Source organism: Calypte anna, chromosome 1, assembly GCF_003957555.1.
Source record: "Calypte anna isolate BGI_N300 chromosome 1, bCalAnn1_v1.p, whole genome shotgun sequence".
Lineage (NCBI taxonomy): Eukaryota > Metazoa > Chordata > Aves > Apodiformes > Trochilidae > Calypte > Calypte anna.
The window spans coordinates 119,619,873-119,670,420 of record NC_044244.1 but is presented as its reverse complement, the minus strand read 5'-3'; the positions used below and the strand labels follow the sequence as shown (position 1 = coordinate 119,670,420).

The following is a 50,548-nucleotide window of genomic DNA, read 5'->3' as shown; positions in this document are numbered from 1 at the left end:
TGCAGAACTAAACCAGCAGCTGCAGTCTGTCTGTAGAATCACCTGATTTTGTAAACTTTGAGTACTGAGCAGCTCTCCAGATCAGTTGCTGCAGACAGAGCAGAAGCAGCTGCCTGACTTCTGCTTCAGCTCTGCTATACAGTTATACACGTAACACTTAAGTGAATGCCTAGGGCAGAGGCAACCAGAGCTAGAGCAAGCAGGACTCTGCCAAGCCCCAGCCCTGCCATCCCTGGGGAAAGGAGGAGCTCCTGATACTATTCCCAAGGTAATGGAGGCACAGCAGAACCAAAGCCAAACACCAGAGGCTGGTAATGTGCTGCTCCAGCCCGTGTGATCTCAAAGACCAGAGAGCAGCATGTGGAGAGACAGTTTCTCACATGATTAGGCTGTGAATTTTATTCTGGCTTTTGTTTATAGCCTTTATCAATCCTGTAACACCAAAAACATCAACATGGAGAACATTCAAATAACACCAAGCAACTGCAGCGTGACAGAGGCAGGTTCAGCTATGACATGGGTATTCCTCAGCAGCCCAAGGCACAAAGCAAACTCCACGCTCGTCCCTGCCTTAGAAGTAGCTCTTGTGCTGGTCCTTGTGCAGCTTTGGCTGCCTCTCCAACCAGGTCACTCTGAGCCACACCTAATGCTCCCCCAGAAGCAAAATTCTTTGGTGGCACTAAGCCAGTGAATGAGACATTACGGAGACAGAGATGAGTTATCACCCATATGTTGAACATGCTCTCTCCAGCGCACAGCTCCTTATAAAGCCAGGCTGAGTAGCAAGTTACAGCAACAAAAGCAGGGATTGTATTTCTCTTGGTTACTCCGATGCTGGAATGAGGGGGCTGCTACCATAACATTAACTCAGAAGGAAGCCAGGCAGTTGGGATCCCTGGCCAAAGATGCAGGTATTGATCGGGCATTTGGGGAAAAGGCTGGAACTACCAGCCTGTGGAAACGACTCTTGTCAGCAGTAAGGGAGAGATATCCCTATAAAGAGGAAATAGACTGCCCACAGATCAAAGCAGCCAGACTTGGAAAAGCTATCAGGTATCTCGAAGAATTGGCTGTACGAGATCTGATCTATAATAATGATGACATTGAAGATCCCTATCACATACCATGCCCTAAACCTATGATGCAAAGGTTTGTGCATGCTGCACCACCACCTTTTAATCATACACTATCAGTAATGCTATGGGTTCCTGCAGAGGTAGATGCAACTGTGGGTGATGTGATTAAAACTGTACGAGAGTGTGAAGAGGCTGTCATAGCCCCTTGTCGGGCCTGGGTCTCAGCTATCAAGAGAGCATCTGAGGAATGGCATTCACCCCTTTTTCCTCAGACAGACGGAGGACGCCCCATTGCAGCCATTAAGAGGAGACGCCCTCCTATGAGACAGAATCGAGAGAAACAGAAATCAGCAAGAGGGACCCTATGGGCGATCCTGTGTGAGTGTGGAGAGGACATGAAAAAGTGGGACAAGAAACCTACTGCTGCCCTACAGGACCGAGTGATTGAGTTGATAAGTAAGCCGAAGGCAAAAGGAGGTCCTTCTAAAAAGATGGCTGCTCAAGTGTCCAGTGTGGAGTTACCCAACCCAAAAATGCTGGTGACTCCAGATCCCTGCACATCAGGTGTGAGTACTGGGGATGCAAACTCCAGTAATGCACCTACTGCCAATGCTGTATGTGCTCAAGCTTAGAGGTGCCCTGCCTCCAGCCAGGTGGAGGAGAGGGACAACCGAATCTATTGGATTGTGTGGATTCGATGGCCTGGCACATTAGAGCCACAAAAGTATAAAGCCTTGGTGGACACTGGTGCACAGTGCACCCTAATGCCATCGAATCAGAAAGGCACAGACTCCGTCACTATTTCTGGAGTGACAGGGGGATGTAAAGAACTGACTATTGTGAAGGCTGATGTGAGCCTCACTGGAATAAAGTGGCATAAACACCCAATAGTGACTGGTCCAGATGCTCCGTGTCACGGTTTAACACTGGCCCGGCAATTAAACCGAATAACAGACGCTCTCTATTAATCTCTCTCTCCTTGATAAAGAAAGGAGAGAGAATAAGGGAGAGAGACTTATGGGTTGGAAACTAAACTACACAACTTTAATGAACAGTAATGATAAATAGGAAAAATTACTAAATATATACAAATATACAGGAAAATGGAAACCACATTCCTCCCTCCTTTCCCCCAATAACTCTCACGTCACCACCGAGGCTGCAGGGCAGCCCTGGGAAAGTCCAGGCTGGACTCCTGGAGTCGGCAGCAGTCGGGAACCGGAGGCAGGAACACACAGATATGGGCTGGCACGGATCAGGACCACAGGCAGACGAACGGACAGGATCCTTCCAGGATGCTGGGTGAAGGAAGGGAGGAAGGGAAATCAGGAAATCCAGAAGTCTGGAAATCTGGAAATCCGGAAAAGATCTGGCTCGGCCCTCGTGATGCCTCAAATTTATACTGAGTGTGACGTATATGGGATGGAATACTCTGTTTGGTCAATTCTGGCATCTATCTTGTCTGTTCCTCCCCAAAGGAGGGCTCAGGTGGGACCTCTGTATCCTCCTGGACGGTAAAATGTTTTCCTCAGAGCTGAGCAGTGTCCTTGGCTCTGCACACCAGTCTCTAGCAGTAACTATAAACATCGAGTGTTATCAATCCTAGAAGCAGACACTGTCTGAGAAACTTGCTGTTAATTTCAGCAAGTGCAACTACTTACAAGAGACTTAGCTAAAAGCAAAAGTACAAGACAGAAAATCACCTTTATCCTGGCCCAAACCAGGACAGTATTGCTTCAGCACATAGAGTGGCAAGACCATCAAACAAAAGCAAATGGTGAAAACTGTGGAGACCCTGAGCTGAGAAAAGTAGAATCATAGAATAATCTGGTTCGGAAGGAGCCTCTAAAGGTCATCTAGTAAATAGGACTGAAACAAACTGACTGAAGAATACTGAGGGCATCTGCACACTCTGAACATTACAGATCTAAGTGCATAGCAGTGTAGCCATGACAGATTTGAAGGTCCCAGCCCCCTAACATGTGGTAAGGAATGGTCTAAATTAATTTTTCTTTAATTAAAATCTCACAACTCTGCTTCCAAAAGCCTGGGATGTACTCACAGGCCTCTCTTGGAAGTGCATGAAACAGGTGGCACAGAGCTGCTGGTGTAAATTTGTTATTTCAAAAGAAAAAACAGAGCTCTCTCCCACAAAGCAAGTTATTACTTGTGATGAGACCCTGCATTCAACTTCACTGCTGTTTCAGGCAAGCCTCTCCCACACCTCAACTGCTCTCTCAGCTTGTTCAGGAGAAACTTTACACTGTGATGAGGTCAGTAGCTGAAAGCCCCCTCTGCAAGCAGAAAACATTTAGCCAGGGTAGGCACTTTTGTGACAACCCCACTGCTGCTCGCTGTGGGATGGGTACTGCAGCAAGCCTGCCCCACAGAGCAACACCCACAGCTGCCACCCCACTGCCCCCAGATGCTCTGAGAAAGCTCTGCTCCCCCAGCCAGCCAGCCCTGCCTCTTCTGTGGTGCAAAGCCCTGGTGCTAGCCTACTTGCAATGCCTGTAAGAAGAAAACTGCCTCCAGCAGCATTTAATTCTGGAGATGACCCCCTCGTAGGCTCTCCACCAGCCTGGCAGACACAGGGGGCCAGGAAGAGAGGTCTCTGCTGCAGAGCCACACCTGCATTTTCTGCTGAACAGCTAACCAGGCAGAGATGCTACACTGTGAGCAGGACCAGAACCTGCACCATTGTCCTTTCTGGGTGCCCCAAGCACCAGTCCCCAGAGCTGTGCTCACCTCCTCCAGAAATCTTCCATTTCTGCTATGTAACAGAAGATAAAAGAGTAAGGAGCAGCAAATGCCCCCAAGTGCCTCCAGCCTCATGAAGGCCTACAGGATGAGGATCCCCTGATGTCAGGGAACATGCTCCACTCTATTTTCTACATGGGTGTGGTCATCCAACTAAACTTTCACAAAAGGAACCCCCAGTTTCTCTTTTATGAAAGCTGAGTATTTGCCCTTTTATTTTCTTGTTAGCTAATGGCTATGCCATGAAGAAATAATCTCTCCCACAGCTAGTTAAAAATACACTCAAGGGAGGTCCAGCAATCAAACAAGTCTATCACCAAAGGCTGGACTGACCATGCAGCAAAGCCTATTAAGCATGCAGGAAGTTTACAGCAGATTTCTGAACTAAACCTTCACTCAGTGGATCATGCTGTACCAGCTCCATCCAGCCTCTTCCCAGAGTGCTGTAACACCACGGCGCATCTGCAAAGGAATTGTGCCTGCTTGAAGAAGGGCTACCACAAGCTGTTACAGTAAGTCTGAGTAAGTAACTTGAATTTTATTCTTTTTTAACACAGAAAAAGTAAAAAAACACTTAAAGTGCTTCTTCAGGCACTGAGCTCAGCCAGCCTCACAAGTCTTTTTAACACTGAGAAGGTCAGGGGAGGCAATCCAGCTACCACAGACTTCCAACACAGTGGGCACAAAAACATTTACTTTCCACAACAGAGCCACAGCCAATTACACAATTGCAAAAAAATTAATTTCTAGGTTCACTAGAAATAAGAATATTTTGTACCAATACCTTTAGGCTTGTGTGGTAATGGTTTGTCACTTACAGCAGTAACAGGTTGGTTATTAAGATGCAGCATGAACTCAACATTAATTCCTGTGTTAAAGTATTTCAGTTCAGAATGTGAGATCTGGCAACAATTTTATCTTGCACACAAAGGTACACATTCACAAGCAGAAATAATAACTCTTGAACAAAGATACATTTAGCCTATTATCAGAGAGCACTGCAGCCTGGAGTTATCTTCTCCGAGTAAAAATAAGCATGTAATATATGTATTTCTGTTTATTACTATATATATTTTGTATCTTTCACATATGTATATATATATACACACAATCAGTATGACTGTACACATATTTCTATAACTACTGTGATTGTCATTTGTGATTAAGCTATTATGAACCTTGAACACTTTTATGAACACTAATTCTTTTAAGCATCTTCATTTGTGGGATTCATTTTTTTCACTGTGTCCAGAGGTTCTGATGTCACACCTTGCTCCCTACTCTACTACCTCTTTTTCTTCTCGCCAATCCCTTCCTGAAGGCTGAATTTAGAAATTATGCTAAATTTATATTTAAATACAGCTGAAAAGGCAGCTGAGGAAGAAGTTGGTAACTCTTTTACTTAAAAATCTTATACAAAATGAACCAGGTAGGAGCAGGCCCATGATAAAAACCTCCAGATAGTCATGAATAATACATAGGTCTGAAATAGATCCCTCCACTTCCCGCCTTCCAACTTACTTTATAATAGTCAAATGGGATCCATGCAGCAAGAGGGGAAGAAGCTGGGATAGAATTTAGTTCTTTTTTTGTGTGGTCAGTCAAGTGTATATTAAGCTTCCAAAGAGTTTTAAAAAGAAGAAAAACAGAAAAAATAATATATATCCACCCTGTCAGAACCATTAAAGAAAGTGATTGTAATATCATATAGCTGAAGCAGCACTGGAGTTTGACAGAAGAGAGAAACTCCATGTGTGGAGTTGTTCAGGCAACACCCCTGTGCTTCTCTACCTCAGAAATACAGGCAGACAAACCCTGGAAAGGAAAGGCTGGTGTGTGACATGCTGGTTGTTACGATGCTCACTCTCCTCACAGGAACAGCAACCACCTGTTAGAAGCCACGGACTTCACCTGATCCTACCACCAAAGGAAGCTGGTTCTAATTGTGAATTTCTCAAACTTCCTTACTCAGAAATAAAATGGCAGTGTGTTGCTTTGTTTTATCAATCCATTTCATGCATCTTTGCTGGTTCACATCATTTCTACTTGCCTCTTCCTGATTTCAAAAGATTCTAAACCTACCAGGGAAACCTGAGTCTATGTGATTCTCTGTGATTCTCTTGTATTGTAAGACATCATATTACCACTGAGCCAAACTACTCCTCTTTAGGTGTCTTGATCAGACAGGATTACCAGTCTTGATCTGAAGGTATCAGAAGTCAAATGTTGGGCTTGTGACTTAATCAACCTCACTGTTAAAAGCTGATGATTCCCATCTGTTCACCTTCCTACTTTCATGATGTTGGGCTTTATATGCCAGATCCTGGAGATTAGTAAAACTTTCTTACTACATCACAAGCACTTCAGTATGAAGTTCTTTCTTCCTGTTACTTATGTATCACAATTATTCCCACCATGGTGTCCCCTCTGTGGTGGGGAATTACTCTGTCCTTAACAGGTAAACTTGACAACCTTTCAAGCTGTGTAATACTAATATTTTTCTACAGTCTACTAAGGAACCAGAAAAATAATCCAACTGAGGAGGATATCCTCTTGCTTTACCACCCCTCACTGGAATAAAAATCCTCCCACCATTCAGCAGCTGATTTATGAGCTGCTCAATACAGATTCTCTGGACCACCAACTCCAGCATCAAACATAACCATTGCCATCTGAGCAGCCTTTTACTTTTTCCTTACCCTTTTTTTTTCCTTAACAAATTAAAACTTTATTTTCTACAATGCCATTTCCAGTTCCACCCAATCTCACCAATCAGATCTCCACTCTGTCGGCCATAAGAAATAATTTATGAAGGAACTTTCATCGACATCCAAAAAAAAAACAAAAATAGAAGAGGCTGGCAAGGACTGGCTGTATACAAACAGAATGCCAGAAGAGACCATCTGGCTACCTCATTTCATTGCAAAAATCAGTTTCCTCCCAAGAGAACATGCAACCATCCAAAACAGAAGCTTCAAAACCTGGTAAAATCCCAGTTGATGGGAAACACCTGCTTTACTTGCATACACATGTAACTTCTGAGCCTATGCTACAGCCCAGATGCATGTGTCCTTCTTAAAAAAATTAATCTAACTTACACATGAATGTAGGTCAAATGGCTTTGTATGTATCTACTTACAGCATACATTTTTGTGACAGAACTTCTATCCCTGACCAAGGAAGAACAAAGGAAAGATACTAAGGGAAAGAAGGAAGATGGTGACAAGACAGAAGAGGTCATAATGAGATCTCTCAGAGCAGGCAAAAAGCAGCCTTCTAATACTTAAGATTTTTTTTCCACAGTCTTTTTTCCTAGCATTGGCTTGTAAAAGTAGATTTCAGTAAATCCTAGTAGCAGAGGATAAACAATCCAAATATATGCAATCACATAAATAGCAATAAAAAGGTATTTTTTGTTGAGAAGTTTGGGGTTTTGCTTTGTTTTGTTTTCTTTTTCTTGTAGTACAAGTTTGTGTAGTCATCTCTGGTGCCAGCTCTTTCCAAGGCTGCTACACTGCTGATGCAGCCCCCAGTGCCTGTCAGATCTCCTTCATGGTTGCAGCAAAGTGTCGCTTCCCATCTAAATACAGCATGGACTCTGAAATAAGGGGAAGAAAAGAGAGAATCACATTAGTAACTTAGGGTCAATTCTGAGCAGCTACAAAGAATGGTAAGATTAAGAAACAACAATCCACGCTGTCATCAAAGCATAAACTACATGTGGTTTGCCATGAAGTCCTGCTAAATTACTCAAATGGCAATGGTTCACCAACTAAAGTGACCAATGCTCCAACAGAAGGAAAGCTGTCTTGACTCCAGAGTTATGATGACAATCCCTTAATTGTCTACTTGCCTCCGTAAGTTTTGGGGACAACCCGTGGGACCTCATTTTCTGATATAAATGTAAAATGGAAGATATTGGTTGTGTGGTTCTCTCTGGTATCTGCATCATAGACCTCACTGTGTACTCGAATCTGGATGTAGTTTCTTTCTGTGTAACAGACCTGCACAGTTAAGACAAGAGTTATGGTTTGTATTTTATCAGTGGCACTGAAAAACAGTAACAAATTTCATTGTGCTGTTTAACAAGAAAAGTCACACAGTCTCCTGAAGCACTGCATATTATCAGTGATAAACAATGACCTCAGCATAGATGAGTTTTTCTCAATTTCAAAAAGATATCAACTTACCTGTCCAGAAAGGAGTAGCAGGGATCCCACCTCAACTGGCCTCTGAAACATGATATCATCAACAGATACAATAAAAGGCCTGGAACCCCTGAGCAAGAAAGAGAGAAATTTCATCTCAAGAATATCAAGTCTGTTTAGAGAAATTTAATATTAATACTTCATTATCAGCATTTTAATGAATGGTTACTAGAAAATAGATCTCTCTTAAACACAGGCTACATGAAACACTCAAGAGTTATGTCATCAACCAACACAAAAATAAACAGAGGAAAGCTCACATGCATAAAAACATACTCTCTTATGTATTCATTATTGCATCATTATTGTATCTTATAACTTACAATTGCTAGGCAATCTTCATGCCATTGTTGCTTAGGCCTCAGTTTTCCAAGCATGGACATGAGCAAGATGAAAATGGCCTCATAAATACAACATATGCTCAAAGTAAAAGAGTGCTGTGCACTAATAGTGCAATATTCTACTACACCTAGGACTTTTCTACTCAGATCATCATTAGGTTGATCACCTTAGCTTCCCCACCTATGTATGTGTGTACAGTACTCTGGATTATAAGAAATATTGAAGGTTTACAACTCACCCATAGCTGCAAGCAGTTGCCCATCCTAGTTCAAATGCCTTTCTCATGAGAAAACCCCCAAAGATCCTATTGAAGATGTTCCGTTCCTGTAAGGAGAAAGAAAAATCAAACTGATAAATTACACAGATTCTTTTCAAAGCTTTGTGCTGAAGTCTGCACTTCAGTTCGCAGTATTTAACAGAACTCCCAGCATCTGAAAGTATAACAAATACTACTGAAATATATATAATTCATACATATGTAAAAGCCCAAATCGATGAAGCAACTATACTTAATAGGAGCTCATCTGGCTCATTTGACAACATAAAAATTCAAAATTGCATCAGCAACTAGAAACTCAATTTAAACACTTGACACAGGAATTTCTTTACACAAAATTAATAGCCTGGTAAGAAAAGAAGGTAGTTAAAAATCTCTTATTTTGCAGTGGCAATCCATAGAGATAATAGGAAAATGGCAAAGGAAACAAAGATCTAAATACACTGCAATGACTGCAGAACCAAAAGAGAAGTGTCACTAGTGTTTCAAGACAATTCCTAAGTAACCATTTCTCTAATTCATTAATACTTTTCAAAATACCTGAGGATGACAAATCTGTAGGCCTTTTAGCTTTGCATCTTCCATCCATACAGAATTGGGTGGTAACTTACGACTCCGGAAACTTACTGTCCTTTGGAAGAGACAACAAAATTTATAGCCCACATTGGCAGAATTTAGTAAATCAAAAATGCACAAACAGCAAATGCAAACACACACTAAAAAAAAAACAAAAACAAACAAACAAACAAAAAAAAAAAACCCACACCAAAAAACCTCCAGAAATGCTATAACCACAAGCTGTTCCAGCAGACCTTGAAGCACTCTCCAAAGTGATCCTGATCTTTCAAACAGTTCTGCTAATGTTCAAGCTTATGTGAACAAGCAAACCCAAGACATGTGATGAAAGGAAAGATAAATCACAACCAAAAAGCACCCACATTTCCAGAACAGCCTATGCTATTTTTTAAGTCATAAGATGAATTAATAGCACCCAGTGAGCAAACAGAATAATTCAACATCAAACATGCAGACAGTTTGAGGTTTTCAAATCCAGACAGAAGGCGTACAAAGTATATCTGCTAATTTTATGGAAAGATTTGTCTCACTTTGGAAAACAGCTTTGAAAATAACAATTGTATAATGTTTGTGAGTTAAAGAAATTATCAACTACCCACTAACGCAACACTGCACTCACTGTTCCATCACCATTGATACCAGACAATTTCACACAAATCTCAAGTATAAGTATGCCAACACTCAAATAATGTTAAATAAAGTTTCTCTCAAATAATGTTGTCAGATACTATATTTCAAGCACATTGCAGGGTTATGTGGGCAAAATATGGCCAATTCATGTCTTCACAGGTTTTTTCAAGGTACCATGGCATCGAAGTCTTAGATTGTGGAAGTCACATGACTGCAAAACCATTCCATTCCCTTATTTGGTTAAACAGAATTAATCTTTTCCCTCAAGATTACTTATAACAGCTTTCTCAGAAGCTCTCTGTACTAACACTGCCACTTTCACCACAGCTAACACTCCTGAATAAGAGCAGACCCTTTTAAGAGGCATAGATGTCATATTAAAATTTGTACCTGTGTTTCAAACTAAATGCCCAGAGTTTAAATCATGAAATGGGAAAAAATGCATTTATTCTAGACTTATTCCAGACTACCCCCTTACAAACAACCATGCAAAAGGCACATTATTTTTCCCTCTCATAAGACTTCAGTTCTCCACCCCTCCCCGTCTTGCCTTGTGTCCAAGGTATTCAGGAATATGTCATGAACAATGTTTCTTTCTTCTGCAGTGGGAGCCATTTTCAATAAGGAGGCAGTGCTGAAATCAATCCTCTTCAGCTTGTTCACTAAACAAACAAACAAACAAAAAATTCATATTAGAGTTGAAAAAAAAAATTTTGGCTTGGCTCTGGATTTTAACCTGGGATTATTTGCCTCTTTCCTTTCTCTTTTCCCCCCTGTAAGTTAAAAGCTCTAACTTCACAGTCCCACAGGTTCAAACAGAGATTTGGCTTTTAGAATTGACTGCATCCAAGAAAAAATAAGGTAGAGATTCACTGTTACCTCACCAATGTGTCCTTTTATACATATACTGTGGTACCCACTCACTCACCCCTCCCTCAGAAAACTTAAGTACTCCCCTCAAAGTACAGGAAAACACATCAAAAAAGAAACCCTACAGAAATTTTTTTAAAAATTCTTTTGGTTTTGCCAGTGGTACAAGAATGCAAACTTATGATGGAACTCATTACCATAGGCCATAGCGATTGAAATTTTAGTTTAAAAGATCTGTTCAGTTTATTCAGGGTTTAATGTTTTCCTTTTAATTCCGTGCTTTAAAATTCCAGCTTGAAAACAAACAAGACAGAGCTACACACTCTGTCCCCTGCTCTCCCCCTTTCTTTTTCTCAATTTCTTTCCAAAAGGAACATGGGACCCCAGGCAGGTAAGGAGCTGGGTTGCACCCCCAGACCCACCATGGGAGCAGCGAGTCAGACAGAGCATTAGGAAAGCCTGTGCTGTGCTCAGACCTGAAGTGGAGGGAGCATCCTGGAAACAAATAAGTCTAAGGCAGCCTGTCTCACTGTCTGTTAGCTGAGCCAAAGCATTTCCAATGATGCAATAGCAGGCTTTTAAATTCTCTTACAGTAGTGACACGCAAGACAGAACAAAAATCTGATTTTAACCAAATTACGAGCATTTCTAAGCAGCAGAACTTCCAAAGTCCGCTTCCCTCCAGCTATTAAGCTGAACAGATGTGCATACTACCAGGAAGCATGACATACATTCCCCTTGCTTGAAGATTTCTTCTTCCTCAGGGGTCTCAGGAATGAGTGGATTAACAAATGCTGGCCTACAGAGAGAATTTTTTTTTTAGGTTACAAACACAGCAAGAATTTGTCCTGTGAATACATTATAACAGTCTTCCATGTTTGCTTACACAAAGACATAAACTTCAGATTGTGTGGCAGCTGGAAAAGGAGTATCATATTAGCTTTAACTTGGAAGAGGCAGCTAAATGATCCAACCACTATCTAGTATCATTGACAAAGAGTAATCAATGCACCCATGCTGCTTGAAGAGACAAAACTATACTCAATAGTGAAGATTTTTCAAGCAGAGTAGTGTCTAGGATAGTCTAAAAGAGATACACGAAACTCAAACAGTATCATTCCCCCTGGAGCAAAAAGAGCACGGTGCCATAGCAAGCAAGTTGTTCTTATAATCTACACGTTCCCATGACAGCCTTATCAGCAGCCAAAAGCTGTTTACCACCCGTACTACTTATCAAAGGTGATATGAGTCTGCCTCCAGTACAAATTTGTATGTTTATTTTACTGTACAAATAACTTTAACCTAATTATATAACATTTAATTACTGCTTTTCACAAGGCAAGGCACATTCTTGGTTTTGGGAGCCATTCTAATAATTTCCAATTATTATTTTGAAATTCTTATTTTTGCTGTACAGATCACCTCTGCCCCAAACCTCTAGTTGTGCTGGTGACAAGAACCAGGCAGTGAGGACCTTCTTGCTTGGAATAAACTGCTCTTTCCAGGTTTAATAAAGCTCTGAATTTTGGAGATACTTTGGTTCCTTCTTCACCACAGAGCTCATTCTCCCCCTCTTCAACTCAGGACACACCTACATCAATTCTTCTGCCCAAACCCCAGGCTGCTGAGATGCATGTTTGCTGTGGTCCAAAAGCCACACAACCACGTTTCTGTGGCACTATAACCAATCTACCATGTACCTGCCTGTACCCCTCTGAAAGGTTTTACGTCACAGAGAATGAACACCCTGCTTATATGGACAGAAAGCTTCCAAAACACAGCTGGCTTGTGGCCAGCAGGCTTGACAAACAGCCACTGAAGTTTTCATCTATCTGCATGAGTTCATGTAGGTTTGTCCTTAATCTGCTAGTATATAATTACACAAGATTTGATGTCATTCTTTTGCAAAGTAAGTCATTAAAAGAGGAACCATAAATATAAGTGCTTATGTATTTCAATGTATACTATATTAATGAGTTCTGAAAATATCTCATAAATCTGAAGGAAACCAGCCAAAGAACTACTTAAAATATTATCAGGACTAAATAATTCAGTCAAGCAAAACCCTTTCATTAAACATATTCCTCTTCATTAAATAAAGACAATTATTTGAACTAGTTAGAAATTTTTTAATTACTTTTGTGGCCTATACAAGAAAGAAAGAAGTAAGAAATACCTTTTTTTTATAGTGCTGGAGTCATATTAACCAAAACTGAAACAGAAAAGCCTGTCAATTTAATGACTAAGAATTATAGAGACAATTAAATCAGAAACATAAGATACATTTTTTTACTTCTGAGAGAGCACTGATCAGTTCCATGTTACTTACTTAACTAAGGCTCAGGCTGAGTTACCCTAATGAGAGCTCTTGTGTGTCTATTAGGGAAGAAAAGAGTCAGATGCCAAGACTAACAGCAATTCCCAGTATCATGTGACCGCTGAAATCAATGCTGTGAAGTTTGCTCCAGGAAAGTAATGCTTGCCAGCAGAAACTTCCAACTACATGATTTATTTACCACCTACACAATATGGGTTCTATACATGCATAGCAAGCTGCCATGTTCACTATTTTTACCATAGCAGGAACCTGAAGACTGTTTTCCTCTCCTACAAATTACCGTTTATTTTCTGGATCCCGGGCCACCATGACAAAGGTTGCATCTAACACAGGGCTGTAATCACCATCGTGGAGCTAAGAGAGACAGGAAAAATTACATTTGCAAACTCCCAAGACTGTAAACATGCTTAGCAAGCTATCCACTTGACATCAACTATAAGATCACAGTGTTAGTGCTGTTTATTTTCACTTTCTGTCATCCCTTCCAAGGTCTCTCAACAACTGGTCAGAGAAGGCAATGACACACATTAAACCTCTAGTTTCAGGAATTCTGCAATATAAACAATAATTAGGGGCAGGAAGAAAGCAAGACAGGTGTTGTGAAAGGACCCACTTACTCTCTACTCTGAGAAATGCCAAAGCAACAGTTTGTCATCAGAACCCAACTGCTCCTGATGCCAGCACGGGGAGTTCAGTCAACAAAGGTGCAATGTTACCTTCTACATCAGAGACTTTACCTGAACACAAACTGAATCCAAAATATTTACCTGTAAGAATTATAGCCACAAGTATCACTTAGGTATAGCTATAGGTTTATAGCATATCTTTGTTACTCTAAATAATTAAATTACTGAATTAATGTTCCAGTTAACTAATCAACTGACAGTAAATATTCAACAGAAACATCAAGGATTTTTAAAATTAGCTATTATTTTCCTTCTGCTTCCTGCTCAGTGTAGCCTGGTTCACACTTCATTTAATTTCTATTATTTCTTACTTAATAATTTATTGCAATAATTCTGCTACACAGCAGATAAGGCGAACACAAGAGTTTCAATTTAACTCCAAATCTAAATACCAATATTAAAATTTATAAATCTGTAATATGCAGAGATATAAGGAAAATAAAGTTTCTCAAAAGCAGGGAAAAACGTTAAGAAAATGCAGAGCACAGGCATTTTTTTTTTTTCTGCAGCAGTACTGCTCTCCAGTTCAATTACAAAATGCTGGTTAAGAAAAATCTGTGTCTTGACATAAAGGCTAGCAACAGCTACACCTACACTAATGGAAGTTGTCTCAGTCTTGAAACATAAGGGCTATTTGAAGTCCTCCAAAAATAATTATTCTAGAAAACATAGTTTAGACTGCTAAAATCATCATCATTCAGAATTCACCCTGAAGCACCTCATCTTTGTCACAGGATGGAGAGAAGTCACAGGAGCTAACCTGCAGCATGTGCATCTTCACTTCCATTGAAGTCCTTCCAACCCAAGAAACATTGCCTGTGAATTTGATGTCACAGTCTGGATAGATAATCTTCTTGCACAAATCTGCATGACAAACATTAAAGGTTACTGAAGACACCTAGTACTAGAAATACTGGATTCTCTAAGACCTTTTTCAGTTCTGTAAGTGACAATAGGCACAAAGACAACCCAAAAAGAGACAGCTGTTTCAAGGGACCACACTGCCAGCCTGCAGCTTCTGCCTTATCAGACTTGTAAAACCAGGAGAGGAGGGGGAAGTAGGCATACAAGTGGCAGAAGGAAGGCAGACCCAAAGATGTGTTCAGCAGAACATGTGACAAAACTAAGGTCCAGCTCAATCAGAACAAATAATAATAATGAAGCTAGGAAACTTACATGCCAAAATAAATCCAAGCACAGAAGTACAGGAAGCATGAAAGTCAAATTTTGAAAGGAAGGGAAATATGAAATGTTGAAAAGCATCTACAAAATCCTCTTCTCTCTTCTTTCAACAAAGGCCACAGTATTCAGAGTTCAAAGCCAAAACAACATGAAGTGAACTTAACAGGAGAGGGGAGAAGGCATCCTCATAACAACCAGAGGAAGGCAGAAGCTGCTGAAAGAGTAAGACAAACAGATAAAAATACTTCTACTGATCAAATTGCCACTTACTGATTTTATCCACCAGAGCTGTAACTATTGATAAGGGAGACCTTGGCTGCATTTCCTGCTTGGTGTGAGTGTAGCAAATAAGAACTGCAGAAAAACCAAAAATGGGAGTCAGCCTCCAGTTCTACCACACTTCAACAAAAAGTTCAGATCAAAAACCATTTCCATGAAGCACAGTAAGGAACTCCAAAACTAAAGTATCACACTGTAGGAGTGCACACAATTTCCACATTGTCAAGTATGTAACTCACAGGATTGCTATAAAGAAAACAGTGATTCAGCAGCTATATGCATACTCACTGACCACAAAGAGAAATTTAGCTGAGCACTTTAAATTAAGCCATCGCTCCTTTACTTCCAATCCCACTTATTCTGATCCCTTTACCCTTGCATCCCAACACCTCAGAACCTTCCCACCTCCTGTTTTGATTTCATGGTGGCTTTCCAAGGATACATGATATTTTGGGGAGTTACTTTTTCAAATACTGCTTTGATGAAGAAGAAAGCCACTGGGTGACACTTTAAGAGACAAGCATCTCCACGTTATATTAAAAATCTAGCACTTACTTTAGATGTAAAAGTCAGATATCTTAAGCTTTTAAATATATAATGAGTGTAATAGTGTGAACAGAATAAGTAAATCAAATAAGTGAAAAGGATAAGTGAATAGAATAGAATAGAATAAGTGAAAAGGAGGAAAAAAAATAAGAAAGCTAACATGAAACAACTGAGATGTTTCTACCTTTAACATCAATTCAGAAACAGAATCTAAGAGTCTATCCCAAGAGTTTTTCATTTCTTCTTAATGGATACATTCTGCTCTCTACAGCTTATACCTTATACCTTCTTCTCCCCAACAGGAAGATTGAAAGTTTTGCCCCTCACTAGCTGTTGCGTTTTGTGAATTGTTCTGTGGGGCTTTTTCAGCAGGAAAAGTATATGTTTTAATTGGAGAAAGTGCACTCTTCAATTTTTTTCAGATTAAACACACAATGCAGGTTCATAATCTAGATCATTCCTCCACAAATTATTCTTGTACACAGAATCATTAAGGTTTGAAAAGACCTTTAAGATCATCAGCCGTAATCCAGCTACTACAGCCACTAAACCATATCCTGAAGAACCACAACTAAACACTTCTTGAGCAGGGGTGGATGCTCCACCATCTCCCTGGACAGCCCATTCCAATGCCTCACTGCTCTTTCAGTAAAGATTTTTTTCCTAATATCAAATCTAAACTTTCCTGGCACAACTTAAACCCATTTCCTCTCATCTTGTCTCTAGTTACCTGGGAGAAGAGACCAACACTGGCCTCTCTACAACCTCCCTTCAGGTAGCTAGAGAGAGCAATAAGATCTCCCCTGATCCTTCTCTTCTCCAGACTAAATAATCCCAGTTCTCTCAGTTGCTCCTCACACAACATGCCATCCAAACCCCTCACCAGCTCTTCTCTGGACATGCTCCAGGACCTCAATGTCTTCCTTACACTATGGCACCCAGAACTGAACACAGTACTCAAGCTGTAGCCTCATCAGGGACAAGTAAAGGGGCAAGATCACTTCCCTACTCCTGCTGGGCACACTGTTTTTGAAACAGGCCAGGATGCCATTTGCCTTCTTGGCCACCTGGGCACACTGCTGGCTCATGTTCAGCCAGCCATCTACCAGTACTCCCAGATCCTTCTCCACCAGACAGCTTTCCAGCCACTCTTCCCAAAGCCTGCAGTGTTGTTTGGGGTTATGGCAACCAGTTGAAAAAAAGGTGACACTGAGCAATTTTGCTTCTGCCTGTTCCTTATCATCCTTATTTCTCTCTCAGCACCAGTATCTTTTCTTTTTTTTCTTCCCCTTAGAGATAGGTAATCACGCTGAACAGCACTCAGCAGTAGTCACACTCACTTTGCATTACTTGTGCATTCTTTACAAAAGCATAGATACATACCTCCTAAACTGTCAAGATCTTCAAGTATCCTTCCAAACCTGCAAGATACAGAAGGTTTTTACAATTAACTACCTACATTCATAGTAAATGAAAGATAAAACTTTCTTACATGTGTAATGCTGTTGCTTTGTTACCTGACACTATTATGCACATTCAAATATTTTTCTCTTATTTCAGGCTGACTTCCTAGAGGCAGAACAACTTCCAAGTAGCTATCTTTCATTCTTCTAGGAGGGAGATCTTCCTGCTGTTTTGCCAGTAGAGTATGAAGAGCTTTTCTTTCTTGCATTGCTTGCACATGATCCCTGGTAAGGAAAAGAACACTCCATCTGCAGCATAATAACTGAACTAAAACTCTAGCTAAAAGATTGTCAAATAAAAACAATAAAGTTGTAAAAATAGCAATACACAGAGAGTGTACCTTGTAAAGCAAATGAAATGTAATCAGGTATACTAAGCAAAACTACTGCATAAGTTTTAAATACTTTTGTGGATGTGTGGCAAGCACTTCAAACTAGAGAAATCAAAAAATGTATCTATTTCTGAATGCTACCAAAATGGTTCCCCTTGAAAAGAACCAATCAGACATAATTTAACACAAAGTTTTGTGCATATTCATCTCTTCCACAGCTACTGTACCACAACTCTTCCTAGTGTGTCAATTTTGAAGTACTGACTGCAGAGGTGTAGTGCTGGTTAGTAATGACAAAAAAATTCATCTGCTAAGACTTGCTATCATCCACAGGTGACTTCTGCCCCTACAGCATCAGTTCATACAGCACAAAGACATCAGCAAACCATTTGCCTCTCTCTTCCCACCCAGTTGTCTCAGGACTATACAGGAAAGTTGTGGAAAGAAACAATACAGAAAAGGGGGCACCATCCCTTCAGATCTGCTTTCCAACACCACCGAGCAAAGAGGCTGCAACTCTTACAAGGAGTAAGGGCCAACATAATGTCACTTTTTTTTTTTTTCTGATCTACCATATTGGTTCTCCACACAAGTATTACCAAGATACAATAACCTTGCCCAATATTCTCTCTTACCTGTTCTTTCAAAGTTCCCTTCCCTTAAAACTGCAAACTAACTGAACAAAGCAAGTATTATAACATCCCTAGAATTAATAACAAAGCATTAAAAATCAATGTGTTAAACATGCAACTATTCCTGTAAAAAGCCAACAGTATGTAAACCACAAATCCATGTCATATAAGAAGAGAAGGCATAAAACACTAAGTAACCAAACTTAATTTTAAACCCATGGATGTGTTCCGTTCCACCAGTAGTGCATGCTGCATTGCTGAAATGAGTGCTACTGTGTTTAACTAACCCAATTTTTACACAATTTTTTTAAAAATAAGAACAGATAGAACCTTTTTACAAAAAAAAAATTTAATTCTAAGTTTTGTCTGCATTTAAATTCTAGATATTAGACATTTGATATGGAGACTTTTTTGGCTTGAGTTCTAGTTTTGGGAGAGGAGAAATACAAAGCAGTCACATTTCAACATACTTATATTCCCTCTTCTCCGTTTAATAATTGTGGGGAAAATATGAATAAGCCATGATCAAAGAGAGCAAAAGTCCAGGAGAAAATTTCAGTTCATTGTTTGTTTGTCTGCTTGAAATATGAGATACGGTTTACCTCACCTGATCAACATGGCTACTGCAGAGTTCAAAGAAAATAGAAAAATAACAACCTCCTTCAGAAGGTTAATGTTTGAAGTTATGCCACTGCATAGAAATAGAATGTACTAGATGACTAAGGAAAGATGCAATGTCCAAGATGATGCACCTTTATACTTTTGAAAAGATTTGTTTCCATGGTCTTTCAGGGAAAAGTTTAAGAGAAATTAACCAGAGAGTCAATAAGAATTTATTTACAAACACATGGAAACCAAACAATAAAAATTTTACTATATTCTGTTTTCACCAGTCCCATATTGGCTCCTCTGAGGTCAGCAGCAGAACTCTTCCTGACTTCATCTTCAGAATGTACTCATCAATATATGGAAATATTGGACTCAAAGCAAAAACATTTTTCAACAGATGAACACTGTTACACACTGCAGTATCAGTCATGCAGGAACAATACTTCATCTAAATATTGACTAATACCTGCCCTAAACATTCTGAGAAATTACATTATTTATTTCTGAAATGGTCATAAGTCTATCTCAACTATAATCAGCAATTAAGAGATTAACAGTTTTAATTACAGTCTAACAAAAAAACCAGAATAAACATCTAAGCAAGATATTTCTTTCTAATACAAAATGCCACTGGCCTTTACAAGAGAAATCAATCATAAACCAAAGTTTCCTTTTAGCAAAGTTCACAGCAGAAGGCATTCCACCAACATGCATCTCTCCTCTCTCCCAGCAACCCAGATGTATGTGCATCAGCCCTCCCCTAGCTCCCATTTTGGAACCTCTGTAAAGCTATCCTCTTAGGTTTGTCCTCTTTAGTCATTCTGTGGTCTAACCCCATTAAAGCACTGGCTGTTCAATCTTCACAGGTATCAGCTCTCTGTCAGTCCATTTTAAAAGTGGGAGCTCAAAAGAAATGACCCAAGTCCTCCAAATCTCTCAGATTAAACCCATAATTTTCAAGCACTTCCATCTATGGTCTCCCCATTTTTACTTATCCATAATAACAGAAGCATACAGTACCCTGCAAACCATTTCTGCTGTATTTTACACAGCACAAGAGACATACCTACCAAAGAAAAACGCTGCTGTGGTGATGCTGGCTTCAGTCTGCTCTCCTTTCAGAGTGGGAGCAGTGGGGGAAAGAAACTGAGGAAAGATAAGATTTGAAGAGAACCCTCTCAAATCTTGATCCTCAGATGGTATTTCCATATGGCGTGGTTCCTCCCCAGCCATCCTGGGCTGCAGGAAAGGCTTTTTTTAAAATTAACTTCTAGATCCCTTTTCAGCTGGCCTATCAAAAATTTCAAACCCCCTCATCCATAGGTACTGGTATTAAAGCAAAATGGGAAGCAAAAACCAGCTTCCCACATTCGGGAATTTTCTTCAGCATACCTATAATCCTGTTCAGGCAAACCTAGTCAGAAGGCCTGGACACATCAGACACCATCCATGTCCTCACCAGTGCACAAAGTGTGAAACAAGAGCTCAGCAAACACAGAAGAAGAATCAACAATCAATACAGTAAACATGGGACCAACTGAACAGCAGTGAGTAATTTCCCCAGGCTGCTATACTGATGTATTCAGAATTGTTAACAGTGGAGGATTACAGTCAAATATGTCTTATTCTATGTAACGAGAGGGTGGAAGGTAACCTGCATAAAGTCAAAACAACAGTGACATAAATTGTATGTAAATCAACCTAAAATTCAGCTACAGTGGAGAAAAGAACTGACCAAAATGCTCCTGACTAGGCAGATACAGACTTCAAGCTGGCAGTTTTCCAAAGTGACATGCATGCACTCTGCTTCATGCTGAACCATCTCAGCTGCCTCTGAATCCAGTGCAGGACAAAAACAGCATGTGGGTAATCCAGCAACAGACAAACCAAGAGGTAACAGCAACAGAAAAATTCTAGTCAGACTCTATAGCTCTTAAAGTTCCATCAAATTCAAAGCTAATGGGAGAATCTTATAAACATCAAGATTGTAAATTTTTTTACTTTGGTGCTAAAGATTTGCTGCAAGAGAAATCTCAGAAGTTTCTGATTCAGAAAGTAATAATTCAGAACCCTTGTATGCATGATTTTTTACCTTGAATCTTTGTTTTCCCCAGTCAGCAAGCTAACATAAACTTCCACTACCACAACCCTGAGCTCTCCCTGGGTTTTACAAATATAGTAAGATACATTTAATGTACACTGTACCTCCAGTTGGTAGATGCTCCCACTATATCCCTCAATCTGCTCCGCACTGAAAAAAAAAAAATAAATCAAAGCAAATCAAGCTTAGTTCTGCAGGAGATGAACATGAGGTTGCCTGGTGCTAAAAGGCACACTCCTCATCCTAGAACAGGAAAATTAAGCAAATTCATGCAAATAGCAGCCCAGAAACATATGTTTGGCCAAATTCAGTGATGCTGTTAGTAGGCATATCACAATAATGGATTGAGTAACACGATTCCATAGCTTTTAGCCACAAAGAATGCATTTCAAGTGTTTGTTGATGCAATCAAACACCTGCAATGCTAATTAATAACTGAAAGAGACAGCAGATCAAGACCAGATTCAGAAATTTTAATGTGAAAATATTTCAGCCTCAACACAAACTAGGGAAATAACAAAAATCAGAAAATGATAAAAGAATAGAGAAAGGAACAGTGCAGCTGGGAGACAGAGAATGAGGAGAGCACTTTTGAAAGAGTCCCACTCATGAAGGGCAGGTAATGTCAGCCAATTGCCCAAATTTTTAGCAGCCTCAAAGAACAGTGTTGAGACACTGGAGACAGGCTTATAAAACTGATTCTGGCACTGTGCACTATCAGAGCTGATGCTAGCTCTGCACAAGTTTTTCCTAAATTTCACAAATAATCTGCATAAGGAGTTTTTCTACTCTTTCCTCAGATAAGGCAATATATTAAGTGTGCTACAGTTCCCTTAAATCTATCTGACTATTTCATCACTACTAGGCAGGTGAGCCTATAATATTTGAAAATGAAACGATTCCCGGGCTCCAAACAGAAGAAAGCTGAAAATTTTATAGTAGGGATTTTTTTATTAGACACAAATATTTTTCTACAACGAGGTTCCAATAGCAGGATAAAATAGCTAGGAACAGACCAAGAAAGGGCTACCAAAAAACTTTACAGTAAAACAGAAGGAGAGCTGCTGGTGACTCACAAGCTGACCATTTATACTTTGAGGTTACCAGACATCATCAGGCTTGGCACATTCCAAAATGGGTCAGAGTATTCAGAGTGATGAGCAGGCTGTCCTGTGAACCCTGGAGCAAGTAGCACCTGATTTCCCAGGTACTGAAACCACTCACCCCTCTCAGCCTGATCCACTCAGCTCTGCCCCCCTCCTCCCCATACAGTCACTTTAGATTTTGTTTTCCTGCCCAAGCCCCCCACACACACATCCACCACTGCAATATCCCTAAATTCACCTTTCTTGTTCCTTCCCCTGCAACACCCTCAGCTCCCATCCCTAAGCTACCAGCCTGCTCCTGTCCTGCCTGCCCTCTAACCAGGCACCAGCATGTGTTGTGGGCAGCCCTGAGGCAGACAAGGGGTGGCCTGCCAGCCAGCTGGCACCTACATCCTACTTGTTTGCCAAGTGCCAGCAAATATCTGGGTCCATGGCTGACCCCAACACTAGCTCTGGCACTCTAATAGACCTCTGATTCAGAAGGCAGACTGACTGCATGGAGCATATGGAGACACGTGTCTTCGGACATTTGTGCTCATTTATTTTGGCTGACATCAAGCAACAAAAGGTTCTGGAAAACGAAGGGGATGAAAAGACAGGCAAAGACGAAACAGATAGCTTAGGTCTCATTTCTTTAGGAAATAAGGCTAAAAACGTGTTTTGAAATTAGAAGAGTTGCACTACTAATTCAAAGAGGAAAATTTTCAGTGAAAGAAATTGACTGCAAATCTTGGAGTTAGGGGGGGGAAGGTCTGATTCTTTTAGTAGCAAGCTTGTTTATAGAATAGTTACTACTTTCCTGTTACTCATATTCCACCTGTGAAACTGCCATAGCATGCATTTGATTAGTACACTGTTAGAAGAAAAACTGCTACAGCTTCTAGAACACAAAACCTCAATTTTCCAACAGTGTTCAGACTGTGCTGTGCTGTGCTGTGCTGGGAGGGGGAATGAAAAACTGAAAATAAATCTTGGGTCCAAACCTGCAAACATATAGAGATGCTGTAAGTCCCATTTAACACTTCTGATTTCAATGTCAGGCATGCAAGTAAACATTTGTCAGGCTGAGACCACATAATCCTTACTTTACAACAAAAGGGAGGAAGGGTAAAAGGGTTTCTAAAATGTTGCCAAGCTAAATTTAGTCATTTTGCAGGCCTGTAAGTACAGAGTTTTTTCCCTCCCCTGGGAAAACTCTTCTACATACTAGTTACCTTAAAACAGAAATTTGAGGAAGCAATTAAGCATAAAAATCCATAAACTCTTTTCTGATTTGGCAAATGTCTTAAATGTGCAAAACAATCAGAGGAAATGGGGTGTACCCATCATTGTCATGTTGAGTATCTATCTCCTGAAGATTCACCAGTGGATCATCAACACCAGGGCAGCAGGGGCTGAGTTTGTTTGCAGTTTGCTGTGAGGGAAGCAGCTGGAGGAGATCACTGCATTCATCTTTGCCAACCAGATCCATGTGCCCTTGCACTGGTGCCTCTTCAGGCTGTACCCAGGTGCAGGTAGACCTCTGCAAGGTATTTTGCTCCTAGTTTTGATATAGAGCTTGGCCTGGACTTCAGTGAAGGTTGCGAATTCAAATATCTACAGTGATGCTAAATACTGCAGGAGTTGCTGTGTAAGAGATTTTGTATCCCACAAGCCTCTTTGAAAGGTGTTACACAGCAGGCCACAAGAAACCCAGTGAGATGAAAGAGATCTAGTACAACCACTGTTGCCACGAGTAGTATCAGAGGTGTTCACTGAAGGCAAAGAGGCCTTAAGCAAGTTAACAGAGAAGAATAATAGTCTTTCATTCTTCATGAATGCTAAAGTAAGGAAAAACAGTAGCTGAGTAAGTTTAGTGTTATAGCAAATATTAAAATATGTACAGATTACCAAAACACACCATTATTCACATGAATGGGTAAGTGTCCTGTGGAGTGGAAAACAGAGTTTAAATTAACAATTAAAAAAAAAAAAACAAAACAAAACAGTGAAAATTACATCTAGTAAGGAGCTACCTGATTATTCTACCTGCTTGAGTTCCACTTACACACATATTACTTAATTTTAGTAAGCAACCTATCCCTGCCTGTTTTGTAATATCTTTGTGCTTTAAACTGAGTTTGTCTTTTCCTTCAAAGCCAGATTTCCAGTTCCTTTGTCTAATGGCTCTGTGCATTATCTGCTTCCAGTGCAATTCCAACAAGTTTTCCAAACTTGGTGCTACCAAGTGCTGTTGATAAACACTATTAACTTGGGGAAGAGTATCTGGAGCATTTTTCAGCAAGCAGGATGCCAGTTATTCAGAGGAAACTTCCAAACCATAGAATCTGATGAGTTGGAAGGGACCTGTCAGGATGGCCAAGTCCAACTCCTGTCCTTGTGTAGGTCACACCATCTGCCTGAGAGCATCATCCAAGCACTTCTTGAGCTCAGGCAGATTTGGAGCTGTGACCACTTCCCTGGGCTGAGCCTGTTCCACTGCTCAGCTGTCCTCTGAGTGAAAAACCTTTTCCTAATATCTAACCTAAACCTCCCCTGATTCAGGTTCTTACCATTTCCCCAAGTCCCACCTGGTGTAGCCTTTGTGAAACCCATGGAAGAACTGAGGGCATTCACAACAGAGACCCAAAATTGGGAGGAAGTATGTGAAAAGGTAGTAAGACTATGGTGTTTTGGGAAAGCATGGATACCAAATTAAACGAAGCTGGTTTACATATCAGCAAAAGTTTGTGTAACATGATTTTAATGTTACAATTTTGGAACAGAATCTCAACTATTTAGTTACAGTTCAAAAAAAATTATTCTCTGGAAACAAATCAGAGGCAAGGCTAGGACAGCATCACTGCCTCACTATTTTTACTGGCCTTCTAGGTGGTGTCATTACCAAATATCCAAATAAAAAAGCAGAGTAATACTTGCAAGCATGCAATATTCTGTATCCCTTCTTCTCTCTTTTAATTTCACAAACTATAATTTATTAATAGAAATGGAAAAAAAAAGTTCTCTAACAACAAATAACCCTCATTTTTTCTCCTACTGGGTAACCTATGGTTTCTAACCAGAAAAAAAAGGGGGAAAGAAGATCTCAGAAACAAGCAGAACTCTGTGAAGGAATTAGTGGTATCTCACTCCAGCCCTTTTCTCAGTACATGGGATTAGAATGCAGGACAATGTTTTCAAAGTTTCTGAAACAAGAACATTATGGTTTACTACTATTAGATCCCTAAAACAATCTTTCAACTCAAAGCCCTATTCACAAGAGCATTTTCACGAGGCAATGTTGCTGATCTGATTAAAAGATTTCTCTAAGTTTACAAAATTAATGGTATTGACACACTAAAAGTTCTGCAAGATATTTCCACTCTGTTCCTCTGTTTCTTGCTCATTCTCTCTGGACAACATAGTACTTGTCTGTACTATGCTGACTTTGTATCTATAGCCAATGTGAGAAACAGCTGTCCCTCCAGAAAAGTGTTATACACTCCTCCAACACTAAAGAACCAGATAAACCCCTAAATCGATGATTATGCATATTTGTTGTCGCTAATCTCAACACAAACAATAAGTTTCTGCTGTTTCCTCAACACCCATACCATAAGCTAACAGTCAAGGGCACATCCATTACCCAAACCATACTAACTTATGAAGGGTCATCACCTGAAAGAATAAACTCCTTAGAAACACCACTAAATCTTTCAAAATACAATAAATTACCTTCAGACATGTCAGGAAGCACAGGGGAGCCACTGGCCCCAGAAGTGAGTGTCCTAGCCAGAAGAGAAGGAAGCTTCCTCATGATGCAGAACCTATGGGTAGAGCAGAAGAATTTAGCATCATTAAAACTAATGCTGCAAAAATAATGTAGGATTATTTTTGGAATGGCACTGATTATTTCAGAAACTGCACTCCTTCTTTTTTAGCCTGATTATGAGAATCAGATACAATCAGTACAACAGTTCAAGACAGCTGAAATTCCAGATGACACCGATCAGAAAACAGATAGGAAGTTCACTGGTCTCTCCACTGATTATTCAAATGTCCTGGGACAACCAGTTTAGATCAAACACCAGCTTCTGCCCTGCAGCCATGCTAACACAGACAGGGGCCATATGAACCTAAGAAGTGATCCATCATTCTAACCATACACCTTTCCTGCACTTAGTTGGTGTGCACAGTGGTGGAAGGTGGAATGTCCCAAGAAGATCACAAGGCCTCCCACAGAGTTCCATTTAGCTAAGCTTGGTCTTAGTACCCCCATGGCTTAGTACCCCCGCAACCCAGAACAACCCTAAATTGCAGCATATAATCCTCTTAGCTGTTCAGCAAGAAGGGGCAGCCATGAAACCCTTCAGAGAGTGTAATCCAGCCAGCAATTCAGTGAGTGTTCAAGCAGGTAACAGGCAGTGTGAGTCCTCCAGGCTAACTACACTGTGTAAAACCGACGGTCAGCAGGTGTTAAAATCCTTTGTGATAGTTCATGGTATTATCCTGACAAGGAACACGGGTTGCCTGTCCTTAAATTTTCTTCAGATGAGGCTGGGGCTTCAAATAAATAAAAAAAATTAAAAATAGCCAAGTCCCCAGGCACCAGCAGAAAAGTAGGGCCGTGTAAACAAATATTTATCTATCTCCCTCAGGTCCACACCTACACATATATATACTATGTGCACACAAGCTTCTTCTGCCTGTAAGTAAAAGGCACTTAAAAGGGATCATACACACATGCACACACACGCAAAAAAAAATTTAAAAAAAATAAAATAAAATAAAATAAAATAAAATAAAGCCCTGAGAGAGCAGCGGATTCCGGTATGCACATGAGATGAGATGAGATGAGATGAGATGAGATGAGATGAGATGAGATGAGATGAGATGAGATGAGATGGGTGGCGATGGTGACAGCTCCCTGTGCCCGTCGCAGCTCCGGGACCTGTGTCTCACGGCACTGCCAGGCAATGATTCCCCTCCCAACACCTCAGCCCAGCCCGCACCCCCGCGGGACCCAGCAGCTCGGTGCTGCTCATACGGGACCGCCGCTGACAAGGCCGAACCGACACTGCCCGAAGCGGGGATCAGTTTTATGCTGCCACGCCCTGACGTCGCCCCGCCGAACCGCGCACCGGGCCCACCTCACGGGAGAGAGCAAGGCAGCCCCGGGCCGAGAGCCGGGACACGGCACCCGGGACCCCGCTCCCCCGCCCGGAGGAGCCCGCCGGGCGGAACCACCACCTCCTCCCCTCAGGGAGCGGCACCTCCCCCAGCAGCCCCCTCTCCCCCGGCCCCGCCGCTGCGGGCAGCCTTACTGAGTGGCCAGCATGGTGCTCGCCGCGCCGCCACCGGGACCGGGGCTGAAGAATGAGGCCGGGACCGCCGCTGGCCCAGCGCCTGCAGGGCCACGCCCGCCCCAGGCACTCAGTCCTCCAGCACCATAGACTCGCAGCTGGGCTGGCGGGCTCCGCTCTCCCTTCCCGCCCACCGGGTGGCTCCGGGCACGCCGCGCCGTAGCCTTCGGCCCTGCCGCCTGCCAGCGACCGCGCCTTTCACAGAGGGGCGGAACCCGCCGGTCCCTGCCGCCTCGGCTGCCGGCGGCTCTGCGGGGCGGAGGTTGAGGCCGGCGGTGGTCGTTAGGAGTCGGGCGGGCCCTGGCAGAGCGGGCAGGCGCTGCCCGCCGGGCTCTGCGTGCGACTTGTTTGTAATCAGCACCGTGATAGTATTTAATTTCAAGGCCCTTTTTTTTCATTTGTTTTCACTGTGCCTTGGAGGGGGCGAAGCGGGCTCACGGGCGCACAGCTCGGTACCCAGCTCCTGCCCGGGTGGTCCGCAGGGCGCGGAGGCCGTCACCGGGGCGGTGGGCTCGCAGGTGCCCGGCCGGTCACCCCAGGGCCGTGGGGACGCGGGGGACACGGCCTCCTCCCCTGGCCGGTCACTTGGTGGCACTGTTAGGGAAGGTAGTTGAGAGCCTGGGTGTTTTCCAGGAGGAAGAGGTTTAGGAAAGCACCGAGTTAAGCAAGCTGCGGGTTTTCCACACGCGGATATCCAGCAAGTTTAATTAATGAGGAGTATTCCTATAGCTGGAAACTAAAGAATTCTAGAGAAAAACAATCAAACTGCTCCGCGGGCTGAGAGCAGGGAGGCAGCTGATGGTCTGCAGAGGTCCAGCCGGTGAGCATCCAGCCCAGAAGGAGCCCCTAGCCCTAGCCCCTCCGAGTGACTTGGGTACATACAGGTGGCCAGGTACAGCCTGTGGCTTCACACCGACCAGAATGTCTGTGGGTCTCCTCAGTCATTTAAACTTGGCATCAAAATACTACTTGTAGGGGGTAGGAGTCAGCAATGAAGTTGCTATAACACATCCCGGTGAAAGACTTGCCGAAGGCACCACTGAGATTGTGTGAGGACATGAGGAAACAGATGTCCCAGCACACAGTGCATTATCAACCATTCACATTATCAACCATTCACATTATCAACATTATTCGCAAAAGTAAAACCTAGTTTGTCTTTTTTTTCTGTATCACCACCTTTTTGATAAGTTGCTTAAAAAAAAAAAATCACAAACCCACAACACCAAAAAAACGCAACTAAACCCCGAAGTATCTACATGCTTGATGTAGGTGATTTGTGGATGCAGACAGATAATTAGTAGTGTCAAATCCCAAATTCATCAAATTGCATAAGTACAAATGAGATGAGATATATCAATTTGCAGGAACAGGGTTCTAAAGACCTAAAATATGTCTTCACTTACAATAATGGAAAATGATAATTTATTTACAGCATATGAAAATGTAGTTTTATTACGTGAAACTGTCGATTTTCTGTTTACCCCAAATTCTGAGCAGTGCTACTGCACTATTTATTTACCATTCTGTACTATTTCAATAGAAATTCATATTTTTTCAATGTATGTTGATAAATTGTAAGTAATTTGTGAGCAACTCAGTAAGTACTTATAAACAACTGCAATTGCTTTTTAAAAAATACCTGGAAGCCACAGTGAACGCATAACTATCAGTGCAAGTTCTGAGTGTGAAAAAGAAATCGTTCGGTTGAAAATGCTGAAAATCTTAATTGTTGTCCAAAGGCTAGTCAAGAAAAATAACAGGTCAGCACTGAATATCAGTTGTATTTTCTATATTTAATTTAACAGATTTGAGATAAAGTTTGGAGATATAATTTGGATTTAAATACCTAAGAACGTTTACTATTGTAATTTAAAAAAACAAAACAAAACTGACTGCATTTGAGTGTGGAGTAAGAAGTTCTCTCCCTCTCTCCCTCCCTCTTTTATTATAAACAGAGAACCTTTGAGGCATGAGAAAGGCATTCATATAGGAATTCAAGGAATCTTCTTAGCGAAGGAGGAAATCAAAAATTAAAATACCAGAAGTAAAGGAGAGTTTGATTAGTTGAACAGTAAAGAAAGCTAGCTGGTGCCCACTTTCAGCCTTTCTTTCCAGTCCCCAAGATAAGAGGATATTCAGAAATGTAGATGCAAATAAAAACATGTTGACAGTACAAGTGTGTCCAGCTGAGGTCCCACACGTCTGTGAATTAATTATTCATTTGCATCTCCATGAAAGGATCTTGAGGAACTAGCACAGCTCTTTCCTGTACTTTGAGGCTAGACAAGGCCTCCATCTCCAGAGAGGATGTGGGGGGGAAACTTGCCTCAGTCAGATACATTGTGCTCTGTGTGCTTTTCTTAATACCAGTTCCTACTTCACGCTTTAAAAACAAGTGCTGCTATCTATTTTGCACAAAAATTTCTGTCTCCCCACTTACAAGTAAGATTTAGGAAGAAGATAAAATGAGAGTAAGAGGAACAATGATGATCTGTCTAGATAATTCTAACCATTCGTGGCAGTGCAGATGGATTCACAGTCAGCAGGTTCCTCATGGAAGTCTCTGGCTAGCAACACAAGAGACAGCTAGTCCAGACTTCAGTGTTATTTCATTGTAACAGGTTGTTACAACATCCATTCACCTCAAACAGGTTTTATAACCACTTTTCAGCTGCAGAATTTAAATAAATCTTGATATTTTTCAGGACACTCATGGAGACCACTCCTTCGCTTGGGGAGAAGCCCACATAAAATAGGTTGATCATTGAAGTATAAAATCCAAGCCCTATCCAAATCAATAGATCTCAACAGTGACCTCAGCAACGTCAAGATGACAAAAGAAGTTCAATAGACCTGAGACAAAAGAAAGAAGCTGTAAAGTACAAAGGCCCATGATTCTGATCCAGTCACACAACTGAGTTCTTTTAGAACCTATTTGTAACAAAATATAACCATTCGTCTTAACCTTCTTCTGAAAAAATACCCCTAGCAAGATGTAACTAAATAATTGCAGCATAGTCTCTGAGGCTAGTTATCTTAATTATATACTTTTCATTTTGTTCTAGTTTGTGGGGTTTTTGTCTTTTGTTTTTTTGGCTTTTGGTTGGGCTTGGTTTTGGGTTTTGTTGTTATTTTATTGTGAAGCTTGTGTTTTTTAATTCTCTGCATTTCCTATTGTTTTGTGACTATTCTTTGGAAATTTGGGAATATTTTTTTTATTCTGCCTTGTTAAATTGAAAGCTAATTCCAGTGAACCATACTCACTAGGGTAACACAATATCAGCATATTTCTGAGCAAGTTAAAGTGGGAGCTTCAAAAACAGTCAAGGTGGAAAACGCTTTTTTTTTTTTTTTTTCACTGAAACTTCAACTTCCAAAATCATATGACTTTCCTGATTTGAGAATGAAAGAAACCAGGCACTTTCTGCTCTTACACAACAGTAGGTTTCCTGACAGCATGACTTCCTCATTGTGAAATGCTAAACAAAAAGAGTTGACACAACACAAACACTGTTAAGTCTCTCTCAGAACAAAAACACTGTTAAGTCTTTCACATAGACAGTATTGCCCACTTCTGATCCCAGCCAGATCATTTCTAGGGAGTGAAAAATGTATATTCATTCAATGTATGTAGTTAGGCTGAGTCTATTCTTTGCTAGTTTATTCAGATTCAGTCTCCTTACCAAGAGCCCTGTCCTGAAGGTCATCCCGATTTTAACTCCTGAAACAAATATTAACTTTTCTACTACTAGCTATTTGCTATTGCTTTGTGTTTTGGAAATGCTTCTGTTTTTCAGCCATCTCCTTTTTTGCTCCAACAGAGGACAAATAGAGGCACTTAGGGTGTTTACAGAAATCTTAAATTACTTTTACAAGACTTGAGGCACTTCCCACTGCATGCCAAAGGATTTTCTTGGCTAACACCAGCCACCAGAACATATACTTTGCCATACAAGTCTCTTGCAATATCATGTTCCAGGCTGGCCCCTCTGTCAAAATGAAGTTTAACTCTGTAGGTTATTGGATACACTGAAAAGCAGAGTGCGAGTGTGTGTTTGGGAATCCAGGTTTTCAGGACTGTTACTCTGCAGCCACAGCATGACTTAGTGTCTTCCCATATCCCAAATCACTCTTAAACCAAGGCAGTTTAAAAGTAAAATAAAGGAATCCTTTAGTGGACCTAAGGATGGACATGATAGCTGCAATATTTACAGAAGAAGCTGAAAAGAAATACATATATATGCTTAATAATTATACTTCTCTTGGAGGCCTAGCTGGCAGGTCTACAGCCGTGCATGGCCACCTAGACCAGGATCCAGCTCTCTTTCTCCAGCTTACATCTTACATCTACATCTGCAGGTAATGTTCAAGACGAAGAGCTGTGCTGGGGATAATTCCCCATACTCCAAAGGCATCTCGGGGAGTTTATCCAGACCGCATTCCTTCATCACACCCTCCTCACTTCTCAGTGCCTCCGCTGTGAAGGAGTCTCAGCCTCCCTTACGGCAGATCCCTCCTGGTTTCGAAACACTCCTGTCCTTTGTGCTTCTCCCAGAGGTAACCCTTCCTCTCCAGTCCTCCGGGCTGGTGAATCGGCTCGGCTACACCTCGCGTGTGTCAAGCTGAAAATCTCCCCAAGCCCGAAGTAAAACTTCCACATTTTGGACCCTCTTCCTTCAGGACGCTCTAGCCCAGGGGCACACCTTGGTACCGGGTGCCACACACCCTCCCCTCCCCGCAGGGTTTGGTACCGATAACTACGTAGTATTTCAAGCAAGTAAAAAGGCTTTTATTTGTATTTTTATTTTTTTTTCTTACAACCCCCAACACACACACACACACACACCGGTGTGTGAAGGCCGCCCTGCTCCTCAGCCTAAACCCGGCGGACAAGGCGGCGCCGCGACCTCAAAAAAAGAGTATGAGGGGTGACCAACACCCTCGCAAGCAGAGCCCCGGGGCCGGTGTATGGGCGCTCGCTGTGCCACCGACAGGCTCCTGTTTCAGGGAACAAGCCCCGACTCTCCGGGAGGGGAAGCGGCGGCCGGCAGAAGCCCGGACAGCCGGACCGCCGAGCCTGGGATCCCCACTCCACTGACCCCGACCCCGCCGTGGGAAGAAGGCGCAGCGTGTGCCTTTGGCGCCCGGTAGGGGGCGCTGCGAGGCGGGGGTCGGGGCGGGGAGGGGGTAATGTCACGAGACACCCCCCCCCTTCAGCAGCCCCATTGCCGGCAGGGCCGAGGCGGGATCCGACGCTCCCATTGGCTGAGGGGGAGCAGCGCCGGCTCTCCCATTGGCTGAGGGGCGGGGAGAGGTGGGGCTTGAGGTCTATAGATAGGGCAGCGGGGAGTGGGGGGCGGCACATTCGGAGCCGAGGGCGAAGCGGCTGGCAGAGGAGCTGTGGGGAGTTCGCCTGTTTGCTGTAAGCCGCCGGGACATGCTCGCAGCCTGACTGACCGCAGGTGGCCGCCGCGCCCGGGACACGAATGAAGAAACAGTTGCTCCTCCTGTTCACGCATCGGGGACTCGTCAGCCGAGGGGGCCGCAGGGGGAAGCGCCGTCGAAAATGGCCTCTTTCAGCATCCGCACCGCTCGCCCTGAGGACTGCCCCGACCTGCTGCGACTGATCAAGGTGCGGGGCTGCAGGGTTCGGGTCGTCAGGCGGCGTGGTGGGCGGGCGGGAGGGTTTGGGGTAGATCCCGCAGCTCTCGGCGTGCGGGAGGAGGGCGGTGGCGGCGGGGGAACTTCCGTCCTTCCGTCTGAGTCAAAACAAACTCTTGCGCAAGGCGGCGGCGAGCGGAGGGAGAGGGAGGAGGAGGGGGGGGGGATAGGATGTGGGGAGCGGCCGTGGGGCGACGGGGCGAGGCCACTTACATCTCCTCTTCTTCCAGGAACTAGCCAAGTACGAGGACATGGAGGATCAAGTGCTCCTCACTGAGAAAGGTAGGAAAGAGACATCGGCTCACCGGGCTGGCAGGCGAGTGACAGTGTCTGTAGCTCATGAGCTGGTTTATTTTGCTTTTCTAGAACTGCTTGAGGATGGTTTTGGCGAGCACCCTTTCTACCACTGTCTGGTTGCAGAAGTGCCAAAAGAACACTGGTCGGCTGAAGGTGAGACTTCCTGATAATTACTTGTACACAAGAGGCATCATATACTTAATGTTACCGATTGTCCATAAGGTCCCAGCAGTGAGCTGGGGTAGGAGGAGTATGTTAACTGTTAAATGCAGTAACATACAGTGATACTCTGCCAAAGTAGTTGTGTATCTTGGAGGCATGGGAAGATCAGGTGTAACATAATGTGCTCGACTCCGACTAATTAAATAGCTTGTCTTATTTGACCCTGACTTACCTTTATGTAATCCTGTTGAATCACATTTTTTTCTTTAATTTGTCCCCAATCTTCAGGTTACAGTCTCTAGCTTCGCCATGTACATGGCCCTTCCGTGTACATGGATGGGCGGGGAGGTAACTAAAAGATCCGTTACACAATAAAGTAGATGATCATAATATGAGGTAAGGTCTACAGGGACAAGTGCTGTTGCCAAACCTTTACCAAAGACACAGTAGATCAGAAGTCTTGTTTGCACGCTTCTCTTGCAGTATGTGCAGAGTGTTGTGGCAGGTGTGGTTAAAATACTCATGGTTTAGGTTTGAGTGGGCTGCTGGAGGAAGAGTTTTAGCTCTTCCCTGTTGAGCCCCAGAATTACAATGAAGGCTGCAACTTCACTGTGTGCTGCTGGAGGTAAAGAAAACAGTTTGCCCTCAGTGGAAGCATAAGTTGAGGTGTTGAAAATGCTGCTGTCTAAAAGGTCACCTGTCAGCATGCCTACTCACACAGTGTAGTTACTGAGGAATATACATTGAAAGATGTGTCCTTTAGTGTTGATAGACTGTTTTGGTTGCTAAGGAAGCAGAGTTTAGGCCGTCATCTAGACTGTGAACTGCTATGTGAAGTTCTTGTGTTCCAGAGTGGAAATACTGATAGATCAGTAGAGAATGCATATTTTTTTGTCGAAAAAAAAGCCTTGTGTTCAGCACATACTGTGCAGTGCTTTTGAGGACCTCAGGGTATGCCAAGGGTGGTTTTCATTCTCGTAGGTTGATAGAAGTTTGTCACTACTTGTATTTTCAGTTGTGTGATTACTTGCAAACTTAGTTCAAACCTAGTAGCAAATGCCTGCATGTCATAGAGAAATCTGTATATTTAAACATGCATATAAGACAGCAATTTTGCCTTTTTAAATTCAGATTAACTAAAGTTACAACCTTTGTTTCAGAACACAGCATTGTGGGCTTCGCCATGTATTACTTCACTTATGATCCATGGATTGGAAAACTGCTGTATCTTGAGGATTTTTATGTGATGGCTGAGTATAGAGGTATGTATTACAGAGTCAGGGGGGTTGTTTTCTATAAATAGTTTCTTTAATACTAAACCTAAGTTTCTTGGTTTTGTTTTTTCTTTTTTTTTTTTTATAGGACTTGGCATTGGGTCAGAAATTCTGAAGAACTTGAGTCAGGTATGCACTTGTAGTTCTAACTACATGAAAGCTTCTCCTTCAGCACTACTTAGAAGTAAATTAAAGGAGGTGACGGGGCATAAGGCGGCTTAAAGCATTGTCTTAGCAAGTGCCAGAGGGACTGACAGAATGAACTTGATGACTTCTGGTGATACACAGTTGCTGCGTAATCTTGCAAATTTTTACTGGGCTTATCATCTCTGGCTGTTTGTTTGAAATGTGTCATGTTGCACGTTTTTGCAGGTTGCTGTGAAGTGCCGGTGCAGCAGTATGCACTTCCTGGTTGCAGAGTGGAATGAACCATCCATCAGGTTCTATAAGAGAAGGGGTGCCTCTGATCTGTCCTCGGAGGAAGGGTGGAGGCTCTTCAAAATTGACAAAGAGTATCTCTTGAAGATGGCAACAGAAGAGTGAGATGATTCCAGCAAATAAATTCTTCCTGCGATTATATATACTCTCTGAATTAAACTCATTCTTGCTTTGTGTTCAGTTTGTAGTGGAATAAAGTAGCATGGATGCTAATAATGAAAATGCTATGCAGGTGTGGTCAGAGTAATTGGTACTGTCCTCTGGATTTGAGGCATCTGTGAAGTTCAGTATGTGCTTGTATGCATCCTTTACCAGTGTGGGCTTGTAATCTTTCTATATGGAAACTTCATTCTTGTAAGTGTCATTCAAATGTGTACAATGTACACACTGGTAGGGTTTGTTTTAATTATTGCTTTTTATAAAAATAAATAGTGTTTTCACTTCATGGAAGTAGTTCTGACTTTAATTCTCACACACAGTTTTCAGTTAGATGACAAAAATTAAAGACTCACTCATTCAACCAAACATTTTTGCAAATAAAGCACAACTTACTACTATCTCAGAGAGAGAAAAGGCACAGTTCTGTGACTTCAGGACCCAGTACTGAGCTTCTGTGCACCTGTGCTGAAGCTGAGTGGAAGGGTCTGAGATAAGAAGCTGAAGTCACGGCTTCTTCTGTGATGCAGAGCATCCTCCAGTGCATGTCCTTTTCTAGTGGGAGTGAGTCACAGTGTGCTCAGGGGCAGTCCTGCAATTAGGCTTCTGGTCTTGGCCATCTAGAAACCAGCTCCAGATAAATTTAAGCTTGTGGTGTTGCTTCCTTGAGCCTTCCAGTTAGCTGCATAGTGCTGATAGCCTTAAGGGGAAAAAGTGTCTAGCTACAGCTTCAAAGCCTAAATCACAAAAACAGGTTTGACTGTCAGGAGGAAGTATTCTTACAAACCAAAGTCCCTCACCCTTCAAAAGCACCCAGTGTTTCTCTGGTAATCTGGGTTTATGTACCTGACTTCAGATGCTGTACAGAGTTTTCATGTGCATTGGTGCTCTGTAGTTTTTGGTAGTGAGTGAGCTGCCTGATACCAAGTGCTGTATATTAAGCACTTGTTCTGTATGCCTAAAACTTCACACAGCAGTAAGTGAAAATGCTGCTCATCAACTCTGGAATCAGCTTGGAAACAAACCTATCAACTTTGCAATACTGTATCTGCCTCTCAGAAGTTGGTGGTGAAAGTGGATGTATGCAGATTTTATGCTGTTCTCTTTCTCTGCAGTAACCCCACTCTAAAAGGCTTTTGGCCAGCACCGCTTTCACACTATTATTGGTTTAAATAAAAAAAGATTTTAAATTGATTTTGATTGTTGCATGGATCATGTCATCTGGAAGATTTCTCTTAGAAAGCAGTGGTCAGCAACTGCTTTGGCCATGGGTAGCCCTGGCATGCATTTAAGAAGGAGGTGTCCCTCTGCCTAGCACCAGCAGCAGGTTATGCAGGGCATTTAGCATGAATTCAAATGGTTGCTGTTTCAACTAAGAGTAGGCAGCAGTGTGCCAGCTCTGCCCAGGTATGAGATATGTCAGTCACCTGTTTCCTCAGGAATGAGTAAACCAATAAGCAGTAGGAGCTCTTGGAAAAGAGCAGGAGCCACTGTATGTCCAAGTGGCTGGCTGGACAAACACAGGCTGAACCCAGCCCACAGTCTGTTGCATAAATTACCCTGATACAGCAGATCAGGTTCTGCATGAGAAGCAGTCATTTCCAGGCACTCCCTGTGTCTACACTTGTAGCTGTGAGAGCATTCACACCACGTGCAGGAGCCTGAGGCTCAAATCCCTCTTCTGCCTGAGGGAAACAGGAATCTGGGTTTCTCACTTGACAGCAGATTTACTGCTGGGTTATAAACTGCCCTGTTTGGTCCTGCTGAGCCTGTGCTCTTCTGCAACTCAAAAGGCCAAAGGAGGGGAGAGTCTCAGCCCACTCGATGAACTGGCCTGGTAACTATAGCTGGAGATGGTATAGGAAGGACAAGGTGGTCTCCAGTGGCTCTTTCCGAGTGTCAGGTTACTCTTATCTTCTAATTGGTAAAGCTGCAGTAAGTTCCTGGGTAGCTGAGTGAGCTACAGTAACCTCTCGTAAATCTCAGCCCTCAGTGGAATCTCTTTTGAAGTTATTTCAAGCTGGTTCTTTTGGTTCTGAATATCAGCCCAGAAGGTGAGTGTTAGTAGAGCAGTTTAAGAATGTTTTTGTTTTCAAATTAACAGTTCATTAAATATCTAGGGCAGACCTGCATAAATCTCAGGCCCCAGACTTCTGAAGCACAAAAAGGCTATCAAAGCTGCATGACTGAATGGAACAAGCTGACTAATTAGGCATTATAATTAGGAAAGCAAGCAGCTTAGTAAAATTTTCAATCAATTTAAAAGTGTTTATCATATCTTGTTCATCATCTTCTGCCAGTGCAGTTTACCATTGCGTTTTCTAAATCAATTCTGCTGATTCTTGGGGAGTCAGAGAAAACAAGCGAGTCTGTGCTAAATGAGAAGGCATTTTCTAGCCAACTATGATAATTTTAAACATTCACACATGATAGTAAAGACAAGGACTAGCCTTCCAGATGTGACTTTCATTAAGATCCTACTAGGAGTTGTGTTTTTTAAAACCAGAATATTCTCACAATTACGGGAAGAGAGATTCCAGCAGAGTGCTGTGGTAATGCCATGGCTCAAGAAAAGATCAATTTTAAGTTCCCTCAATAACTTTTTCTCAAGCTCTCAGGTGACCAAAGGAACTCCATAGCTACAACTGAGACAGAGCTGAGTATTTTCTACAGGTTTAGACACGGGGGAAACTTCACCCAGCTTGACTTGCTTTGCTCCCAGGGGCACCATCACACCACCAAGATGCAGGACCGGGTATGATCAGGGCTAGGCAGCCCCAGTCGGGTTCGTGCTGGTGACTGGTATGACAGCAGTGGGAACCCATCACAGCACAGGGCTTGCGTGGGCCCTGCAGCTATGTCAGCCTCCGTGTCACCCTGTTTCCTCACTGCAACGGGACTGCCTCTGGGGACAGAGTTTGAGAGGGAGTGTTACGACATCACTGATACCATCTCCGGGGAGCTGAGGTGCCAACACCCTCCTAACTCTCCCTCTCAAGCTTGTGACCTGGGAAGTTCCCCTCACGCCGACACAGTCAGCAGAAGGCTTTGTTATTCAAGAGCTTCCACGTCCCCGTTGGGTGGGGATCGAAAGGTGATCTCGGGCAAATTTGTGGTCAGGGGTCGCGGCAGAGGGCCGTCCCCGGCTGCGAGAAGCAGGAGCGCAGGGCTCGCCACCCCCTCTCCACTTGGCATTTTCCTGCTCGCAGGCTCCCCGCACAATGATCTGGGCTGTAGCCATAGCAACGGCATGGAAGAAGGCTTTTTTTGTCTACATAATTTGAGTTAAAACATAATATATGCAAGAAAAACAACCCTTCCCCCTCCCCTCTTCTTTTAAAGGGCCGTTGCTCTCCACCTACTTAAAAAAGCCAATGCACAAACTTTTCCCCCTAAGGGCATGTGAGTGCTTTAATGCTTTCCTGCACATGGAGTTTTGGTTTAGATTTGCCAGCTGAATGCTGAATTCTTACGGATGTGGCTGCGGGGAAAACACCATCCACGTACGGAGCAAGGACTCAGGAAACCATTGCGTAATGCACAGCATCACTTCTGGCTGGAGGCTAGCACAGAGATGTGCTTCATTCCCCCTCCCCCAACCCCTTTCTTGGAGTTGACCAGAAGGTTTATTTCCTTCAGCTGGTAAAAGTTTCCTCCTCACATCACTCGCTCCCCTGGGCTGTCCCTCCACACGCCATGGGGGAGCAAAATCTGAGCTGAAGGATGCATGAGCAGTCAGGTACACACAGTCGTGCACACACACACACACACACACAAGCACAAACACACACACAAGCACACACACAAACAAGCACAAACACACACACAAGTACACACACAGGCACATGCTGACTGATGGCACCGCTGATGAAACCTGCAGAGTGCAGCTGTTTGCCTTGGTTTGGCTAATTCACCTCACAAAACAAGACTCAAGCTTTGCCCATTTGTTTTGCTTTCCTGGGTAGGATTTTGGAACTCAGGTTTCAGAGAAGGGGCCACAATTTTTTTATTTATTTTTTTTTGCTACTATCTGAAACAAAACAACACACAACTATTGTGGCTGCCAGCAATGGAGCAGCTACCCTCACTACAAACTCAAAGCAGGCCATAACTTCTCCATCCAGGTGCAACTCCCTTCCAGGACTCTTCTTCGTCCCTCTCAAGACTTGGCTATCTTTTGTGCTGTCGAGCAGGGTTTTGATAAGTGCAACCTTGAGGGAGGACTTTAGAGCCCATCAGGAGCTCAGACTAGTCCCTGTATGGAGCGTGTGGAGGAGAGGATGTAAGGCTGAAGCTGGTGGATGTGGGGTCTGGGGTAGGAGCACAGCCAGACTGGAGTGCAGCAATGCCAGGTGCACTTCTCCTGCCTCCCGGGCCTCACCCCACTTTGCTCTGACTACTTTGCAATCAGAAGTGCTCACTGTTGTTGAGGACAGAAATAAAGCACAAGTACACACCTCTACCAAAAATAGCCAGGGGAAAAAAAAATTCCATCTTCAAACCAGTTTCGGTTTCATTTCAGAGATTTACTGGAGACCAAAGCAAGAGATAAGAATCACCAGGGGATAATTAGCTCATGAGGATGAAAAATAAACACAGGTTGCAGAAACTCCTTTAAATCAAACAGTTTTCTTTATTTGCATTTGGACCTCTGCCTATTTCTATTGTTCACACCACAGGTGTGAGGTGTTTATATTCACTCAAAGGGAAAAGGCCATCTCCATTTTCTTGAGTTCTGTTTCCTTTCTCCACCAAAACAGGTTAAAGAGACTGTGCTTTGGGAAGATGAAACCAGGTGCTTGTTTCCCCTGAATGTCTGCTGTATAGCAATCACCTCACAGTACCCCATCATGTGTGGAAGGGACATAAATCCCTGACATTCCTATTTAGAAAACTTCCTCCACCTGACAAAAAAAGTCTGAGGGAGATGATAACTTTCCACATGAAAGCCCATTAGTGTTTCCAAGTAACATGGATATTGCACTGGTGTTTTCAAAATACACTGATAAAAGTGCAGGGTGATTTTTTTTCAAAGCTGAGTACTGTAATTAGGCATCCAGATATTACTGCAAATGTACCTTTGAACAGTCTTCTTCTAATTGCTCTAATTGCTCCAGACTTCAGTCTGGACTCTTCACAATCTCTCTGAACTTTCCTATTTGACTCTTTTCACCAACGGGTCACCAAAAGAGAAACACCATTGCACAGCTTGTACAGGAGAAAAGACAAGCAATTTTGGTAGTTCATCTAGTAGAATTTTTTGGTTTTTGCCCAACCAACTCCCTACCATAGGCTAACATGGATATATGAGAACATTTTCCATCAAACAGTCTGAATACATTATAATTACTGTTGCAGGCACATGAATCTTCTTTTTCATATTATTTTTTCAGAGTTAATATAGAGGGAAGGATTAAATCCACCACTCCTAGTGTCTGAACAGAACTGTAGCTTTGCAGTTGTGGCAGAAAATGTAAAGAGAAGAAGAGGTAGGAGGAGAGGTCTGTGGTGGTGAAGGGATGTCAGGTGCTGACCATATAGGCTGCCCCTGGGAGCCACACCCCCCACAGAGGCCTTGGCATCAAAGGAAATGGTTTAGGTTTTATTCTGTCCAAGTAAATGTAATCAGAAGATACTAGAGAACTCTTCTTCCACAAAATCAGAAGTCTCGGGAGTAAATTCCCAGGATACTATTATACTTTCTGGATTATTTTTACATCCCATCAGTCTCATTAGCCATAGCTCAACGGATTAGGACGCATAGGATTTAGTGCTGCAGGAGCTGGAATTATTTGTTGCTGATGAGCAACAGGCAGAATTGGTAGAGAAAGGCAGCAACCAGCATCAAAGAAATAACACTATGTTAGCCCAGTTTTAAGCAAAACTAGTTTAAAATTCAAGGGATTATGGCAGTCAGTGTATGCTTTGCCTTAGCTATACCAGGAAACACACCCATTTCATGTAACTACGTGTCTTTGAACACTGGCACACTGTAAATAAGGCTGATAAACCAAAGTCCACCACATTACAAAGTACAGCTGGTCCAAATGACAGTGAAGTGAGGACAAGGTTTAAGGATCTCAGAGGAAAACCAAAACAACTTTACATAAGCAAATACTCAGGATTTATAGGCATCAGTTGACTATCTTCTCAGCACAGAGAAGTAATAAAATGATCCTGTGTTTCCATATTGAGTTTTCCATCATCAAGATGTGGCTGAAAGTTGATTACAGAAGTCCTGCAGGGAGTCATGCCCAGGGGAAACATTGCATGTGTGCAGAGGCTGTGCAACAGCCAGAACCCCAGAGTTCCTTGTCTTGCCATTTGGGCTTGGCGTCAGCAAGATATTATTTTCTGCTGTTAAAAGCCAAAGCACTTTTCACCCCTGCAGTTCAACATACTCAGACATCCCTTCATGCTTCAGTCCCAGGCAGGACCAGGTTTGCCTCTGCACATCCACAGCCATCCTGCAGCACAGCTGGGGCACCTGGGGCTTCCCTTACACTTGCTTACATCTAGTTTGTCAGCTTGGGATGTTCCTGGCATAAGCATAGGACTGCAAAAGCCAGAAGTCCTCTTAAGACAGGTCTAAAAGCAAGATGGGTTCATGTGGTGTAGAGGAGGATGTGACATTCTCCCCAGGTAAGTTGTTGAGCTTTTAGGATACAGGAACTGACAATCTTTTAATTTAAAATACAGAGCAGCAGGTGGTTCTGGTTGCAGGAGTAAAGAACATAGAATGAATATAAACCCATTTAAAGCCATGTGCAGATTGCAACAAAAGGGTCAGAAACACAAATAGTGCAATGTGCTGCACTGGGCCAGCCCTCACCTGAGCTCCTCAGCTGGCTGGGCTGGGCCATGTGCTAACCCACAGCTGCTCCTTCTGCCTCATGATTTTTTTCTGAGTTCAGCCATGGTGGTCTTACTGTATACAGCTCCAAACAGCACCCACATCCCCCTCCCCAACCCATCACAGGTGCTGCAGGACACATTTCAGAGGAGCTCCCACAGGAGGTGGTGCAGGAGGTGGAAGCCCTCAATCCCTTGGTGCGTTTCAGTGCTTGCCTTGCACCGAAGGTCCCTCTGAGTGCTCCACGGGAGAGCTGGTGCCATGGGGAATGATCACAGGCAACTCCAAAAGTCAAAAGTCTCATTGTGTCACCTGCACCCAGCCAAACCTGCCCAGCTGCAGCATGGGGAACATCTGCAGGCTCAGCCCTGTCCCGGTCCAGTCCAAGGCATCCTCTCATGGGGTTTAACAACTCCTGGGATGTCACAGAGTCAGGGCTGTGGGCTTGCTGTGCTCTGTGGTGGGAACACAATGGAGGAGAAACCTGCTGAGGTGAAAGTGGGGAAATGCAGGGAAAAGAGGTGGGTTTGTCCCTCCTCAGGTGCAACTGAGCGACTGGGCAGGGCTGGCAGTGGGTCTGCCATGTCACTGGGCCCTCTTGGCAGCCATTTTACACCAGAGGGTGCTCAGGCTTCTGTCAGACAAAGAAATGTCTCATCTGAAGAGACTTTCAGGCTTCCAGGTGATACACAAAGGACATGTCAGGGGGCCATGGAGACGGACATGAGGCACCCATGTCATAGGCAACTGTGTAAAACATACACCGAGTTTTAACAGTGAAGAAATACAGCACCCTGCAGCAAAACAGAAGGCCTTCCCAAAACCAGCTTCCTGGAGCACAGCTGGCTCTAAACCTACATACTTTTTTCCAGAGAACCTGGTGAACTTGGCCACTGCCTTGGCCAGGCAGCTGCCAGCAGGTGAGGTCTGCACCCCTGTATTCTGGAGAGAGTTCCAGGGCATCCCCTGGGCTGAGTGAGCACGGCCCGGGGGGTGCTCAGAGCTGCCCTCCAATCAATCAGCCCTTGGAGTGGCACCGGCTGGCAGAGATGCCATCATTAACTAGCTCATAGAATCACAGAATTGATTGGAAAAGACCTTTAAGATAATCAGTTCCAGTCATTAAGGCAGCACTGCCAAGTCCACCACTAAACCATGTCCCTAAGCACCACATCTACACAGCTTTTATATGCCTCCAGGGATGGTGACTCAACCACATCCCTGGGCAGCCCTGCTGAAGTGCTTGATCAACTCTTTCAGTGGTAAAAAGTTCCCTAATATCCACTCTAAACCTCCCCTGGTGTAACTCAAGGCCATTTCGTCTCATCCCACTGCTTGTTTGACAGGAGAAGAGATTGACACCCACAGAAAAAAAACCCTTTTCTTCAATGTAGTTTGTTGAATCACAGAGCCTTATGGTTACGTGTGACTGTAATAATGTGTGAGCACATGTCCATGAGTTCCTATTATTTTTCTCTGTTAAAGGTATAGTTAAAATACCTTCACCTAGATGTATTATGAAATTTTAATTCTAATAAATACATGTTACCAAGTGGTAACATGCATAAAGAGCACAAGTTGTTCCTGGTCATGATGCATGTTTGTGTTACTTCTGTTAAAGGAGTAACAGTGAACTTCCAATGACTATATTGCAAGAAAGCCTAAAGAAAGTGCGTTGAGGATACTAAACCCCGCATTTATGTAGAAAGCAATTTACTCTGAGTGTTATATGCTTGAGACAAGCAACTGCAGTATGAAAGTACTAAGTGAGAGGCTTTTACACACATTAGTAACAAGTGCATACCGTAACTACTTTGGGAATAGCCACCCATTGCAACCAAATGCCATGTTTTATGTGTCCTTTGCCTGGCCAAGACAAACTCCCCACTTTGCAGCCCCCATGTTTTCTTGTGTGCACCCCAGTGGGGCAAGAAACTGGACACTCCAGTGAGGACCAGCAGCCCCAGAGCACTTCAGTCCGTACCTCCTGGCTCTTTCCCCAAAGGTGTTACAGGGCTCCACGACATAGGAAAAGACCTGGCATAGGAGACACTACTCTGGTGCAATCCTGTTTGTCTTCCCTCTTTTCTTGAAAGACAGAGAGCAGCTGGGTGCCATCTGGGACTTTTTTATTGTCTTTCATTTTGGTAAAAGGGCAGGGGACTTTGCAGCAAGCCCCTGGGCTGCCCATCTTGCCCTGGCATGCAGAACTCAGGATGTCAGCATCACCTCAGGACCACCTTCCTTGGACTGTCACCTGTTGGCAAGGCCTGATACTGTGGGTTCATGCCAGCACTGCCTGCAACACCAGCTTCCTGCAAAGTGAGACCTAAAAATACTGGTCAGGCATCTGACACCTGCCAGTATCTTTTTAGTCAGAGGCTTTGTGACACTCAGTTTTTATCTGTCCTTTCCTGCTCTTCATCAGCCCCTCATGTTACTGACTCATCTTCACCTGAACTATGCCCAGGCAACTTGATACTCAGCAGGAAATCCTCTCCTCTGCTGAGGCTGCTAAGAGGTTGAGACACAGATGGAACCTTCAGGCATGCCCCAGAAAAAACACATGGCACACTTTTCAGCAAAGCTTTTACTAACATTAATTAATCCAAAAGCACCACTGGACTGGGATTGTTATGTAATACATTACTTCAGGTTGTCTACTTTCGTTTTCAGTAAGATAATCAATGGCTCAGCCTTGTTAATCTATAAAGAGAACTAGCTTGTAATGACACAGGCATACTTGGAGATGCCAAGATAGTTTCTTCTTTTTTTTGAGAACAATTTTGCTTCTCTCTTCCTTTCAAATTTTTTTTTCTGTAGCATAGATTAGATGGATCAGATTAATAAAATCAATGGCTTCATCTCTATCCCAGGAGATGCAAGCAGGTCTTCTGTATACCTTATTACAAGTAAGTTGCTCTCTACTAATTATTTAAAGATCTCATTAATTACCTTCTCCTGAAGTCAAAATGTTTTAATGTATGTAATGTAAAAATTTACTGAACATATTACCTAGAACAATCAAAAGAAAATTCATCACGATATCTCTTCAAGCACTCCCTTTCAACAGGACTAGATCTAATTATCTCACTTGTTATCAACACACTGTTGAAGAGCTGCTACTTCTAGAAAAAATTCCCCTTAAAGAGGGGAAAAAATACCCTCCCAGATTTATTAGCAGGCAGGGTTTCTCCTCTACACACAAGTTAGTACTCAGACTCTGCTATGCTCTACCACAAAACAAATAACACACAGACCCCCCTTGCACCTACAAAGGGAAAGGGCAATTGTAACAAGACTGCAGCACCTTGTGTGATACTCAGGGCTAGGAAGGCTGTGCTGCTGGGTCCTTGCCTATTAACAACCTTGCACATCATGGAGAAATAGATTTTCCTCTTACATGGCTGGAAATCAGCCACAAAAATATCCCTTACATCTTTAACTTGGGGAGGAGCATGCCCCCCCCCTCCAACTGTACTGCTGAGCTGGGAACAGGAAAAGGAAAAAAGGAGAGGTGTGAAATCAGTCCTTACTAGTGGGGGTAGAAAGTCAATGATAGAAAGCATGTATTAAAAAAATCTGCCATAGTTTCTTTGCATGCTTCCCCTGCATCCTTTCCAATCTCATTGCATGCTTTTGCTCTCCCTTGCTCTGATGTTTCTTTTTTCCCCTGTTTTGTCTTCATCCCCACACCCAGCACAGAGGAACGGTCAGGTCCAAGGAGCAAACTTGCTCATGGGTACCACCACATCCCGCCCCTGTCTGACAGGGCTGCCTGTCCCCTGTAACAGCCTTCATGTGAGCAGGAAACTGAACATTAAAGAAACAAATGCAACACTAATCTTTTAATAAATAAATACTCATATCCTTTAAACACCTCCCTTTCATGCAAGACTTGCTGTAATAGTCTTTCAGGTGGTTTTGGCTGCAGGGTACCAAAAGGGCTGTAAAGCTGAGGTTCCCAGGCTTTTAGGGACAGCCACCTGGAAATGCAGCATTTCCCCTAAGGGAGGACAGGCTGCTGCTGTGCCAGGCTGGGGAGGCAACCTGCACACACCCACGTCAGCACGGGGCGAGGTGCCATGGCCCCATGCACCGTGTGTATAGGAACAGGGGCTCAGAGGGCACCAAGAGTCCTCCAGACATTCTGGCACAGAGCCGAGGGTCAGATGAGGCCATGAGACCAGCAAAGCCATCACTGCTAAAAATTAACCTGGCTCAAAACATTGACATTTAAAATAAATTATATTTTTAAAAGAGTAAGATTATTTTTCTCCCTCTCTCAAATTAATTATTGACCAAGTTTTAAGAAAACAGTCTCAAAATCAGTAACAAAAGCTGCTAGTGGTAGCCATATATGAGAAGAAGTTAGAGGAATCCATAAATGAGAAACCTCGAAAGCAGAGGGGATGAGGTGTCAGAATGTCTTGAGAAAATCACTAAGAAAAGAGAAGAAGGTTGGGAAGACATCAGTTTGTCCCCTGGGCTGGGGAGATGCTCCAGGCAAAGCTGGGGAAGTCCACCAGAGAAAGAAGTCACAAACGTAGCAAGAGGAGAAAGGTGAGAGAAAATAAGTTAGTTCAGAGAACTAAGTCAGTGATCAAGTATGGAAACATCACAGCATCTTCTGCCTGCAGAACCACAGATGGGGACAGAAAGCATTCCTCTTTTCCAGCTGGGAGGGATGATGTTGAGCTCTCCTGTGCTTTTCAGCCACGGGGGAAGAAAAGAAAATTCATCTGCAATTAAAACTGTTCTCCTCATGCCTTTCACTATGCATAGAAAATACAAACACACAGGAAATCCCGCAGGTTTACCAGTTAAAATTACCACTTCACACCTCCTTAATGGTTATGATTTTTCTTATGATTGATGGCTATGAGCTTATATGTTCTTGATAGTTAACCATGTAGCCTTCCAGGGTGAAAATCAGGCTCTGAGCAACATCATGTTCTTCGCTCAGAGACTTGTGGCTTGAGGTATGTGACAAGTTCTGTGCATCTGTGTTACACCTTAGCTTACCCATCAAGAACCTGAAGTCACTTCAGTCTTTTGCTTCATAGTTCTGTTACTTTTGAGTGTGAGTCAGGGGGCTGAAGGTCTTTTTACACCACCATTCCTCAAACAAGAGTCTCCTTTGCAGGCTAACATAATCTACAAATAAGGAAATAGCATGAAAGCAACAATGCTAAAAAAGAACTAGTAAATATCTTCCATTTTAAAGAGGTTGAGAGGGGTCATGCCAGAAAAAGAGGATGCACTTAGATTTACACCAAGTAACTTTTTCTACCCCCACCATTTAAGACTTCTTCCCCTTTACTGTTTTCTTCTTTGTCAAAACAAGGCTGCTGATTTTAGCATCTGTGTATTTTGCCCTTTTGTACAAGGAGAGACTGTACAGTTCTTACTCCATCAAGGCCAAAGTACAGCCAAAGGTCAACTGGCCCCAGGGACATGTCCTTGTACAGTTGGATGCTGTGCAAAAGCTGCTAAATGGCAGAGAACTTCAACATTATGTATGATTTGGCTCTCTCTTTTGGCAGAGATGAGGGAGAGCCAAGCAGACACACTCCTTCTTCCATCAGTCAGTAACAGCTCATCTTCTTTTATTGTCAGATGAACCTGGAGGCAAGCACAGAAAGGACAAAGACAACAGACTGTGCCTCACTGACCTCCCACCAAACCACAAGCAGGAAAATAAATCCTCTGCTGCTGGCAGCAGCTGAGTTTTCTCCATCATCTTCCAGTTTAGTGGATGACCAGGTCAGGCCAAGCCCTGAGCCAGCCCAAGCTTGCTGGCGAGGCTGTTGCGTAAGCACCGTGCGTGGCACCGCGCCGGGGCCGAGGCTGACTCACCGCAGCTCCCGATGCCATTCCTCATCTCTGGCAGGATATGGAAAATGTGTCAAACCTGGCACACAATAGTAAACATATTCCTTCAGGCTGGCTTTAGTGCTTTCACCAGGCTGCTCTAGAGCAGGCTATTTGTAAACAATGCTTTTAAGTTAGATCAAAATCCCCGCCGGCGCAGCTCCTCAGTACGTGCAAAGATGACTTCAGTAGGCAGTGCTGAATAACTAAACTCTTATTTTTGGTACCACGCCAAAGTATCTGGTGCCATGCTCTGAACCAAGGTTACCTTCATGATTCACAGCGTGAATGAGCACTTAGTGGGCACATACAAGAGCACTGTACGAACAGGAAATGGCTCTTTCAGGTCTCCTTACAAAAGGAAGTGAGTCTGGAGCTTGCTAGACTTACAGAGAGGACGTTTGTGAACTTAATCTAGGGCAGATGATGGAGGGAAGGGAAGAATCCTTTTTCTTTCACTTTACACTAACTCTGCATGTTTCTGTACATAACTTTTAACAGTAACAAAAAAAGGGAGCTAAAATTGTTGGTAAGCACTGCCTCCACAGGTGCCTGCCTATGATCCTCAGCTGTGCATCCAGCCACAAAGACTCTTCTGGCTTCATGCTACAGCACCCTCTGCATCGCCGGGAAAATGAGAGCACTTTTTCTACGCCCCCCAGGTAATGCCATGAGCTGGCACGGAGGGACCATCACCGCATACCTCTGGCTTTCTCTGGGCATCCTTCCTTCCACCTTTGTCTCTCAACCCGGCTCCCTGCACAGTGGGGGCACCGGGGGCTCACAGGGAACTTCAGCACTCCCGGCCAAGTGCTGGATGTGGCTCCATCTCAGTTCAAATAAACAGATGACTGCTTGGAAGGCAAGGGTGCTGCACCCTGGAGTTAAGCGAAGGTACTTCAGGTTAAGACTCGTTGGGCAACCAGGATGCAGCAGGTCACCAGATTTAGAAAGATTTCAGTACAGAAGGTGGTATGGTCCTGTAGCCTTCACACTGTAACTGCCCGAAGAAGAAGAGATTAAGTTCCTCTCTTGAGGTGATCCTTCTATTCATGCACGCCACTGCTGATCTCACTACTACCTCAAAATGAAGGCTGAGGCCAGGCGAGATGCTCAGCCCTCACTGCCTACTGCACAGCAGTCCGAGGGCTGCACAGCACCTTCCTTGGGTAGGCTGATGTGTCCCAGTGGGAAAGGGCAGCAGCAACACCCTTCCAGACACCGTGTCTGTCCCTCTGACAGAAAGTGGGTAGCCAGTGGCCCACCTTGTTACTTCATGGGCTATCCTGAGTGAGAATTTCAGGTTACTATTACTGAAAAAGATCTGGGCATTCAGACTACATGTAAAGCACATCCTTTAGCTTTAGCCTCCATCAAATTAAATTCCGGAGTCTTATGGAGGTTTATTTTCACACTATAAACAAAAAGTTCCCTGACCAAGTGGTCCTGTTGCCTCCACTGCTGTTTTCATGGCGGGCACAAAGCCTCTGGGATGCTGAGCCTCAGCACAGCTCAGCTCATGCAAGTCCAGGAATTGCACAGAGTATCACAAGTAACCTGGGATCCATCTTCCTCTGTCCAGAAGATCCAGCAAAGTTTACCAATAACAGGATCATGGCTCAGTAACTGTGCCTGGTGACTTCGAAGCACCACATCCACAGACAGATGCGGTCAGTGTGACCGAATGGCTTAACATGTTAGTAGACATTTAAACAACATCCCCAGCCCCCTTGCCCTCTCCCCCCTACTTCAAAAGAGAGTCAAGAGTCTGGTGCAGGCAGTGTAGCTCCATTTCCCATGCAGAAAGGTATTTTTAGAGGCAACCAACCAGCTGTGAGATATCCTGAATCCTTCTTTGATTTCTCCAGCTTTTAACACCAACGCTATGGCCACCAGGAACACCACCTTGAATATGTAGCTATGAGAACATTGGTTCTGGTGGAATGCACAAACTGAAAGATAAGGTGAAAGTCCAGATCAGACTTCAGTATTTAACCAGAGTAATGTACTTCGCTCTGACATAAACCAGAAGAAAACACCATTATATCAATATAGCTTCCAGCATTGCTTCCAGAAACCTTGAGAAAGCTGTCAGCTCTAGTCGATTTAAGAACCACACACAGCGAAAAAATTACAGAATCAGCTCATGATCCAGGCTTAGGAGGCCAGAGGGTTGCTACATAATTATAAACTTTTTTTTTCTCTTTTTTTTTCTGCTTTGTAGTTAGGTTACTGTTATCAAAGGTTTTCCTTGTAAACAAGAAGCTTTTGTACCTGTCAACAACACTCCAGTGGGGCTGACCTAGCTGGCTGCCGGGCCATCCAGGTGCAACAGCCAACCCTGCTTTGAGACGCTACATCCAGGAAGGTCCAGTAGAAAGTTAGGCAGGTGACCCCAGCACGCCTCAAGAGCCAAAGCCCTCCTTGTCAAGAGCAGTTTATTATGAGTCTTTACAAATGAGTCTGGGATTTATG

At 43.1% G+C, this 50,548-nt stretch overlaps 2 protein-coding genes across 6 annotated transcripts; one reads left to right on the top strand and one right to left on the bottom strand.

The window, feature by feature from the left end:
• Positions 1-4,356: 4,356 nt before the first annotated feature.
• Positions 4,357-27,605, bottom strand: ACOT9 (acyl-CoA thioesterase 9). 3 transcript variants are annotated; one of them, XM_030466231.1, is made up of 16 exons: positions 27,317-27,605; positions 25,728-25,819; positions 23,914-23,940; positions 21,012-21,057; positions 17,288-17,458; positions 17,154-17,191; positions 15,216-15,299; positions 14,524-14,627; positions 13,358-13,431; positions 11,471-11,538; positions 10,420-10,531; positions 9,204-9,294; positions 8,625-8,710; positions 8,027-8,114; positions 7,690-7,840; positions 4,357-7,434 (listed from the first exon to the last, which is right to left on the bottom strand). In XM_030466231.1, exons 1-16 carry the CDS (start codon positions 27,328-27,330, stop codon positions 7,376-7,378), a joined length of 1,305 nt encoding a protein of 434 aa, XP_030322091.1. In that variant the 5' UTR covers positions 27,331-27,605; the 3' UTR covers positions 4,357-7,375. The 3 variants fall into 3 exon arrangements, with proteins under 3 accessions (XP_030322091.1, XP_030322100.1, XP_030322109.1); XM_030466240.1 differs by lacking the exon at positions 23,914-23,940; XM_030466249.1 differs by lacking the exons at positions 21,012-21,057; positions 23,914-23,940; positions 27,317-27,605 and having other exon boundaries at positions 25,728-25,785.
• Positions 27,606-32,716: 5,111 nt separating this feature from the next.
• SAT1 (spermidine/spermine N1-acetyltransferase 1) lies at positions 32,717-35,635 on the top strand. 3 transcript variants are annotated; one of them, XR_003988943.1, is made up of 7 exons: positions 32,726-32,990; positions 33,250-33,301; positions 33,386-33,469; positions 33,767-33,874; positions 34,639-34,740; positions 34,841-34,881; positions 35,125-35,635. XR_003988943.1 is itself a non-coding variant. In XM_008506375.2 (6 exons), exons 1-6 carry the CDS (start codon positions 32,925-32,927, stop codon positions 35,293-35,295), a joined length of 516 nt encoding a protein of 171 aa, XP_008504597.1. In that variant the 5' UTR covers positions 32,717-32,924; the 3' UTR covers positions 35,296-35,635. The 3 variants fall into 3 exon arrangements, 2 of the variants coding, with proteins under 2 accessions (XP_008504597.1, XP_030324809.1); XM_008506375.2 differs by lacking the exon at positions 33,767-33,874 and having other exon boundaries at positions 32,717-32,990; XM_030468949.1 differs by lacking the exon at positions 33,767-33,874 and having other exon boundaries at positions 33,250-33,469.
• The last annotated feature ends 14,913 nt before the right edge of the window (positions 35,636-50,548 follow it).

Excerpts from the sequence above, each read along its gene's own strand:
- SAT1 (XM_030468949.1), top strand. The coding sequence starts at position 32,925 with ATGGCCTCTTTCAGCATCCGCACCGCTCGCCCTGAGGACTGCCCCGAC. Across the intron at positions 32,991-33,249 it reads ACCTGCTGCGACTGATCAAG|GAACTAGCCAAGTACGAGGA; the intron begins GTGCGGGGCTGC and ends CTCTTCTTCCAG. Across the intron at positions 33,470-34,638 it reads AGAACACTGGTCGGCTGAAG|AACACAGCATTGTGGGCTTC; the intron begins GTGAGACTTCCT and ends CCTTTGTTTCAG.
- ACOT9 (XM_030466231.1), bottom strand. Across the intron at positions 13,432-14,523 it reads TGAAGATGCACATGCTGCAG|CTCCACGATGGTGATTACAG; the intron begins GTTAGCTCCTGT and ends TGTCTCTCTTAG. Across the intron at positions 7,435-7,689 it reads TGTCCCCAAAACTTACGGAG|AGTCCATGCTGTATTTAGAT; the intron begins GCAAGTAGACAA and ends CCCTTATTTCAG.